This window comes from Tubulanus polymorphus, chromosome 9 (genome assembly GCF_964204645.1).
Source record: "Tubulanus polymorphus chromosome 9, tnTubPoly1.2, whole genome shotgun sequence".
In the NCBI taxonomy this organism is placed as follows: Eukaryota; Metazoa; Nemertea; class Palaeonemertea; order Tubulaniformes; family Tubulanidae; genus Tubulanus; species Tubulanus polymorphus.
The window spans coordinates 15,418,278-15,484,856 of NC_134033.1; the positions used below are offsets into that span (position 1 = coordinate 15,418,278).

Genomic DNA, 66,579 nt, shown 5'->3' on the forward strand with positions numbered 1-66,579 from the left:
CTAAGATGGAAAAATGCCTTCTGTCAACCGCAATAGATGTTGATGGGTACCCCCCTGATAGTGACCATATGGAGATGGGGACTTGTTGGGAGGTATCCTGAAACTCTATTCGATGCAACTGATAGTTTGAAAAACCAGCAACTGGTATGCTCTGGCCGAGATGGGTGATATTAATTCACCGATTCGTCAATTAACGAGGAAAAAGGAACAACTATATACAGCCTACAACAACGATCTAGGGCGTTGCCGTTTCAACGGGATGGAATTATGCTCGATGATTAGTCATGCGATTCTGGCCATTGTTAGTGGTGTTTGTCACTCTCGAAGACCTGTTATATACTCTCAAACTTAAGTGATGAAGGGTGGACAAAGACACCTGGCCAATGCGATACGAAATATGAAGAAAAGTGATAATTTCCGTAGACATTTTAGCGGAGTAAAGCCGAGTGTGTTCAAGATGGCTCCCGTGTAGTTACATTAACATTCGATGGAATGTTGTTCGCACAAGCCGTAAGATGCGAATACATTACTGTTCCGTTTCTATATTAACTGTGGAGAAAAGACTCCGATATAGTAACCGTAGTACTATAGCGTCTATGAATAGCGAGCAAGTATCAGCTGAACATGAATGCGTTTTGCCGTACTATAAACGTAGCAGTACGCGCTTCGAGGAACTGCGGTGGATGACGTCATTCGTCCGACCATGACGTACCTTGTTGTGTCTGGTAGCTATTGCGTCACTTCGCGGTAAATTCTAAACTCAAACTGTGAACTGTTTTGTGCTTAACTTTCGAGTGTTTAGTGTGCGGGGACAGCGGTCTCGAATGAACTTTTTTCCGATTGGGTATCCGGAACTTTAAATGCGGTTTTATGATATACTATATCATGAACTTTAATATGCGTTGTAGTGTCAAACTCGTTACTCGTTATAATGAATTGTTTACTAATGTTCTTTTTCAGGATTTGTTCTAGAGGTATCAGCGGGATATTCACGAGTTGGGTTAAATTCAAAATTTCGGGACGAAATTTAAACTGGATAGGGAGTGATGATCCGCAGCAAGATTCCGTAGTAACTAAAGAATGTTCGTAATGATGGTTTTTGTTTACGATGGTGGTTTCTTTATGGGTATCAGACCGCAAACGATGTGTGCAAGTTGTTGTTTGATGCTTTGATCTACCAGCGCTGACAATAAATCAGCCAGGGGTAAAAATAATTCTTCCTCGGTTCTTGTGCTGCGATATCTGGCAAACATTCAGAATTATTTTTAAAACTTAAGGATAGACGTAATTGGTTGGGTCGGAACGATGAGGTGCTTTGATAGTGTGGTTTGTGCAGGGATCTCGCTGTTACTTCTTGATACTCCCGACTACTTTCTATAAAAGGAAGAACCGGAAGTATAGGGAGACATGGTTGTTTTGCTTTATCCTGTAGTATTATAGAGTTAGTTAAATTATAAATGAAAATTGGTATAATAAGTATAGAATGATTTTAGATTTGATAATTAATTACATTGTATTTCTGAATCAAAAGTTTACTATTGTTGATTGGAAAAAGAAACGATGAGTTTGTTCCATAATCTAGGTGAAAACTAAGTTTTGAAAATATATCTAAATTAAGTATCCTGGATGTTAATTAAGGACAAGACCTTTATAATCGCTTAAGTTTTATGGAAGTTTAATTGTGGCAAATATCAATACTAGCTCTCTAAGGTTTCTGTTGGTGTACATGTCTGTTGGTAACTCGTAGAGAATAGCTGCTCTCTCAACGATGATGAGTAGGGAGTGAGTAAATCAAAGCGCGTTATGACAGGAGGGTTGGAAAGAAAAGTTACTTTGGCAAATCAGTTTCTCAAATAATTTTAGATTAGCAAATCATTAAGGCTAATTCTACATGTCCAAAACCGTCATGACAGCTAGGTTGCTGCTCCTTGCCAAAAGTCGAACGGGAGAGTCGGCATTCTAGGAATGTCGATCTTTTCTATAAAAAAGGCCCGCAGTCTTGAGAAAGCAGACTTACCAGGGACGCTCGTTAGAGATACTTGAGGTTTGGGTGGAAATACCAGAATAAAGACGGGTTACCATCAGTAGTGTACGATAGGAATTTGGAGTTAGGAATTGGACTGTGTACTATCTGGAGTTATTACTTTCATCAAGGTAAATAAAGTCTATATTATTATTATTATATTCAATCGGAATTTCGGCATTTTAGTTTAATTAGTTGGGTTTGTGCACGGACACGTTCTCTCGCCAGGGACCGATCTTTACGTTTTATATTCAACGATTAAGGAGAGGATTGTGACCGGTGTATCACTACACTTGATCTTTAAGAGTGCATTCCTTTATGTACGCTAACTATCAAACAAAAATTAGCAATTTTTTCGAATACTTTCTTTGGAATACGCGTAAGTCGGACCAAAAATGACGGTCCCGAGTGATCGGATTTATGCCTACTCTATACATACGAGAATTAAAATAACAGATGATCTTCATTCGTTAATCTAATGGATTCAAGATTATTACATGTAAGATATAATCCAATCTGGGATATCATTCATATATTATCAGTATATATGATAAACTAAGAATCAACCAATTTATCCTGCAGTTTCCATCGTCTTAACAAGGTATTGGTAACTATGAAATAAAAGTCCTTTAAAATGCCACTGTGGGACCAATGAAAAACGTGGCGTTATAAAGAATCAAGTATTTCCACTGATTTTGAGTTTAAATGAACAAATTATTTCTCTAAAAAAATTATATGGCATTAAAAAGGAATAGCGTTCTAACGCACTTTGACTATTCTATGCTACCTACGTACCCACGAAGGCCTATGATAAAACAATAGTGATTGTGCAGTACGATAGGAACACGTTATATAAACTCCCGAAATCGGTGTTTATTCACACAGCGTGCTTATACAAATATGAAAAATATCATAGTTAACAAAAAGCCCTTGTGCTCGTGTCCCTGAAATGCTTGTGTTATTTACATTGTGCGTTCTAGAGGTTTGGAATGCCGCGTTTCAAGAGGCTACCATTATCAGACGACGTGCCTAACTGCAAGTATGCGTATATGCGCGTAATGCGTCGTCAACTCAATATCAGTTCCGTCAATCTTCGACAAGAAGAGAAATTATGTTCATATTTTTGTAACTGTCTCGTGACGATTGCTTCCGCTACACCCTTTCTTGCATTTGCACGTACGTTTTTATGTCCGAAAAAAAAACATTAATAAACTCAAAGTGATTTGCACGACGCGAATCGCTGATAAATTCATCACCCCCTACCATTTCCATGGCATGTGGAGAGAAAGTTAACTTTGCACAAAAAAAAACGACAAATAAAGACAATATTCAAAAACAAACGTTACGAAGGTCATACAATGATACACGTGCGAGCCGGGTGGCAGCACTGTACGGTCTCCTAGCGGAATTTCTGTGAACAATGTAATAATACGAATCTATTTACACTCCAACCAGTTCCATTCCATGGAACATGGAGGGAAGATATTATTACGCGGATTTAAAAACAGTGCCATCTAGCCGCAACGCTCCTAACTATATGGTCAATCTATGCGTCGTATGCAGTGTGCGTATCCCTATCACGACTCGGGACCTGCTTCTATGACGTCACACTATCCCGGCTTGCAGGCGGCGCATCCGCAGTCAAGAATATACCGATAGGTGGCGTATTCTACACTTCCGTCCGTACAGTTTAGAGGAACGGCTTTCATGATGGATTTCTGGTCCCTGCACATCGTGCAGTGATATCTAAACTGGATGATCTCGACCGAATTGAACGAAATAAAGGGTTTAGCTTGCGATTTTGTACAATATCCTTCACACTTCGTCATAAGAACTCTCTGAAACAAAATAAATCAACTTTTTCGATAAATCATTACGTGCCATTGATTCGTGAATACATTGATTGAAATACAAACAATTCAAAAGAAAACTTTATCAAAGCTCCAAGAGAAAATGCAGCAAGAAACGGTGTCTCTGTAAAGATTCAGACTACATTGTTGTAGGTGGAAAGGACCCAGACAAGAAATACAAAAAGAAGCTCTGTTACTGTCCTATAATTTTTCAGGGCTGAAGAGTTCATACAAGAACTACAGAAAGAAACTCTGTCACTGTCAGGATTAAAACCATCTTCGAGGGAGAGAGTGCTCAAAGAGGAACTACAAAAAGAAACTGTCACTTTCAGGATTCAAACTATCAATAAAGGCGGAGAGTTCAGAGAGGAACCATTGAATGAACCTTGGCAGAGTAGTTAAGATGTCTTTTGCTTTAGTTTCAAATAAACCTACTTTCGTTTCACAATCTCTGCTCGGATGGGTGACCTCTTCGACGTAATAGTGTCTCAAACAGGGATGCCTCCTATTGGCGGTCACCTGAACTATCTGCGTTGAAACCCACGTGATCCAAATTAAGCAGCAGCCAACTAGAATGGTTGTATTAACGGTATATATTGGCATAGCGTTTCGAGACATCGACATCTATCACTGAAAACAAATTACGTATCTTAGGAATGAAATTATAACATAATAATAATAATCTTTATTTTTCGAAGAAATTATAACATATAATATAAGTATATTAATACAAAGTACAAAGTAACTTTAATTATTAAATGTCATAATATCAATGAAAGGTGCCCATGAGAAGCAAAGTTGCTTGTAATTATGGGTAACCTAACACACACAGAGACACACGCAGACACTCTCTCTCTCTCTCTCTCTCTCTCTCACACACACACGCACACATATAGGATTTGTAAATGTAGTCACATTAAACAGTAGGATAAAAATTTAGTAACGGTTAATTATGTCAATTTTGAATTTGTTTTTTAACTGCAAAACTGATTTTGATGATTTAAGGTGTTTACCAAGATTCTGCCAGGTGGCGGGAATTGAACAGAGGAAGCTTCTATTAATTATACTTTTAGTAAATTCGAAGATCGCACCGACTTGAATTTGACATTCATATTCAAATTAGAGTTTTCATTGCTTTAAATCAAGCATTGTGAGTATATCATAAGGAAATCCGACAATTGGAATTAAACATTCTTTTCGTGTCGTCATCTTCGTTAACTTGATCCGAATCTTAAAATCATCATTCGGGGGCGGATCTAGCTTTTCGAAAAGGGGGTGCGCACTACTTACGTATGGGGCGGGTCTCCAGAAAATTTTGATAAATTCGATGCATTCTGAGCACTTTCCTGGTTGAAATTAGTAATGAAATAAGTCGACAATTTCACCATTTTCTAAACAAAAAGTCTTGTCAGTAGAAAATTTATTAAATTCTGCCGAAAAAAGCGCACCCCCTGGACCCGCCATTGTCATTACGGGATAAGTATTAATTATGAAATGTATGAATTGAAACTTCAGATTAACAAGCTTTATATGATATTCATTAATCTTCGATATTGTGAGTCTATCCTATACGTAATAACACTGCTGCAGTCTAAATAGATTTCGGCTAATTTGTCTGTTTTAGCGAATCACTAAATAATCAAAGGTATAAACCAGGAGACTCAAAATAATATTTTTTCGTTATCAGAGTGGCATTTTACAAAAGGTTTAGGCTACATCAAACGTTTTATCGATAGGCAACATTCCGCTCATGCATCTCAATATATCTATAAAACGCGTTTCATCATTTTAGTCGTTCTTTCTTGCTTGATAAAAATCGTGATAAAATTTCTACAGGAGTTATCTTGATATATTTTTGATTAGCTACATAACAACGAACCGTTTCATAGCGAGATTCGATTGGTCCAATGTGCATTTCTCGTGTATATAAATCCGTCGCTGTCGTGTACGTATGTACGTCGAGGCGGTGCTGTTATTCCTTTACTTCACACAAACTCATCGAGAATCAAACTAAAAAACTGACTATTTCTATATCTGTGACTTTGACGAATGGGTTTTTAGTCGATGAATGAGACGGATTGAAGTGCTGTTTTGTTGGCTGTTTGTTTTGGCAGTGTTTAAGTCTAAATGACGTTTTAGTATGATTCTAGTACCGGTTTATTCAATGCTGTTGTAATGCTAGCACATTTTTAATAGTATATACGTACACGTAGCCTGTAGTTAGAATTCCGACCATTGATTATCAATCAGTTCGAATCCTAACGGTGATGAGAGTTTGTCTCCAAACAGAAATAGATGGTCTCAGGAGCGGATTAAGGGGGCGGACTCGATGGTGCCTTCCCATTGAGGTTGCCTTTTTCGTCAAGCCAAAGATAATTAAAACCTGCACATTTGACACTCATCATTTCGGAAATCGCATCTTCTGGGATTTTTTCAAAACCGTCTCAACACCGACTTTTCCTTTCGTCTGGACCTCATGGCCTTCCGATTATCCTAGATCCTTCCGCAGTTCGCCGAGCTCTTCGTCCCCAGAAGTAGACGAATCGAATCTTGACTGTGATTCTTTCTGTATTTAGTTCTTCTTTGAACTTACCAACAAATGGTAGATTGAATCCTTTGACTGACATCATCATTTTACTCCGGGTTTTCAAGCCAGAAATAGACAGTTCAAGTGTTTCTGCGGTTCATTTCCAAAATTAGAAAAAAAAATGTTGCCCTCGAACTGGATTTGAACCAGCGACCTAAGGAGTTCAGCTCTGGAGATGCCTTTCTACAGTCCTCCGCTCTACCAACTGAGCTACCGAGGGCAGATATTAAAGTCGTAACGTCTTGAAACTAAGTATTTTACTGTCTCTGATGCCAGGTGTCGATAATGTTATATTGGACATTATCAACACCTGTACCTGTTTCAGGAAACCGTGATACGAATTTGAAGCAATTGATAGTTTGAATGACAGCGACAGAGTTTCTTTCTGTGGTTATTCTTTGAGCGCTCCACCCCCGACAATTGATGGTTCAAATCCTGATAGCGACACAAGTTTCTTTCTGTGGTTCGTCTCTGTGCTCTCCAACCCCGACCACCCCAACAATTAGTGGTTCGAATCCTGACAAAATCATGTGTGCATGTTGGCCTACTTGATTTAGAAATTCAGTGTTTATGTCTGTGTAATTCGCCACCATCGATAATTCGTATCCTGGACCGATGTAGGTAGGATGCATGTTCTAATAGGGTGATGATGAAACTAGTATCATTCCCATTTAAACTCATAGATTTTTATATATTCATGTCTCTCTACGCCTGGGTAATTTAGCGGCTTCTCAGCTGCTATAGGAACTAACGTATCCCCAGTATACGTATATACAATACGGTAACATATTTACGAGTTTATCGGAGGGTAAATAATTAACTGTCGATTTACCGAAAGTGCGACATATTGAAATCAGTTGAAACGATGCTGTGAAAGTCTGGACATAGTGCACAGCAATATATACTCTGCCTTCATCGGACCAAGTTTAGCCCCGGACCAAGTTTAGTCTCCGACCAAGAGGTAACGAGAATTTTTGGTTAATTTGATGGTTTATAGACTGTAAGTACAGTACGTTGAATATTTAATATGTATTTCTATTTCACACAGAACGCCTCCGACGTCACAAACCATGCTTTCCCTCCGCGCAAAGCCGATGAGAAGAACGTTGCTTTACGTTATAGGAATAATAACCGGTAGGTTTTCGTATCGGATCGTTTTTCGTTCGTGGCCCGAAAATGATGTCATAACCGTGTATAGGCCCGTATAATGACTGTAACATTTGTTCCCGTTTCCCGTCGAAATGGCTTTTCTCTAATTTCCGGTCAAAATGGCCGTTCTATAATTGCCGGTCAAAATGGCCGTTCTACTCATTTTCGGTCAAAGTGGCCGCTCTATCATTTCCGAGCCGGTCAGTGGCCGTTCACTAAGTTCCGGTCAAAATGGCAGTTCTTTTAGTTCCGGTCAAAATGGCCGTTCTATAATTCCCGGTCAAAATGGCCGTTCTCTAAGCTCCGATCAAAATGGCAGTTCTTTTAGTTCCGGTTAGAATTGCCGTTCTCTAAGTTCCGGTCAAAATGGTTGCTCTTTCAATGATAAGTTTTTGTTTGTAGTGATGGTCACAGTTTTATTGGTTTCTAATCCAAAAACATCACTGGACACTAGGGACACGCCGAGCGCAGATCAAAAAGTGGAATCAGGACCGATGAAGGTTCTACTGTTCACGCACTATCGCGGCGGTTCGTCATTCTTCGGGGAGACTTTCAATCAGAATCCGTCGGTGTTTTATCTATACGAACCTGATATTTTCCTCGGCAGACTCGGAATCGATATCGATAAGGATGGGTAAGTTTCCTGCTGCTGCCACTCCCGTCACCGCTGCAACTGCCACTGACGCTGTGTTTTGGAGATGGTCAATGATGAGGTGGCAATTTTGTTGAAAATTTCGGCAAAAAATTATAGATGATTCCTGAGGGCTTATTGGAAGTTATTGCAAGTTTTGACTATAGAGATGAAATCACTAATTGTTTCCGATGTTTGAACTCAAAGGGTCAGATTTTTTACCGGGAGCTTTTTTAGTTTTCTTGATTTATTATTCATAATTCGTGAAATTTATTTTCAGATTACCAGGAAAAGAGAAATTCACGAAGGTACTGAATGAATATGTTTCGTGCGACCTTCACCGAGTACAGGCCACCACACTCGCCCGTTTGCAAATTTATCTGAAAACCCGACTCGGGGGACCGGAGTTCGTGAAATGCGTTGAAACTGCACGTAAATCAAAGAACGTTAGACCGGTGGTGGCAAAATGTGTCACCGAATTTGAAAATCAATGCAAAAAATCGCGAATTCGCGTCATCAAGATTATACGCTTCGACGCGGAGCTGATCGAGCTGCTGATGAGGTCAGATCCTAGTTGGCATGTTATACATTTACTGCGCGATCCGAGAGGGATTCTAAATTCTAGATCTCACATTCATCATTTCAAAACCGAAAATATACCTCACGTTGCGAATTCCATTTGTCAATTTATGTTAAATCGTATCGAATCGTTAGAACAACTGAAAGTCCAGAACCCGCTTTATAGTTTACACGAAGTGACGTACGAGGACATAGCGCGCGATCCGATTGGTCAAACGTCACGTGTTTATGAGGCGATCGGTTTAGACCGAGTTCCGGTTCAAGTAAAAACGTGGCTGTCGAAAATGACGCAGGCAGATCCGAACGCGCGAAGAACTAATATCTACCAGCCCTCGCCGAAAGACTCAGTGGCAAACTCGTATAAATGGAATAAATCAATCAGTGATTCGAATCTGATGGAAATAAATCATGTTTGCGGTGAATTGTTCGCTAAAACCGGATATCCGTTATATAAACCATCAAAATAAATCCAAAATTCCTAACCAGCAAATGATTTCTAATTTGTTTAATTTGTTTCAATTTAGTTTGTAGTACCGGACACGAAGTGTTATCTGAAAAAGCACGAGGTGTAATGCTAATTCTAGGGTAGTCGCAGACGGTAACAGGAACTCTGAGATATATACTACTGTCCGGGTGGGGCACGTGATCAACAGAGGCAATCAACCCCGGGGTAAACACAGAGTCCGCCGGGGTACATGGAACGCGCGCAGTCAGATCTACAACATGGCATTTGAGGGGGATCCAGAAATTTGGGCAGGGGTGTCAAGCGCAGTATTTTCTCAGGTATATAAATGATAGTCTTTTTTTTCATTTTCAATGAAAAGTGCATTCATAAAAAAATGTGTGCATTTAATACGTACCTGCAGTAATTTCTGGCAGACGGCCCAAAACAGCGATTGATAAACATTTGATTAGTTTCATCATTAATTTATATGATTGATATCACAATTAGTAAACGTTCGCGCACACGGAGACACCCTAAACCCCTCGACCCTTAGATTCGCCTACAGCTGCATTTTACTAGCTGTAGTGTTGTTTTGCAAAATTTCGCAACATGGCGTCGTTTTAACTGATAGAAACTGCAGACGAGACCGGATCATGCGCCTTGGAGGCAGACCACCCAGACAGAGATAAATATTACATATTAGTAAATGATGTTCACGTGTTTTACTGATTGCTTGAACCGAATTACATCGAATTTACAGAATAAGATATAGATTTTGCGGTTTTTCTTCCAGTTTAAGCGAGTGGGCAAAGCGGTTTTTTCAGCGCGCAATGCCACAGTCCGAATGGCCGCATCGGTTGCGGGAACCTACAACCGATTGTTCCGCCTTGACGCGCATAGGCATCGCGCATATTCGCGTCTTCCCAAAAACAGATAATCTTATCGTTTTCAAACTTATCCGATTTGTTTAAGTAGGTCGCCTGCCTTTTCGAGTTGTCATTGTTGTTGCCCGATCGAAAATAGCTAAACTGCCTCTTCGCTTTTTGTTGAGCTTCTGTGTTTGGATAAAAGACAGGGAACATAATATCATAATTTTGTTTCAGTTTTTTTAAGGCATGGAAACATATCGTCATTCTTTCAAATCATGGATCGGAATCACTTTTCTCTTTTTAATCCCTTTCAGTGCAGACATTTTGGATATCCCTCAATGCAGTTTCAAATGTATTGAATGTTTTATTCAATGTTTTAGGTCAACTGCCAGTCATTTCTGGTCCTAATAAGACTTCTATCAGGTATGTACCACCAAAATTGAATGAGCTAAAGGCCACAGTTCAGTTTTTTCCCGGGTCAAATTTTGCCCCCGTGTTTAATCAGGGAGCGCGTTGGTGCGTGAATCACTCGCTTGACACTAGAATGCTATCAAAACCATGTTGTGGCAAGTGAGGCAAGTCACTGTCCAAAATCAGTCGGCATTCTTCAAAAACAATTTGACCAGTGGTTAAATTTGGTCTGGTCCGACGTTTATGGCCGTGTCGAACAAGCGCACGGGACAATCCTTTTGCGCATCAGTGCGAAAGATTGGACGGGCCTAGTCTGGCACCGGGCTCCCGAAAGACGCGAGATATCATTTTTTTTGTAGCTGATTATCTTACCGTGCGCGACAGCCACTGTCACTAACCCGAGAATCAAACAGACCAATATGAACTTCATTGTGATACTGAAAATAATCACTAAAACTGAAAAATTGTAGCCAGTTACATAGTTAAGTCATCCTCGCTTGCCAGTGTTTGTATGGCTCCCCGCCGAAGATCATACCAACACTATAACCCTGGCCGTACAGTAACCTGGTCTTTATACCGGCCAAGATTTGCGCTGAGTGGATCTGTGTCCACCCAAGAAATATTGGGCAATTTATAGACCAATGCGGAGGGAGGCAATCGAACCCTGGCAAGTGAGGGTGCTGCAATTAGTTTACAACATCGTTAGTGGGACGGATTTAACTCATCAGGCAGACCTACATTTTCAACTTTTGAGATGATTGTAACAATCATCTCAAAAGTTGTAGGACAGACCTAACTGATCATGATCCACTCACACCTAGTTTTGAGTTTGAACCCAATCGTTGGTGGTAAGCTTTTTATAATCGGATGGGCTTATGTGGTTTGTGATTGAAAATATATCAGATCGTGAAACTAAACCAAAGACAGGTTACTGACTAACCGGTACGTAGCCTATCAGCAATTTTTCAGCTAAGCTTCGATCCAACATCGATTAAGCGTCAAGTTTGCTCATTAAAAAAAACGAATTTTTACCAACCTTTTCAAATCGGAACTTCGTGTTGTTTCTCTCTACAACAGTGACGTCTCCTGTCTCCTGGTCGAATTTAGAACCTCATTTTATATCAGCAGAAAATGATAAGATACCTAAACTTTGAGCTATTAAATGACTATAAACTCCCATCCACCTGTTCATCGCGATCATAAAATTCATGAATTGCGGCTTCGCGTCGGTTTTTATAGTTTATACATAGTTCAGGGATCTTTGGCCAGCTTTTGATAAGTCAACATTGCGTATCATCATATCGAGTATTCAGGTCTTACCGGTGCTACGAATTTTTCAAGGAGGTAAAAACATAACGCACGCTGAAGGACATCTTCACCCGTCAAGGGATTCGAACCCACTACGCTAAAGCTGTTCCCCGAACCCCTTGACCTCACGAGTCGTTGGAGTCGTTACTAGCCGACCAGAATCCGGTCGTACCAATCACAGCGCTTGTAACAAACCGACAGTAGACTTCTGTTGGTTTTCCCGTTAAATGGACTAATCAGCGAACGTTTTACCGAACAAGGAAGTATTTCGCAAATCGATATATGACGTCATGCGCAACAGCGCCAGTAATGAAATCACGCTTCGTGAGGCCAGGGGGCTGGTGGAAGCGAGTTCGGGAGTGATACTGGACCCCTGGCAAGCGAGGAGAACAACGATCATCAAAACTCATTTCATCCCAAACAATACCACCCTCGCTTGCCAGGGCTCCGTGTATCGCTCCACCAGTCCCCTGGCCCCACGACGCATGATTTCATGATTTCATGATTTCATTTCACTGGTGCTTTTGTACCTTTGTAAATAGGGGCACTAGATCCCAGTGCAGTTGTAGGGCACTTGATCGGAGTGAAGCAATAAGGGCACTAGATCCCAGTGCAGTTGTAGGGCACTTGATCGGAGTGAAGCAATAAGGGCACTAGATCCCAGTGCAGTTGTAGGGCACTTGATCGGAGTGAAGCAATAAGGGCACTAGATCCCAGTGCAGTAATAGGGCACTTGATCGGAGTGAAGCAATAAGGGCACTAGATCCCAGTGCAGTAATAGGGCACTTGATCGGAGTGAAGCAATAAGGGCACTAGATCCCAGTGCAGTAATAGGGCACTTGATCAGAGTGAAGCAATAAGGGCACTAGATCCCAGTGTAGCTGTAGGGCATTTGGTCGAAGGGCAGCAATCGGGGCACTTGGTTTACGTGTGGCAATAGCTGAAATCAGGGAATTCGCCGACAAAACATTGAACTAACTCCAACCAAAAACAAAAAAAAACATATAAAAACAAAAACATTCTTTCGAAAAAAATTCATTTATTTTTTCGTTTTTATCAATAGATACCGGTAACTTTGATTCTATCAAAACATAAATGTGCTCGAGTATTAATTATGAAATAATGAAGATAAAAAATAATACATAATTGTCTTTAAGTTGAAATTCATGGAAAATTACACAATACACATATAAGAGGTAGAGTAGACTGCGTTTAATGCCAGGGAGTCTATTGCTATTGGACAATACGCATATATATAACAAATTTTCTTAATACTCAATTCGTTGTGCACAAACTAAATCATCCTCCCCCGGCAGGGATTCGAACCTGATGGCATCGAGATTGCCACGGCACGAAACCATGCCATAATCGACCGTGTGCGCAGATACATGCGCAGTTAAGGTGATGTGATTTTAAGCCAATCAGAAATCCCGTTTTATTTTATCCCGGGTTTTCCCATTTATAGTTCTTCCTTGAAATTTGCCTCAACGATTATACAACGAGCAATCTGATTGGTGCCGCCAGTTTTCGTTCGGAAAGCTGCGCATGTACCTGCGCACCCGGTCTACTGATGCAGGTGTTCGTGCCGTGGCTGAGTATAGCGATGCCATCAGGTTCGAGTCCCTGCACAGGGAGGATGAAACTAAATGCACCCCGAATACGGAATTCATGGTCCCACAAGATCGGAAGCAAGCGTACAGTCTAATGTGGACGTTTCATATTGGACAATTTCGACCATTTTGTGGCCGCGGCGATGACAGAGAAACCGCCGCGATGAATTACGGAATAACGATTACGTAGACGATAAAACCAATTTGACATAACGTTCTAAGCTCAAAAACGGTAACTGTCATATTAAGTTTGATTCGTTGTCAAGCTGATTTCAGGGAATGAAAAATTATGAAATGCAGCGAAAACTTTTTAAATACATATCAGGCAATGGGTTATACAGTGTAAGTAGATATGTCAGGGGTGGATTTAGGCCGTGTCTCCCGACATGGTCGGAGTTTGAAAGTGCCTTTTTATTTTTTATAGTAATCACCTGGGATACATAATAGATATTTTTCCTAAATATATAACCTATTAGATATATAACTTATTAGATAACATATAACACATTATATAATAGATATATCAGATATATAACCTATGTTTCTTGACTAAATGCCTCTCAGAGATGCTCAGAAAGCTCTAAAATGATAGTAAATTTTCAAAAATTTTGCTGATATGCCTTTCCGCCCTAGATTAAGAATATATGCCCTTCTTATTGGTCGACATGGTCACAACATGCCTCTGGATCCGCCCCTGTATGTCTTGAGTAAGTTGCAACTGTTGTTACTTGAATAGTTTTAATAATTCTGCGGCCCGATCGTAGCTGAAAAATAGAAATGAAAATAAACGTCAAAATTCCAGAAAAGCTTGTGTGCGTTCAACCAAACATCAATTGGTATGATATCTAAAGTATAAGAACTACAGTCAAACCCCGATATACCGCCCTCCCATTTACCACCACCCCGCCTACCGCCAGGTTTTCTCAATGTACATCTCAATACAAATACATAATAAAACACCCCCGATATACCACCATACTCTCTATACCGCCTAAATCGTTCTGCACCGATGTGGGCGCAGTATATTTCGGGGGCTTGACTGTATAACAGTGAAAGTCACGAAGTCATCATTATGTCGATGACCGATCCAAATCATGATTGACCCGTAGTAAAATGGAATTGGAAATACAAAACTTGGAAATAAAAAAATATAGATGACTTAGCAAAATTACAAAAGTTATACTTAGTAAATTGGATTGGAAATAGTATACAAATTGCGGCTAAAAGAAGAGACAACTTCAATACTGTGATGAATTATCGAAATGAAGACTAACACACTTTAGTAAATTGGATTAAAAATATGAAATAGAGATGACTTAAGTGATCTGGACCCGGTTCCACAGTTGTGAGTTAGAGTTAACTCTGAGTTAAAGTTAGTTCATTTTCAATTAGTTAACTCAGAGTTAAACCTTAACTCAGAACTGTGGAACTGGACCCTGATGATTTATTTGACTTGATTTGATTTATGTGATTGATTTACCGAGTGCGACTGTATTACCTACCAGTTTGAACCGGTTTCGTCGTCGGTTTTACGATCTGTGGTTGTTTTTTCATGATCAACGAAGCGGCCCAGTTGACTTTCATTGCAGACGGAATATCGTAAACTAGACCTCTACTCCTCGCATCGTGCACCAGATTACACCAATATTCATTAAACACCTACAAACGAAATAACTTTTTTATTTCCACAGCAAAATCTTAGATCATATATGATGTATAAGTATTGATCATGAAAATTTAAACCCGCTCAACTGTGGAACTGGATTCAGAGTCAAATTAAACCCACACAACTGTGGAACTGGATCCAGAGTCAAACTAAACCCACATAAATGTGGAACTGGATCCAGAGTCAAATCAAACCCACTCAACTGTGGAACTGGACCCAGAGTCAAACTAAACCCACATAAATGTGGAACTGGATCCAGAGTCAAATCAAACCCACTCAACTGTGGAACTGGGCACAGAGTGGAATTTATTCCACATAACTGTGGAACTGGGTTCAGAGTGGAATTAATTCCACACAACTGTAGAACTGGGTTTAGGGTGGAATTAAACCTACACAACTGTGGAAGAGGGTCCAGAATCAAATTTAACCCGCACAACAGTGGAATTGAAACTACACCATTGTGGGGAACTGTCAAATTAGATCGACACAACTGTGGAACTGGGTACAGGATTTAAGTTCCACAGTTCCTTGTTTCCCAATCCGAACTGAATGTACCCCTAATCAATACAATGGACTTACAGGATCAGTTTTTGAGAAATGACCGACGATATACAACCCATATTTACATCTAGTTAAAGCAACATTCAAACACTTTTTCATTGACAAAAACCTGAAAACAACCAAAACAAAACTGAACAAAGTCAAGAGAAATCTACCACGTCAGGTCACAAGGACAGTCCAATGCCGCATATTTAAACATGGTCCCTACAAATCAGTCATTCCTGGATATAAGGAGTTTTAAAGGAGAACATTTTTAAATTTCGAGGAAGCGTCTGCATCACTTTCATTACTTCTTTATTTAGAATAAATTACTATATTAAAAATCCAGGTCCCAACTGTATCAATTCCTATTTCTCAAAAAAATAAGAAGTTTTTGGGACATTTTGGTAAAATAAAAGGAGTTTCAGGCACTTTTAAAAGCATTTTCTGTTTTGAAGGAGTTTTGGAGGAATTGAGGAGTCGTAGGGAACCCGTTTATAATGTGTCACACGTACCCTCTACTCGGCGTTTTCGCTATCGTTTTAACGCAGCTCAAAATGGCGTACGATTTTTCATGAACGGGAAGATTATCATCGGTGCAAACATCGACGACGACATCGCTGAAAATAAACCAAAAATCGAGTTAGAAACTGATGATCCGGAACTGATGCGGACTTGGCGCGGACCTGATCCAGTTCCAGTTCCACCGACGGACAGATGGACGACGTAATAGCCCGCTGGGACTTCAGTCCCAAGTGGGCTAAAAATGGCTAAAGTTTGATTTGTTGTCCTCATTGAAGTGACCACAATAGTACAGTCAAGCCCCGATATACCGCCCACATCGGCGCAGAACGATTTTGGTGGTATAGAGAGTATGGCGATATATCGGGGCTGTTTAACTATGTATTTGTATAGAGATGTACATTGAGAAAACCTGGCGGTAGGCGGGGGTGGCTGTAGATGGGAGGGCGGTATATCGGAGGTCGACTGTAACTAACCAAAAATCTGAGTTAAGCTTTTTTCCGTGAACTTGGACCGAGAGCGTAGTTTCTGCTGTACCTGTTTTGCAGTTTCGCGTCGATGAAGCGTCTCTGAGCGGAATAAGGCGTTACGACGACGATGGACGACGGCTGAGTTTGAGCGAGAAGATTCTTAACGAGTTCGACGACGAACACGGCCTCATCTTCGTTTATAACGTCCCTGAATAAAACGACGATTAGAAATTAGAGTCGAAATTTCGAACGGATTTCGATGAGGGCCACTTTCTGCCAATTTACAAATCCCCTCAGTTTTCCCTGATTTTTCCATGTGATCACGCACAAAACTCCCTCTGAGTAAATCAGAGAAATTTATAGGTTTCAAATGTTACAATTCATTCATTTTTTAGTGAATCACGAACTAATAGAGAAACACGTGGTCAATAGCTTTATCCAAACTCCCTGAGTTTTTCAAGTTTTTTTTGGTAAAATTCCAAATTCCCTGGGATTTTGGTAATATTCATAAAATTCTATGATTTAATTCTAGATTTTTCTGATTTCCCCGAGTTTTTCCATGATTTTCAGGTGAGGTCAGATGGCAATCGATCCAGTTTCCACTTACCCGAGATGATGTTTCTGAGACGAGTAAGGCAGGTTGTATATTAGATAGGGTTGCATCATTTGCCTGTCGTGCCACGGAATCAATCGCCTGTGAATAAGAATTCATTCGTTTTAACCCTTTCAGTGCGTCTACACCGCAGTGCGGTGTACAAATCAGTGATGGATTTTGCTAGTACACCGCACTGTGGTGTATTGATGTCATTAGTAATTACTAATTATCTCTCTTGAAAAATGGCAGCACGTGTCAAACATAGTGAATTACTAGTAACTAACGATACACTGCACCGCGGTGTAGACGCATTATAGCGGTATTCCCGTTATTCAACACACTAGGGTGGAATTCTTTTAAATTATCTAATCATCTCCAGCACTATAGGGTATTGATAAGTCAGCACTGAAAGGGTTAAAGATTAGGGTTAACATTTTTCAAAAATTATTCAAACTTAGCGAGTAGACACACCTTGATGTCAACATCTGCGATTGGTAGAAATATCGATTCAGATATCTGGTTAACTCGACGTTCATTCGGTACTGCTCCGTTAGTTTCATTATCGGTCCCGATGATCGACGCGTTGGCGTGAAAATACTGACCAATCGTTCAAATAACGACTGGTCAAATATTTTATTTCTGGCATCCTGTTTAAAATGAGAAGAGACACGTTAGCATCACAGTAGTCCGATAACCACCACTCACACGTGGTGAACGGGTTATAGGATAAAAGCCCACTATGTACGATTAAAAGAATTTAAAATCGAGAATCTATTTCTAAAATGTAAAAAACACGACGTTTCGATCTCACACTAGAGATCATCGTCAGGTGTGAGATATTGACTAAAAACTGGGGTATATATATATATAGAGGAGAACAGGTTAATCGAGTAAAATAGTGAGTGAGTAAATAATTAGTGTTAGCATCATACAGTATCAATCTGCAGCCTAGAACCTACAGCCATTCGGCAGCCTAGAACCTACAGCCACTCTGTAGCCTAGAACATGCACAAACTCAAGACAATCTGCTGCCGGGATCAATCTACAAGGTTTAATGTAAATTCACCTCAAATATTATTTTAGGAGACCCTGAGAACACATCACCAAACATGACTAGTTTCGACACTCCGAACTGAACTGGAAGAAGAGTCTGTAACTCCGTCAAATTGCACGCCTTTAAAATACAAAACGAAACAAGCATCAAAACCCATGCGAGGTCAATGTCAGGTGTATGTGAAGTGTATGTGAGAGGTATGTCAGGTGTATGTTCGGTGTATGTTTGTTGTATGTCTGTTGTTATTGAAGTGTATGTTTTATTTGAGGTGTATGTCTGGTGGATTTGTGGTGTATGTCCGGTCTATGTGAGGTGTCTGGTGTGCGTGAGGTGCATGTCTGTTGTCTCAAAGGAATAGGTCTGGTGTACGAGACGTGTATGTTTGGTATATACGAGGTGTATGTCTGTTGCATGTGAGGTGTATGGTAATGTATATGTGAGATGTATGTCAAGTGTATGTTGAGTGTATGTCTGGTGTACGTGAGGTGTACGTGAGATGCACTCACCTGATCAATAATCGCGCAGTCGAAATTCAAATCTGGTTCGTTTTCTAACAATCGTCGCAGTTTGAACACAGAATCGCCCGTTAACGATACGCAAATAACGTGACTCATTTCTATGATTTTAATTCTATGCGAATTCAACGTTTCTTCACTCTACAAAACAATACACGTTCAAATACTCCGATCAGTTAGCGATCGATGATGTCATAGGGGGAACTCAAGGTCAAAGGCGTCCCCAGGAATTTTCATGGGAGGTTCGAATAAGCATCTATTCAGTATCCATGCACAATGTCTGATGGGCCTCCCCCCAAAAAATTTTTTGAAAATTGGAAGCTTTAGACGTTTTCCAGGCTCTAAATGAATCATTTAGAGATAAAAGACTAGTCAAGAAAAATCTTAACCATTGATAACATAGAAATTTGAGAAGTCAGCTATCTCGAAAAGGGGATGCGTCTGCTACCCTCGCACCCCCCCCCCTTGGGGACGCCTACAATGGAGGTAGTCATCTTTGTGAAAGGGCGAATAAAATAAATCACTCAGCGATTTAATGCGATCATAAGGGGAATATAACAGGTATGAAGGTCTTTACATAGACTAAGTATGGTAGGCAATGTGATGATGTCATAAGAGGATCTTAAGGGAGCAGCCATATTTTCTAGAAGAGTCAATAAGTCTAAATTACGGAAAACTGTTGAAAGTTCTGCAGAACGAACTACTACACAATTGGATGATGTCAAAGGGAGATTTAAGGAGGTGACCATCATGATGTGACTGACAAACACATGATGTCATAGGGGGATTTACGGAGACAGCCATCTCTTTTGTAGAATGTTCAACAAACACATTTCGATCAGTCTGGTCTCTCTACGTACTGGAGGGTCTGTTTTGAAAGTTTTTTCGATGAGCGCCTTTTCTTTCTTTTTCGCATTGATTTCTCTTTCAATGTCGGACGCCTAAATTTACAAATTTCAATACGAAAAATTAGTTTCGAGTCTCCAAATAAATTCCGTCAAAAAAATGTAATACTTTAACCCTTTCAGCCGTAATATACCCGTAATTCAACACCCTGGAGTGGAATTTTCCAGAATGTACAAATTATCTCCAGCACTTCAGGGTATCAATTGTTAGCACGGAAAGGATTAATCATAAATCTAAGAGAATATTTTCCGAAAATGAATGTCAGATATTTTTTTTACCAAGCGATGGTGATTTTTGCTCATCAAGTCGTGGTACACAGTCGACAGTGCAGTGATCTTAATGTCAAGTGCATTTACACTTACTATGCTGCTGCTGCTGCTGCTGCTACTGCTGCACTTTACACTGCTGCTGCTGCTGCTGCTGTTGGCGTTGTTCTCCGATACAACTAGATTGTAATCTGTAAATAAATCAAAAAGTTGAAATAATCTGCTGATTTTGTTTAATGTCTGGTGTTTGTAGTTCATTTTCAATAAGAAATGTCTCAGGTGAAGTACTGAACACATGTGAAGTGTGGACGATCAGTTTTTGAAAGTGTGCTGATTAAATGGCTGATATCTGGGGTTTGTAGTTCATTTTCAATTAAAAATGTCTCAGGTGAAGTACTGAACACATGTGAAGTGTGAAAGATCAATGTGTGCTAATAAAATGTCTAATGTTTGGTGTTTGTAGTTCATTTTCAAGAGATATACATGTACAAACCTTTCATGGCTAACTCATCCAGATAAACAACATTCACCCGGCTATTGGCGCTACATCTGCCTACCCTGACTACCTTTAACAGCGCCGACTCGGACATCCCTAAGAAACCAAGACGCACAAGTTGAACATAACAATAGTCTCTTTACTGGTCCTAAAACGGCGGGTCGCGTATCTTCCCAAAGTTAGCAACATTTTCAAATAGTTTTCTACTTACGTTTTTTTACTTGTTTGTTGCGTTCGGCTAGAAGTAACGAAGTCATGTAATCGGCGCTCTCCTCACACGCGCTGCACAGTAAAATCCTAGCGTTGTTTTTTTTCTATATTATAAGAAAGGGTCAAGTCATTTGATAATGTGATAAAAGATCTTTTGTAAATAGGTCATCACCTTTCCGGACCCAGTAGATTCCTAACTCTAGATCGATTCGAATTTTTGTTCAAAGTTAAGGCGATATAATATGAGTTATAGACAATGGAATCTAATTCACATTCTGGAGTTGCAACGGTTATAAATTTCAGGATTCTCGCGTTCAAGTTTAACCCTTTCAGTGTCGACTAATCAATACCCGTATAGTGCTGGAGATAATTTTAAAATTTTGAAAAAATCCACCCCTTGTGTGTTGAATAACGGGAATACCACTAAAGTGCGTCTACACTGCGGTGTATCGTTAGTAACTAATATTTCACTATGTTTGACAGGTGCTACCATCTTTCAATAGAGATAAACTAATTACTAATTACATCAATACAGCGCAGTGCAGTGTAATAGCAAAATCCATCACCGATTCATACACCGCACTGCGGTGTAGACGCATTGAAAGGGTTAAGAGAAGTATATCCCATTTTACCTGTACGATCTGTTTGGCTAAACCGACAGCGCAGCGAGTTTTACCGGTTCCCGGAAAGCCCTGCACTAGAACGCACTTGGGTCGACTCTCGTCGTTTAATACGCCGTGCAACGACACCTGAATCGCAACCATTTGTGATTTATTAAACCACGACTGAAACGTAAAAGAGACATCTTTCAATTTGAAATTGAAAGCCAATTGTTTCAATTTACCTAATTTCGAGGGACAGTTCTGCGAAGGTCGGATAATTGAAACAGTGAAACAGTGAAAATCAAAACTGCATAAATCTCAGAACGAAATTCAATTTAAATAGACTGTTTAATGATATAAGCAGTGAATCAGCATTGATAAATTTGCGGAAGTATGTTAAATCAGGGTTTGAATATTGTACGTGATTTGATGTTTGAAAGATTAGAAAATTACACCAAAATTAAGCTTCAATTTTCTGTATTTTTTGGGGGGATCGAAAGCTTTGCAACTTCGGCAGCTATTACAATGCCATACACTTAACAATGAATGCAGTCCCTCTAAAATTCCAGCACATGAAGATCACTGATATTGGCAATGATGGCAGAACTGGAACTATGAGAATTGGAATTTGTAATCGGCAGTGAGCGCATTAGCCGCTGGGATATGATTAAGTCAAAACTAATCGATGAAACTGAATAATAAATTTGGGCAAAGTGATTTGCCTCGAAAACTGGAGCTTGTTGGAAAGGGCATTGCTAACAAAGGTAAACCCAAAACTCACCAGTAAACTGTAATTATTAAACGCTGCAGTTTCTAGGAACGTATCAACAAACAGACGACTTTTCAGCAACGCGGGAGCGAGGCTCGAACGCTCCATCGATCGTAGAGCCTCGATCTGAGATAGACCGTTGCAGATGTCGACGACCGGATTCAGTTTCAGACGTACGTTTAACGGGTACGGATAGTCGCGCCACGAGCGGATCTTCACGTCGAAACTGATGAATAGCAATTCGCAGTCGGCAACCAGCGCTGTAAATAATCACAATACGCGAGATTTGGTTTTACTGACTGGTATTACCTTTAACCCGGGGGGGGCTAACTTAATTCATTTTCAATTTAGTTAGCCCCATGGGCCAGTTGCACAGTCGTGGCTTAAGTCCAAAAATGATCTTAAATCTAAAGACTGGTCTTAAGTTGTTAGATTGGCTATAGAACGAAGTTGGTCTTAGACTGGTCTTAAGTCTAAGCCTTGACTATGCAACCTGCCCCAGGGTTAAAGGTAATTCCGGCCTATAAAACCGGTGCCTGGATTCAGGACAGATTGGAGGGTTCAACAAAATTTCTTATCTTAATTTATCCCTTTGCCCCTGAACAAAAACCTTTCTGAAATTTTTTAGAAAACTGGACCGTAGTTTAACAGAAAGTGCCCTCGAAGGATATTTTTGTAGACATGAAGCGTCATTGCTTTTCGAGGATCCCATGAGGATCGCCAACCAGTGAGGTAGAGAGGAATCTTACCATCAGCCTCATCCCGACACAGCCAGGGCAGTCTGCCGACATTCGCGTGTGTTAATGCCTCCGTTTTCATAGATTCCACGAATACAAAAGTCAACCGTTTCTGCTGCTGTTTCTGCTGCTGTTTCTGCTGCTGTTTCTGGTTTGATGTTGATTCTAAACGTGTCGTCCCGATGTCACCGACAGATAACGCATCACGACCACTCTTACTGTAACCTAAATTACACAGTTACCCCCTCTGAACCTCAGCCCCAGTCCAGGGGCCGGTTGCATAGTCATGACTTACACTTAAGACCAACTTAGCCAATCTAACAAGTTAAGACCAGTCTTAAGATTTAAGACGATTTTTTGACTTAAGTCATAACTGTGCAACTGGCTCCAGGAGCTGGTTGCATATTCATGGCTTCGACTTAGAGCAGTAGCAAACACTAAACACTCCAGACCAGTCTTAAAACCACATAACTTTTGTACTTAAATCTTGACTATAGAACCGGCCACAGAACCGGTACGTACCGTAACATCTGTAAGTCATCAATCTTCCTCTGGTAGTTTTATGGATCTCGCGCGACAGACAAAAATGAATCGTTTCACGGCATTGATTACGTTGTTTTTTCCATGATGAATAAATCTACAAAACAATGACAAAAATCTACAATAAATGTGCTATACAACTATATACTCACCCTCTCCCTCTCCTGGCTCTCCCTCTACCTCTCCTGGCTATCCCTCTCCCATTCCTTTTCCCTCTCTCCCTCTCCTGGCTCTCTCTCTCCCTCTCCTAGCTCTCCCTCTCCCTCTCCCTCTCCTGGCTCTCCCTCTACCTCTCCTAGCTCTCCCTCTCCCTCTCCCTCTCCTGGCTCTCCCTCTACCTCTCCTAGCTCTCCCTCTCCTGGCTCTCCCTCTCCCTCTCCTGGCTCTCCCTCTCCTAGCTCTCCCTCTCCCTCTCCCTCTCCCTCTCCTGGCTCTCCCTCTCCTAGCTCTCCCTCACCCTCTTCCACTCCCTCTCTCCCACTCCCTATCTCCCTCTCCTGGCTCTCCCGCCCCCTCTCCTGGCTCTCCCACTCCCTCTCCCTCTCCTGTAACTCCCTCTCCCTCTCCTAGCTCTCCCTCTCTCTCTCCCACTCCCTATCTCCCTCTCCTGGCTCTCCCGCCCCCTCTCCTGGCTCTCCCACTCCCTCTCCCTCTCCTGGCTCTCCCTCTCCTAGCTCTCCCTCTCCTTCTCCCTTTCCCTCTCTCTATCCCAGCTCTCCCTCTCCCTCTCCTCTCTAATGAATGACTGTATCAGTGATACTCACTGTTTCCCACACGTTTAATTCAACTACTTTGAACATAATGCCGACGTATTCGTCCAGATTATCGTATTCCTTCAGTATCGGTAGACAATTCGCGTTGTAAACATCGGGCGGAGGCACGTCGCAGCCCTTCTTCATATATCCATCTAAATACATTACACAAAACATAGGCAACAATACTAGAAGATAACATACGGACGTTATTGGTTGTATAATAGGCCTAATATATCGTTTTTCAGCAAAAAGCTATAAGAGATTTCAAAAACGAAGCACACAATCTCTCTGTTCTAAACCGTTGCACAATAGTGACTTCGTTCTAGACCAAATAATGACTTTGCACAATCATCATTTGGTTCTAAAAACTGATGAAAAATTAGAGATTCGCTTTTAAACTGGTGCAAGTGATGATTATAACTAGGTTACTAAGTTTCTGAAGAGAGGCAAAATCATGATTTGGTTCTAAAGAGACAGTGAACACCAAGTAAACACCTTCAGTGAACACTTCATACAACGAACACCATGTGAACACCTTCATTTAGTGAACACCATGTGAACACATTCATTTAGTGAACACCAAGGGGCCCAAAGCATTCCAAACTTTACCGAATTTTAACATTCTAATTTTAAGAATTGCGTACATACGGGTTGGAGTTCCCTCCCCACATCATGATGGGTGCGTTGAATGGTGCCTGAAATTAACTAGTAAAGATTAAGAAAGTGACCGAGGACAGCCCTGTATGGACACCACTACCACACACAAACCCAGAAACAGGGAAATAGACACACGAACACACACATGGATGAAATACAGCGGAAATCCAACACCTATCAACACACTGAAATCTACATACCACAACGATCCTTAAATTCAAAACAAACATCTTCAAATTAATCTTAGCAAAGCAAAGTCTTTATATCTTTACAGAGAAAATGGTTAATTCATCTAATCAGGTCAGTCGCTGGTTGGGGGAGGCATTTAAACTGATTGTATTACTTGAACGTGGCAGGATCTTGCGAAACCATTAGGTTTGAATCCGTACAGAGGGAGGATTGTTTGAATCCCTGCAGATGGAGGATTGTTTGATTCCCTACAGAGGGATGATTGTTTGAATCCCTACAGAGGGAAGATTGTTTGAATTCATAGATAGGGAGGATTGTTTGAATCCCTACGAAGGGAAGATTATTTGAATCCCTATAGAGGATTGTTTGAATCCGTAGAGATGGAGGATGATTTGAATCCCTACAGAGAGAGGATTGTAGCCCAACATCTGATTTTAGAGATAACAGTTATAGGCTACCGTGGACTGAGAAAGAACTGTGGAATAAGATACAGATTGATTTAGAAAGTCTTACGTTGTTCGGCGAGCCATTCCGGTCTCCAGAGTAGAACTTTCTCCAATAAACTCGTCTGATTGATCGGAGTCGAGAGAACGACCGACGGACGACTCCCATTCTGTTCGTTCCGTTGACTGTCGGAGTCGATGTGAGTCTCGATATACCGCGGCCGAGGCAATTCTGAATCCAAAAATCTAACGCGCTTTTTAACGGGCGCACGCGCGCGATCGTCGTCGTCGCCGACAGACACCGCTTGATTCCGATCAATGTCGACTGAATCCATTTGATTCCGATCAATGTCGACTGAATCCATTTGATTCCGATCAATGTCGACTGAATCCATTTGATTCCGATCAATGTCGACTGAATCTATTTGATTCCGATCAATGTCGACTGAATCCATTTGATTCCGATCAATGTCGACTGAATCCATTTGATTCCGATCGATGTCGACTGAATCTGTTTGATTCCGATCAGGTTCAGATTTCGACTTCACGTCTGTTCGGTTGTTCATATCAATCACTGATAATTCGTTATCGTTAATGATATTTGGAGCAGACGGATTTTCGGTCGCTTTCGACTGACCCTCATCCGCGCGTGACGGTAACCGATGATCGTCTAACGATTGTTGCCTCGGAGACGGCAGTCTATCCAAATCCACGCAACGTAACAGCGATGATTTCAACTTCAATTTCATAGCTGATGAAACGATTTTGTTCGAATGATCGCGATCAGCGTTTCTCGGTTTCTCGATCGGTTTCTCCCGCCGCCCGTCATCGTCGTCGCGACATTTACCCGCATTCTCACAACGCGTCGACCGTTTCAACATTTTCTCGTTATTTTTGTCGTCGCGTCCTTTCATCGACAGTTTCGCAGAGTCTTTCGCGGCGCCGGCGACGACGCTGCGTCCGGTGCCGAGAATCTTTCGTAGCTGATCCGATTGCGTTGAACATTTGGCTAAATTCGAATCGATATCCGCACAGATTTTCGAGGCGTCTCTCGTTAAATGAGTCCGGTGTCGATCGAACGTACGTCGCGAAGTCGTAGCCAACCCCGTCCACGACCTCCTCGTTTTAGCGGACATTTTATGGCGCCTTTTTTTAACTTTTCTCGAATCTCGAGATTCATCGGGTGCCCGGGTTTTACCCGGTGGTTCATGTACGTCAGCTTCATTCAACGGATCAGGTGCATCATCATGATAATCAGGTGAACTTAACACAGCAGGTGCATCAGCTTTGTCTAACAAAATTGATTCAAACGAATCTGTCTTCAAATCCGGTTCATCGGCTACGTCTAAAAGGGCAGATTCATCTGCCGTATCAAGTTCCTCTAGATCCTCGACCAAATCAGGTGCATCAGCTACATCTAACAGTTCCTCTGCCATGTCAGGTGCATCAGCTACATCTAACAGTTCTTCAGCATCTTCTACGAACTCAGGAGCATCAGCTATATCTAACTGTTCCTCTGCATGATCCCCCAAATCGGGTAGATCATCTACGTCGAGATCAACAGATGCGAAAGACGCCGGTTGAGTTTGACTCCGAGCAGCAACAGCAGCAGCAGCAGGTGCGCAGCCACTGCGCGAGTGAAGTCTACGCATTAGTCGATCGTTTTGTTCGAAAACTACAGCGAGCGTCGAATCGAAACATTTGCCGATTTTCTCAGCGCGAGATAAAACCGAACCGTCGCTGTAGCTGTCTGACTGCTGGAACCACGTCGGATCACCGTTTAGCAGGTACCGCCGATCGGTACGACCCGCGTCATTCGAATTCCGTTTCGCATTTTGAACGTCGGAGTTTTTCGACGAACTACGACATTCATCGGCAAAAACGTTTTGCTCCGGTTCGAGCAGAAAAGGATCCATTTTCGATTTCTTATTCCGAACAACGCTACACGCATTCGGCAAATTACGTTTATTATTATTATTATAATTTTTATTATTATTATTATTACTATTATTAAGGCCAGAATCGTCGTTTTGTTGCGGTTCCGTTTTGACGTCCGGGAATGATTCGATGATGGCGTCCAATCGCGACGTGTTCGACCTCGTCGGTACGGTCGTCGCGACGATGTGGATAATAGGGGGCGCTGCCGGCGGCGTATTTTCTACATTTACGCCGTTATCACTGTTCTCCGCGCTCGAATTACTGAGATCCAGTAAATCGTTCTCATCCGGAAACCATTTTCCTGAATTGTCCGTCCCGTTTTCCCCTTGTCCCGCATTTGATGAATCCGAATTCTTTATGAGAACATTCCTAAAAATTGCCGCCATATCATCCGTGACCCGTATTTTCAGGTTACCCGTCGCCGCGTTAACCCTTTCCGCGTTGTTCGCGTTATTTGGCGGAGGTTTTTTCGCGTTCAACTCCTCGCGTTCGTTCTTAGCGCTGTTGCCACGCAACGCGATCCGATCGATCGTCGCGCCGAGGTCGTCGACGTGGAAACGGAAATCTCGCGCGAGATCGTGAAGCGATATCGATTTTCTCGCCGGCGGACGCGAGTTCGTCCGGCACGAATCGTCGATATCCTGCCAGAGTTCGTAAGCGCTACGTTCGTTACCGGACTGTCTACGTTCAGGAGCGGCAGACACATTCGATACCATCCGTCTGCTAACGGTCTCCTCATTTTCCTCCTCCTCCTCGTCGGATGAAGAAATTAAAACCACGTCATCATCGTCATCGTCTTGAGAATATTTCGGTTCAATTTTGATATCGTCATCGTCAGAACTCGGTTCCGGATGCGGGCCAGGACTCGGCGGGTCCGGATGCGGGCCAGGACTCGGCGGTTCCGGAATCTCGTCGTCATCGCTGGGAACTTGGATAACTTCGGCCTAGAGTTAAATAAATCAATAAATTAATATCGAAATAAATTGCGATCCCAGTTTACTGTAATTGGTCAGGATTTTTTGTCATCACTCACTTCGATGGTTAAATCGATAATTCCAGTATAACGCGTCGGCTTATTACATCTCCTTTTCAATCTATTTCCAGCAACATCCGTCTCCTTCTTCCCAGTGATGACCTTCACCTCATCATCGTCATCATCATCGTCAATGCATAAAGGATCCATATCAGCGGTGTGCGCCGTCAACAAGTGTGTGCCATTATATCGGCGTGCGCCGTCTGAAAAAGTTTGAAGAAATATCATGATTATAGGCTTTTAAACCCCATCAGCAGCCAAAATTAGATACCACTAAAATAGCAGTCCAGTTACTGACTAAACTACCCCTACAGTCCAGTGGCGTCGGAACCGCAGCGACTGCAGCCGCGGCAACAATTTACTGAATGACGTTTATTTTTCTCGTTGAAACCACGTTTTCGAAGAAATTAAGTTAATTCGCTGCAGCAATATTAAGAACCTTCAGAATCGGAATTTGGCCGCAGCAATCAAAAATTGCTTCGAATACGCCTGCAGTCCAGTTATAGTCAGAACTGTCCATTTAAATATTTTTTTTTTTGGGGGGGGGGGAGAAATACAAAAAAAGACAGGTACGAAAAAGGGCAGGTCTAGTTAGGGGGGCATAGAACAACACTTATATTTGCAAGGGCCATTTGTAGTGCACTTCTCCAAAATATCTGGGGGGCACCTAATTTAGTAGAAAGTTCTACGTGCCGAAAAAAGGACTCGATCGCTCTAGTTAGTTACCTAATCGTTGGTGGTAAGCTTTTTATAATCGGATGGGCTTATACCAACGTTAGCCTGGTTAGGGATGACAAGGACCAAAACACGGTTGAAAAAAGTAACACTTCAAAAATATACTTTCTATCCACTTCAGTCCACAATTAATGGCTTAATTCACAAACTAACACAGGTACCTTTCGAAATAATCCAATTCTATGTATGTTTCGAGTGATTAATCAACATTATTTTGAGAAATTAATTAATTTCCTTACAAATTTCGCCATTGGCCGCCATTTCTCTGTATTGCACATGTGGCATGATAAGACAAGGGGACCTACAAGGATTTAGATAAAACTTTCAAGACGAAACGACAATTTTTATTTTTGATGGTTTTCCAACCTATATTTCAAATCTTCGTGTTTTCCATTATAAATAATGAATTAATAAATTCTGGTAAAAGAAAAATGTGAATAAGGGTTGATTTCTTAATATTTTTCAATTTCGTCGTTTCGCTTCGTTAGTTTGTGCTGTTGTCCTGGCCTCAGTCCACAGGTGCCAGCACCTCCAGTAATTTTTAAAATGGCAGCTGTTGACTCTACGGAAATTTACTCTCACTTTACGGCCGATTTGCACATGGATTTAGATCGTCAGGTGAGCTGTTATAGGTATCAGACAAACTACGAATCTGTTGTGTGTCGATTACAACAAAAATTTAACGGATATCTTAAGAGACAATGAAATGCCAGGCAAATTACTCGTCAGTCAAATTGGCTGACGAAGATTTCATACAAAAATGACCTTCCCATTCCTGACTGTGGTTTGTGAAAATATCCGATCGTGAAACTAAACCACAGACAGGTTACTGACTACGATCGCTCCTGGTCCAAGCCAAGCGCTCAATACTCACTTAAGTTAAGACCGGTCGCGGTCGAATGAACTTTTAACAACCCGATCCGATTAAAGTGAAAGTAAATTCACCAGTGCTGCCAACACGGTGGTGGATTATAGAACTAACATCGATCGAATTAACCCTAGGAAAAACTCGACGTGTTCATTCCTGCCCTAGGAATCATAATGTTCCGGAGCGGATAGCAACTCATCGCGTCCGACTAACGAATACTTTAGGATATACGCCCGGAGCGGAGACGAACTCGTCGCGTCTCAGGCAGCGAATACTTCAGAATTGATCTGACCTAGATTTTAGTCATAGAGAGAAAATGATGAAAACTGCATCAGCCGCAGCAGCAGCAGCAGCATCAGTAGTAGAACTGTCAAAAGTGCTGGGTGATGTTGGATAATAATGAACATGCGGCAGCAGCAGCAGCAGCAGCGGTCCCCTCCCGGTCCTCCTCTTACCTCTCCCTCTCATCTTCCTCGTTCAGCTGTGCTCCGATATTTATTGTTGATTATCGTATTTTTACCCGGTGTCGCGATCGGAATCGGTAGCGGGGCTAATTTAGACTTTTTCATGAACGAAGCGGAAACTTGGCGACTTCTCGGTGAGTACTGAATATTTCTTCACTCCCTATTTATGCGTGTAGTTTATTTGATGATAGTAGATTTGACAAACAATTCACGCTTTTTTATTTAGGGCCTCGTGCCCCACCCCCCTTAAGACGACACTGTTGTGTTAGTGTTGTTGGGTGGCATTCACCAGTTCTAACACCAGTCCAGTGAGTAGATGCCACCCCCAATGTGGATCTGTAACTTTGGTCCTTGGCTCCGGTCTGTCTGATATCATCATGACCTATCTTTGATTCCCCACTAACTTCTTGAAGGTAGGCAGTGCCAAATACTGAGCGAGCGCGTCTTGGCTTTCTGGCCCAGGAATATTACCTAGAAATATAGGCTCATCACATGATTTATATGATGAGCCTATTTGCGTCTTTTAGGCTACGTCAGTTGAATATTTAATGAAAGTACATTAAACCTGACAGGTGCGTTGAAAGCAAGTTTTGATTGCCGCGGCCGATTTCTTGACAAGGTCTGATATTACTTTATTTTGTCAAAAACATAGAAAAGTATTTGAGAATCGTCTGATTTTGCGATTATGAAGTAGACAATTGGCAGTTTTCGGTTGATCTGGTGATAGTAGTTCCTTTCGTTTTCAATTAGGGATATCTCAGGTGAAGTTCTGAACACATGTGAAGTGTGGGCGATCAGTTTTAGGTTTTAGGTCTAAGCTAAGGGATTTGCAGGGTCCAGGCTGAGGGATTTGTAGGGTCTATAGGCTTAGGGAGGTGCAGGACCCAGGCTGAGAGAGGTATTGGGTCTAGGCTTAGGGAGGTGCAGGACCCCGGCTGAGAGAGGTATTGGGTCTAGGCTTAGGGAGGTGCAGGGCCCGGGCTGAGAGAGGTATTGGGTCTAGGCTTAGGGAGGTGCAGGGCCCAGGCTGAGAGAGGTATTGGGTCTAGGCTGAGGGAGGTATTGGGTCTAGGCTGAGGGAGGTATAAGCTCCAAGCTGATGATGCTGGTAGTGCCTTATTAGGTCTTGCATACAGATCTGTGATATACACTTAACAGAGTCTACGGTGAAGATGTTTTTTATTTCTGTCTGGGAATTTCCAATCAAACTGGATTTCTGTCGGCCGCGACGACCACCTCTTCGTAGTCAATCACGCGTAAAACTGACGAAATACCGCAGCAAACTTAACTGTTTTATGGTTGTTGTTGTTGGTGATCAATTACCTCCCTGTCCGTCGCCGCAATGAAGGGGTTAAACTTCACTGGAATTCGCAGTTCAACTTTAAATCAACCGTTTCACGAATTTCAAACAAAAACTATTTAAGATGATTTGTGAAATTATCGGCTTGTTGTTTTTTAGGCAGTGCGTATTATTTATAACTTAATGTGGAAAAAAACCGATAAGAATCATGTGAAAAAATCCTTGTATGAGGCGCCATTTTGTTGTGCGAAAAAGGATGAGATTGTACAAGGATAATAATAGATAACAATGATAGTAATTTATTTATTAATATAGCGTAGAACTATAAAGACAATCTCCGCGATTTATATCACATGAGAAAAATAAAAAAGACAATTTTTTGAACGATATGATGTGTCAAGCGACAATACCGGAATCAATCTCAATCTGCACCATTTTTTTTTTTTTTTCATGAAACGATTTCTTCGATGTTTCATGTTTGTTGTTTTATGTTAATCGATACATTCTGAGCGTAGAAACCGTTCTAACGAGAAATGGCCTCGTTAGCCACTCTGTGCTAATTAGGGTTAATTGCCTCTAAATTGATTCGTCGTTGTCGTAGCTGTATATGGTTTATGTACTAAATAAGGCAGTCAGCAGATCTGCTCTGTTACTAGTCATCGTTACTGTATCGTTGCTGTCGATTATTCTACGGTCGGAATATGGGAAAATAGGTTTTTCGGAAAATGCTCAATGTGAGGTGTAATTTTGAAAAAACAAACAACTAGGGTCCCTATAACATAGGCGTCCCCAAGGATCCATGCACAATGTCAGGTGTTTGGTGGGCCTCCCCTGAAAAACTTTTTGAAAATTGGAGGCTTAAGAGATGTTTGCCAGGCTCTAAATGAATCATTTAGAGTGAAAAGATTAGTCAAATCGGCAAGAAAATCTTGAACATTGATTACATAGTAACTTGAGAAGTTAGCTAGATCTCGAAAAGGGGGTGCATCCGCTACCCCCCGCATCCCCCTCGGGGACGCCTATGTGTAGAATTAAAATGGTCTTAGATCGTTCCTAGATAATGGGCTTAGTTCGGTCTTTATAAGCCTGGGCTGGACAAATGCAGTTAATAGTGTTCGTGTACTCTAGGGCTACTAGTGGGAATTGATGAAATCTGCTGTTATGTGCTTCTGTAATAGTTGAATAATACGCAGAAAACTATAAACACCCTCACCCCCTCATCCCCTCACCCCTCCTCCCTGCTGCTGTTATTAGAGTAATACAACAAGTGTAGTTTATATACCTGTACCTATAATACACATTCATCGGTTTATGTTTGATTTAATTGTTGTTGTATATTCAACACTCTCTAGAACTGTTGATCAGGTGGAGACCGAGCGAGCGCTAGCTAGAGTTCACTACAGCATGTAAATAATTAAATACATTCTGATTTCAGTATTCTGAGATGTATAAACTTTGCCACTGTAGCTGCGCGCTTCTCTCTCTCCCTCCTCTCTCTCCTCTCTCTCTCTCTTCTCCCTCCTCTCTCTCTCTCTCTCTCCTCTCTCTCTCTCTCTCTCTCTCTCTCTCCCCTCCCCTCCTCTCTCCCTCTCCTCCCTCCCTCCCTCTCTCTCTCTCCCTCCCTCTCTCTCTCCCTCCCTCCCTCCCTCCCTCCCTCCCTCTCTCTCTTCCTCCCTCCCTCCCTCCCTCTCCCTCTCTCTCTCTCCTCTCTCTCTCTCCCTCCTCTCTCTCTCTCTCTCTCTCTCTCTCTCTCTCTCTCTCTCCTCTCTCTCTCTCTCTTCTCTCTCTCTCTCTCTCTCTCTCTCTCTCTCTCTCTCTCTCTCTCTCTCTCTCTCTCTCTCTCTCTCTCTCTCTCTCTCTCTCCTCCCTCTCTCTCTCCTCTTCTCTCTCTCTCTCTCCCCTCCTCTCCTCTCTCTCTCTCCTCTCATCTCTCTTCTGGCTAGATGATGTTTGTTTTGATTTGTAGCTAATGGAATTCATTGTGGCGTACATTATCACCCTCCTTTCAATCCCAAACAGTTTGTTTCTATTAATTTTGATTTTTATGAAAAATTATCTTATAACGCGAAAATGAAAAATTACCGGTTTGATGTGTATAGCGATTAACAGTGCCTCGATATCCGCGTATCCCAGATCTGATGTGAAACTCTGCACCCAATGCCACAGTTGCGAGTTAAGATTTGAATCTTGAGTTGACTTAAATTGAAAATGAATTATTTCTAATTCGGAAGCTAACTCTAGTTCACAACTGTGGAACTGGATCCCTGAAAACCCGAGAAAACCCGGCTGAGCTACTTCAGATTTTCGTTCAAAAGTCATTTTCAAACTTTTTAAATGCGATTGTTTTTTCTCTCAATTTTTTCCGTGCGGCGCGCATTTCGTTTGTTCGAGATTGTGATTCATTGTTTACTCAATTTACAAACGGCCGCCGCTGTAATCATGTCGGTGAAGATGAATTCGCGCAGGCCCCCTCCCGGCAATCAACCCCTCCCCCGGGGGCAGAGATTTACCGAAATCATTAGCCTACAGCTGATGTTAATCGCTCGCTAATTGGCGAGATGGTTTAAGACGAGGTTCCGCGTGGGTTTTAAATTGTGGTTGATTTATTAGATCTGACTCCTCGTAGAGAGTAGACGTAGCCCGGATCCTTCGGCAGACGCAACATCGAACTGACACGGCAACATCGAGAACTGACTCTGCAATTGTTTCAAATTGAACACACATTCGTTCGTGTTAATTGGTCGTATCTTTAGTGGTTTTCAATCGGAATTAAAATCAAACCTCAGCCGGTAACGGTGACCTTTCCTTAATTTCTCGTACGTCGGAAGAGACCGGCGGTAAAGGTCACTACCGGACCGCGCCGCTGCCATCTTCGGATTTATTACCCCAGACAATTTTGTTTAACCACATTGAGATGAAAGGGAGCATCGTGTTGTTAAGATGAAATCCCTCACTAATGAGTCGGAAATGTTTCCCTGAGCTGAATAGTTTATTTGCCATTTCGACTATATCCTAATAGTCATCATAAACGTTTTTTAAAAGTTTTCTCGAAGATGACTATTCGGATTAATCCTATAGTCAAAACGCTGAATCGACAACTTAAGGAAACACCAACATATTTTTCATTCCTATATTTGATTTTCATATCGTCTTAACAACATGGACTCAGAACGTCTGATTAACCACAGGGTTTCCAGCGGTCCTTTCGAGTACTTCTTTATCCTTCTTTTGGAAAAAGTTTGGACAAACATCGTCTTTGTCTTTTTTTTACTCTGAGTAAAAAAGTCCTTTTTATGCATTTTTTGTGGGCAATTTTGTCGCGAATTCAAGTTTGTTTGAATGGGAAAAATTGAGCTGCAATATGTCGTCTTTTTATTGGTGAAAGGGGTTATGGATCCTCACTTTACTGGAACTTAGGCCTACTTCTTTCTCAGTCAAACGTCCAAAGTCTCCCTGATTTCTTAAAAACTTCTTCTAGATGGAAAATGCTTTCGAACTCCTTTAGTTTGAGATAAATGTCGGACACTCCCAATTTAAACTCCTTCAATTTTGAGAAATGGTAATAAGTTAGATACTTTTTAGACCACGTCTAAATCAGTTGGGACCAGGATTTTTTTTTGATAATCAAACTTCTCCTAATAGATATCTAGGAATAACTGATCCATCTATATAGGGGCCCTGTATATCGACTTATAGATTGTGTCTGCTAAAGTTCTTTCCCAGTTGAGTAGAAATTTTTACGCGCTCAATTTACGTAGCCTCGTGACCCCCTTCGAATCGGTAATACGTTTCACGAGTATCTCCGTGTGATTCTATCTTTCTAACCGTGCTGCGGCGCCGCGGAGGAAAACAGAGAAATCGAAACTTTTCACTAGACCCGACCGGTGGGGGGGGGTCTGGTCGGGGTACGGTAACTATTTCAAATCTGTTATTAAGAATAACTCTCACCGTTTCTCCCCGACGAGTCAGACTGAAACTGATCGAGATTTCGATCGAAAGCATGACGTAATTGCAGGCGTGTTGGAAGCAATTTTCGATTGCCAATTTCCAATTTTATGCCGGGTTCTAATTGTCGCGGCGAATTTGCTTCAATTTCGTCAAATTTGAGATAGTCAAAAGCCAAACGCATATCACTTCTAGGCGGTTAACATATCAGTCCTATAGTACATGAATGACTAGTGATTAAAAAGAGAAAGGTGAAATCCAAAAAGTTTAATTCCTGAAGATGACCATTAGGAAAGTGGATTAGGATTAGAATTGTGGAAACGTTGAATCAATAAATATTAGCTAAAAGGAATCTTATTGGACGCCATCTTTCTCGTTTTATCAGGGCAGGATTCTATATATATTGTCATAACAGGCACATTGTGTTTCAGCAAAGGTTATTGTGATAGTTTTACAAATCAAGATGAACAGTTACAATGTCCATATAGAACTTTCAGTTATAGTAACTTCTACGCAATATCTCTATCATGGGTGCAATTCGCTAAAACAAAAATTGCTGGGGCCAGTTGCTCAAAGGTTGGTTAGAGTTAACCAGTGGATTGTTGACATAGTGACAATTGAAAGTTAATTGTTACTATGGTATTTATCCACTGGTTATCTTTAACCAACTTTTGAGCAACTGGCCCCTGAACTTTTACTTTAGCCCTACTAAACCGTGCGTTACTACTTGCTTAAAATGAAATGATTATTTTTATTTATAGGAATAACTGCTGAATTGTATTACGTAAGGAATGGTGTAGTGAATGATTACGCTCTCCGATTCATTCTGCCGATTCCTGCTGATAAACAAGATATATACTTCACGTGGCGTAATCTGGGCGGTAAACAGGTACGTTGCGACGACGAAACGCGGATTTTCTGAAAACTTTTCTAAAAGATTTTCTGGGTTCAATCCATTTTATGGAAAATTTTAAAGCTGAAAAGAATGATACCTCGTTTCTCCTAATCGGCCGGGTCACTTTTTTAAACTGCAATGAAATTTGTAATCAGTTCATTTCTATAACTGCCAGGTCTGTTATTGTTAGCTTGATCATGATTTTTTTAAAAAGTTACAGGGTAGATAGGCGGCCGGCTGGGTCTACTTTTAAGCTCAGCAGAAATAAGAAACAAGATATCAAAACGACTGATAGCAGCAATTAGTCCAAAATTTGACGTCAATTTTTCCATGAAACTGGATGCTGGTAAAATTCCAGAACAGATTTACGAATATTAAGAAATCCCGATTTAATTAGTTTTTATTTTTTCTAAAGATGTTTTATCGTATGGAGTTTGATGTATCAGACACGAGGGCCATGGATTTTCCAACGGCTAATATAACTGCTGAGGGGGTCGTTCCAAAACGACAATCTGGTGAGTACTAACTATAGGCGATATGGGGCAAGGGTACGCTCAGGGGTATAGGTGAGATTGGTAGTTTGTGATAGTAGACTCTATCTCTGCGGTAAAGTTAAGATTGGTAAAATTCTACCCAGAGTTGGTGTCAAATACTGAGTAAGAGTTTAGGAAATACAGTAGACTCTGTCTCTTACTGCGGTAAAATTGAGACTGGCAAAATTCTACCCCGAGTTGGTGTCAAATACTGAGTAAGAGTTTACAAAGTAGACTCTGTCTCTTACCGCCAAATTGCTAGTCAAATTCTAGCCCGAGTTGGTGTCAAATACTGAGTAAGAGTGAGTTTTTTCAGCCTCCCAGGGTGAAACTCTGTAGATTAGTTGTTGGTTATGATCTGGTCGGATTATGGTTCGTATCTGATTTGCTATGATACCTGTGAAAACTGCAGATCGAGATAATCCGCGCCTCAGCGCGCGTCCGACTACCGAGAGTATATCTCTTAATCTTATTCCCAGCAGTGATGCAGCTACTCGCTTAAAACTAGCGAAGAATTTTTCTTATTACTATATTCTGAATACAAACAGCATCTCTGTATACAGATATACAGTTGTCTGGGTTTAATTGACTCTGGATCCAGTTCCACAGTTGTCTGGGTTTAATTTGACTCAAAACCCAGTTCCACAGTTGTGTGGGTTTAATTTGTTTCTGAACCCAGTTCCTCAGTTCTATGGGTTTAATTTGACTGAATCCAGTTCCACAGTTGTGTGGGTTTAATTTGCCTCTGGATCCAGTTCCAAAGTTTTGGGGTTTAATCTGACTCTGGACCAAGTTCCACACTTGTGTGGGGTTTGATTTGACTCAAGACCCAGTTCCACAGTTGTGTGGGTTTAATCTAACTCCAGATCCAGTTCCACAGGTACGTGTTGACTGTGAATCCAGATACCACAATTGTATTTCCTAACCGGTAATTACGTCGTATATTTTCAGTATTTAAGATCTCATTTCCTTGCACCGGTAAAATGAGTGCTGAAGTCGATATAAACATCATGCTCAGTATTACCGTCCTGTCGGCGACAAATATAATCAAACTGCATATTCAACGCAAGAAAATGTGCCTAAAAAGTAAGTTAAATCATCTTGTAACATCAGTCGTAAGGTTTTCCCAACAAATTTTTAAAATCTGGACCCAGTTCCACAGTTGTGAGTTAGAGATAACTCTGAATCAATGTCAGTTAATATTCGACGAGTTAACTCGAGAGTTAGAATCTGAACTCACAACCGTGGAACTCTCGATCCTCCGTGCGAAAACATATCGACTATTTCTCCAGATTTTAACGAAATTTTCTCGAAATTTCTTCTCGCAGCCGACGAAGAAACTTTCTACGGCAGGAATAAAGGATATCAAGGAAAGATTTATAAATTCATCAACGATTCGTTGGTTGAAACAGGTAAACTTTTTTTTACGAAAAATTATTCTCGAAAATATTTTTCGACCTGTATTATAAACTTAGGGTTGATTTTCGAAAAAAAATCCTTACAAATATTTTTTTCATTTTAACTGCTTTGAACTCATGGTAAAGCAAGACCTGGGGTTAGTCTTTCAAAAGTTGGTTAGAGTTAACCAGGAGATAGTTACATACGGGGGTAGTGACAATTTAAAGTTCATCGTTACTTCATGGTATTTATCCGGCGGTTATCCTAAACTAACTGTGAGCTACTGGCCCTGGTATATTTCAGTTTTTCAAAAAAAAATTCTTACAAAAATTTGTTTTCTTAATGGCATTAAACTTAATGTAACTTGATTTAAAAATTTTTTTTTTTTTTCAATTTCAGATGTGAGCGCGGTGGAGAATTTAGAACCGAATCTAATGAATTATTATTACTACATCGGTATCGGTTCGATGTGCGGGTTCATATTCCTGTTAGCTCTGTGTATTATAGTATTCTATTATCGCTCTCAGAAAGGTCAACGCCCGGAGAACATCAGGTAAGAGACAAATCCAAATCCAAATTTATCACGATACAAAATCAGCTCATTCCCAGTTTAATTCATGTATTACAAGTTTGTGTTATTTTGTTGTAAATAGTCCGGGCTTTCGTATGATATAAGATTTGATGAGGTGGGCCACCAAAATTGTGTCCTTTTGGCCCCCCGACATCCGTCCAAACTTACTTGGATTTGAAGTGAGCGTCGTGTCCATACTCCAAATACTTGAAAATTTCAAATAGTAAGGTGTTGATATCTGTACGATATCCTGAGAACTTGGGTGTGTAGTTTATCATAAACTATTGGGTTCGAATCCCACTATAACCGTTTTTGTGGGAAGTAAAAGGTGCCGACTCTGTCCGGGCTGCTGACTGATAGCTGTTTAACCCTTTCAGTGCTGACTAATCAATAGCCTATAGTGCTGAAGATAATTTGAAAATTCTGAAAAATTCCACCCTAGTGTGTTGAATAACGGGAAAAGCACTATAATGCGTCTACACTGCAGTGCGGTGTATCATTAGTTACTAATATTTCACAATGTTTGACAGGTGCTGCCAATTTTCAGTAGAGATAAAAACTAATTACTAATTACATCAATGCACCGCAGTGCGGTGTACTAGCAAAATCTATCACTGATTTATCCACCGCACTGCGGTGTAGACGCACTGAAAGGGTTAAACTCTGAGATCTGATTCTGATTATCTATTTTTGCAGTGATTGTAGTTCTCAAGCGACGTCGCATCAACCGTTCCTGCGCTCGGACACGCCGAACACGACCGCGTCCACGTGCCTCGTATCTCACATGCCACAGCTGCCTCTTCCGCCCGGCGGCACGGGCGGCGTCCACGGCAACTCGATGATGCGACACGGCGGCTCGTCGACGACCGTTACCGTCGCCGACGTGAAACCGGCGCCGCCTATCGACCCGTTCGTGATACTAGCTCCGTATCAAATAGAACGCAGTCAAGTGACGTTGAAGGAGATTTTACAAGAAGGTAAAAACTGGGTCTCAATTCTTCCTGAAACACCAGAACCTCCACAACTCCTTGATTCCTTAGATACTCCTTCAAAACAAGGCTCGATTCTTCCAGAAACACCAGAACCTCCACAACTCCTTGATTCCTTAAATACTCCTTCAAAACAAGGCTCGATTCTTCCAGAAACACCAGAACCTCTACAACTCCTTGATTCCTTAAATACTCCTTCAAAACAAGGCTCGATTCTTCCTGAAACACAAGGATCCCTACAACTCCTTGATTCCTTAAATATTCCTTCAATACACGGCTCAATTCTTCCAGAAACACCAGAACCTCCACAACTCCTTGATTCCTTAGATACTCCTTCAAAACAAGGTTCGATTCTTCCTGAAACACAAGGATCCCTACAACTCCTTGATTCCTTAAATACTCCTTCAATACACGGCTCAATTCTTCCAGAAACACCAGAACCTCCACAACTCCTTGATTCCTCAGATACTCCTCCAAAATGAAAAATGCTTTAAAGGTGCTTGAAACTTTTAATTCGAACAAAATGCCCAAAACTCCTTCAATTTTTAGAATTAGGCTATTAGAAATTTACTTTAATTTGTAGCTGCGCCTAAGTCAGTACGGTCGGGACCAGGATTTTTTGTTAGCCTATTAGGCGGCGGTTACTGAATGAGAAACTGAGTTTGGTAATTTCAAGGATGAAAATTCGCTTACAAAAACCACTGAATTAAGACTGAGATAAACAGTACTGATTTCGTAGGAGTCTACTGTAATTGGGATATGAAAGTTATGCAGACACTTCTTAGAAATTTGAAAATTCTCCTATAAAAACTCTGAAAACTCCATATATCCAGGAATGACTAATCTGTAGGGATCCTGTATATCCAGGAATGACTGATCTGTAGGGACCCTGTATATCCAGGAATGACTGATCTGTAGGGACCCTGTATATCCATGAATGACTGATCTGTAGGGACCCTGTATATCCAGGAATGACTGATCTGTAGGGACCCTGTATATCCATGAATGACTGATCTGTAGGGACCCTGTATATCCAGGAATGACTGATCTGTAGGGACCCTGTATATCCAGGAATGACTGATCTGTAGGGATCCTGTATATCCAGGAATGACTGATCTGTAGGGACCCTGTATATCCAGGAATGACTGATCTGTAGGGACCCTGTATATCCAGGAATGACTGATCTGTAGGGATCCTGTATATCCAGGAATGACTGATCTGTAGGGACCCTGTATATCCATGAATGACTGATCTGTAGGGACCCTGTATATCCAGGAATGACTGATCTGTAGGGACCCTGTATATCCATGAATGACTGATCTGTAGGGACCCTGTATATCCAGGAATGACTGATCTGTAGGGACCCTGTATATCCAGGAATGACTGATCTGTAGGGATCCTGTATATCCAGGAATGACTGATCTGTAGGGACCCTGTATATCCAGGAATGACTGATCTGTAGGGACCCTGTATATCCAGGAATGACTGATCTGTAGGGATCCTGTATATCCAGGAATGACTGATCTGTAGGGACCCTGTATATCCATGAATGACTGATCTGTAGGGACCCTGTATATCCAGGAATGACTGATCTGTAGGGACCCTGTGATTATCCAGGAATGACTGATCTGTAGGGACCCTGTATATCCAGGAATGACTGATCTGTAGGGACCCTGTATATCCAGGAATGACTGATCTGTAGGGATCCTGTATATCCAGGAATGACTGATCTGTAGGGACCCTGTATATCCATGAATGACTGATCTGTAGGGACCCTGTATATCCAGGAATGACTGATCTGTAGGGACCCTGTGATTATCCAGGAATGACTGATCTGTAGGGACCCTGTATATCCAGGAATGACTGATCTGTAGGGACCCTGTATATCCATGAATGACTGATCTGTAGGGACCCTGTATATCCAGGAATGACTGATCTGTAGGGACCCTGTGATTATCCAGGAATGACTGATCTGTAGGGACCCTGTATATCCAGGAATGACTGATCTGTAGGGACCCTGTATATCCAGGAATGACTGATCTGTAGGGATCCTGTATATCCAGGAATGACTGATCTGTAGGGACCCTGTATATCCATGAATGACTGATCTGTAGGGACCCTGTATATCCAGGAATGACTGATCTGTAGGGACCCTGTGATTATCCAGGAATGACTGATCTGTAGGGACCCTGTATATCCAGGAATGACTGATCTGTAGGGACCCTGTATATCCAGGAATGACTGATCTGTAGGGATCCTGTATATCCAGGAATGACTGATCTGTAGGGATCCTGTATATCCAGGAATGACTGATCTGTAGGGATCCTGTATATCCAGGAATGACTGATCTGTAGGGACCCTGTATATCCAGGAATGACTGATCTGTAGGGACCCTGTATATCCAGGAATGACTGATCTGTAGGGACCCTGTCTATCCAGGAATGACTGATCTGTAGGGACCCTGTATATCCAGGAATGACTGATCTGTAGGGACCCTGACTCTACTAGAATTTAAGTCATAACTGAGTAACTGTGTGGGCCCAGGGCTATGATACAGCAAGACAGATCATCAGTATACAGTTCCTCTGGCAAGTGAGAAACACAGAGCGATATCTGAGTTGATTGAAATGACAATATCATATAGAAATTGTTATTAATTATAATTATCACTATGTATATATTTAATTTGAAGGTACGTTCGGTCGCATTTATCACGGAATTGTGCATTTGGCGAGTGAGGATGACGAGGATCCCGAAACGAGGGATCAAGAAGTATTCGTTAAAACTGTTACAGGTACGTCGAGGAGAGGGAGCTTCGAAGGAGGCAGGGATCACTGTACATAATGCTTAAATAGGGTGGCCACTTCCCCTGCAAATCAGGGAAAAGTCTGGAAATTTTTTTTGTCACGGAATATTGTACAAAACCACTGAATTACCGGTTTACTGAGATAAAATGAACTGATTTAGAAGGAATCTGCTGTAATTGGGATATAAAAGTGATGCAGACGCTTCCTAGAAATTTGAAAATCCTCCGTTTAAACGCCTTACATGTATATCCAGGAATGACCGATTCGTAGGGACCCTGTATATCCAGGAATGACTGATCTGTAGGGACCCTGTCTATCCAGGAATGACTGATCTGTAGGGACCCTGTATATACAGGAATGACTGATCTGTAGGGACCCTGTATATCCAGGAATGACTGATCTGTAGGGACCCTGTATATCCAGGAATGACTGATCTGTAGGGACCCTGTATATACAGGAATGACTGATCTGTAGGGACCCTGTATATCCAGGAATGACTGATCTGTAGGGACCCTGTATATCCAGGAATGACTGATCTGTAGGGACCCTGTATATCCAGGAATGACTGATCTGTAGGGACCCTGTGATTATCCAGGAATGACTGATCTGTAGGGACCCTGTATATCCAGGAATGACTGATCTGTAGGGACCCTTTATATCCAGGAATGACTGATCTGTAGGGACCCTGTGATTATCCAGGAATGACTGATCTGTAGGGACCCTGTATATCCAGGAATGACTGATCTGTAGGGACCCTGTATATCCAGGAATGACTGATCTGTAGGGATCCTGTATATCCAGGAATGACTGATCTGTAGGGACCCTTTATATCCAGGAATGACTGATCTGTAGGGACCCTGTGATTATCCAAGAATGACTGATCTGTAGGAGACCCTGTATATCCAGGAATGACTGATCTGTAGGGACCCTGTGATTATCCAGGAATGACTGATCTGTAGGGACCCTGTATATCCAGGAATGAACTGTAGGCACCTGTCCCCATTGAACTGTACCTTAAATGATATGGTATTCAATTAATTTCAGATGAAGCTCGTTTGGATCAGATACAGATGATGCAGCGTGAATGTTGTATGTTACACGACCTGTCGCACAGTAACATAAACCCGATTGTTTACGTTTGTTTCGAGTTGGAGAAACGCCCGTTGATGTTATATCCGTACGCGACCGAGGGCAATCTGAAAAAATTCCTTCAACGGTGCAAAGGTGCTGACGTGTCTGCTCACGTGAGTTCAATTCATTTCTATTCTTTACCGTCCCCCTTCTTCGATCACGGGGATCAGGGGCCGGTTCCATAGTCATGGCTTAGACTTAAGACCGGTCTAAGACTATCTTAGTTCTATAGCGAATCTAACAACTTAAGACCAGTCTTAAGATTTAAGACCACTTTTGGATTTAAGTCTCGACTATGGAACCAGCCCCAGGACCCTTGCCTTCTTGTTAAGATTGGCCTTTTCGCTAAGACAGAAATTGTTAAAACCTGCAAATTTGACGCTCTTTTTGGATGTACATCACCAAAAATATCTAACACCATAAGTGGAATCCTGCTAATAGCTTATGATGCCTTGATTTATCTGAAAATGCCTTTTCTTTTGGACCCCGGTCTTCCAATTTTCCTAGATCCGCCCATGCTTTCGTCCCCTCTCCTCTACTCAGGACACCACTCTTAGCACCTTATACCTCTCAGCCCACCTTACCTCTAACAGGGTGGACACTGACCTGGAAAACCTGGAAAACTCGGGGAAATCAGAAAAATCTAGGCTAAAAGATCGGGGAAAACTCAGGGAATTTGACGAATCTGACAGGAATCAGAAAAATCTAGAAAAATACAGGGAAACTCTAACTCTATTTGTAAATGAGCGTAAATTGGCCGTAGTAGTGTCTAATCAGTATTTCAGTAATGTTCATGTATGTTGTTTATTATTTATAGGCGTTATCTACTCAACAGTTAGTATTCATGGGAGTTCAAATAATCAAAGGTTTACAGTATTTACATAGAAAACGTATCATACATAAAGACGTCGCTTGTAGGAATTGCGTGTAAGTGTCTCGACCGTTCCCATTGGCTCAAATACGACGCGTTTTAACTAACCGACCAATCAGAACGTAGATAACATAACCATTGAGTTCTTTTTACTGAGTCTGTCAAATTCTGAAAAGTGCTGAAAAAAACGCTTGGACTTTTCAAACAAGAAATCATTGCCGACAAATTCTATTGTGGTCCATAGCGTCTTTTCAGTTACAACTTAGAAATAGTCAAAATTTCAGATGTTTGTGTCTTTGAAAATAGATTATAAATTTGATAGCAAACGCATTTTCAAATAGATTATAAATCAATTGCAAACGCATTTTAAAATTTCATGGCTTAATCATTGATTTAAAAAAAAATCCCAGCAACTCGTCTTCAGATTCAGGAAAGAAAAATGCTAACTTTTGACTTAAAAAACTGCTGAAAAGTCCTGCCTTTTGCCTCAGCCCGACTGCTACGAACCCTAACAACTCCTTTGAATGTAAATTGATTTTTCGGCTGTTGTTTTTTTTCGCAGTATTGATCAGGATTTGATGGTGAAACTGACGGACACCGCGTTGAGTCGAGATCTCTTCCCCAACGACTATCATTGCCTCGGTGATAACGAGAATCGCCCGGTGAAATGGCTCGCCATCGAGTCGTTGTTGGAACGGAAATTCTTTTACGCCAGCGACGTAGTAAGTATCGTCTCTACCTGTCGCCACCAGGTGGCGTTTGTAATGGCTTTTACAGGTCGGAGAATCCATAATTCCCTAATATATTCTTTTGAACAAAAATTCCCTGATTAAATTAGGAGATATCCGCTGTATGTTTCTTATCAAGAGGTTCCTTTGCCACTTGTCAGCAGCAAGAAAGACAAGGCACCAACAATTCAAATTCCCCGATCAAATTATAGGATATCCTCAGCGAGGGCTGTTTTTTATTAAGAGGGTTCCTAGTGCCACTTGTCACCAGCAGGAACAACACCAACTATTCAAAAAATTCTAATTCCCTGATTAGATTATACGATATCCTCAGTGAGGACTGTTTCTAATCAAGAGGTTCCTTGTGTATTTGTCCTTCAAATACTCTGATTTTCAAGAAAACAGTCAAAATTCCCTGAATTTTTATGCAGGGAAAAATGAATCCTCAATATCCTGAACTCCCTTGAACCACAATCTGATGAAAATCATTTCCATTTCCCGTACTCATTTCAGTGGTCGTTCGGTGTTGTATTATGGGAATTAATGACGCTCGGATTACAGCCTTATATGGACATAGATCCGTTTGAGATCGCGTCGTACCTGAGAGAGGGTTACAGACAACCTCAGCCAAGCAACTGCCCAGATGAGTTGTAAGTATCCGATAGTTTTCATACATTTTTGTTGGACTGAAAACAAAATATTGGGCCATTGCTTCGATTTAATACTAGTCTAAGACCATTTTAGTTCTATGACTGATCCAACAACTCAAAGATCAGGCTAAGACTATCTTAGTTCTATAGCTAATCTAACAGCTTAATACCAGTCTAAGATCATCTTAGTTCTAAAATCAATCTAACTACTTAAAGACCAGTCTAGGAACATCTTAGTTCTAAAATCATCATAACTTTAAGACCAGTTTGAGCTCATTTAGGTTCTATAATCGATCTAACGATTTAAGACCAGTCCCAGGTGATCTTATTTCTGAAGTCAATCTAACAACTCAAGATCAGTCTTAGCTCATTTTCTGTTCCATAATTTTGTAACCAATCTAACAACTTAAGAACAGTCTAGAAATTTAAGATTACTTTCTGGCCTAACCATGACTGTGCAACTGGCCCGTGTTGTTTAAAACATGGAATGTAGCTTCGAATTTACTACCAAAAGTATAGAGTGCAAATGAGAAAGGGTTAATGATATGAAAGTGAATGTATATTGTGTGTATTTGTAGGTTTACGGTAATGGCGTGGTGTTGGGCGTTGTCACCTGACGATCGGCCGAAACTCTCGCAACTTCTCGCGTGTTTACAGGATTTCTACACCGCTCTCGGTAGATACATATAGTTCTACTACTCCTCGAATCTTCGGTCGGTGGACAAAACCGAAAAGACGGTTTCTTTTAGGAGTAAATACGACTTGATTACCGTAATATATTGTAATAATTCTCGTATAACCAGTGGCAATATCTTCCTTACGTAAATATTACGAATATTACCTCATTTATTACGATCGTTTGTAGATTCCGTCGCTACAGTTGCGCAATAGAATTTCTAAATACAGCTCCGCATTGTCGTAGCAATATACCGGCAGCAGTGTTCTCCACAACAGGTTTTAGAGGGGTACCCACCTCATCGTTTTTACATCCACCCCTCTGAAAATCAGCTGCGCCTGAGAAAATATCCGCCACTCCTACCAGAGTTGATGTTAATATTCTATCAATGCTGATAATTGCTTTGAAAAGTAGATATTGAGCAAATGTGAAAAATAGAAAATTATACTGAAATTTAGCTTGGTTTTCGTGTATTTTTTTGGGGGGGGATCGAAAGCCTTCAGCAGCCACGATGCCCTTTAAAATTCGAACATATGGAGGAGACACTGCCGGTATGTCTACACGGTCGGAATAACCTAAACTAGGAAACCGATAATAATGTATCCATAAACAGTTCAAACGAAATAATTGTTTTATTTTTAATTTTTGTTGTAAATCTCAATTTTGTATCTCGCGATTTTTGTGTATATAGTTTGTTTATAATGTTTTTGTATATACGTGAATCTCGTTGTGTCGGCGGTCAGTTCTGTTAAATGTAGCGGTTAGATTTATCTGTAATGCAGTAATTCAGGTGTCAGTTGGATGTGAAAAATCTACGAAAAATCATGAAATTGTGTGCGAAAAATTCAAGAAAATTGTCCGTTGAAATATTTCGATCTCCTTTTCTAAGGCAAATACCGTGGAGATGAGAATTTATGCACAAGCTGTGTTGAAGATTGAGAAATTTCGTGACCTAGATGGCGCTCAGCAGTTCTGTAATGTTGAAACGGCAGCGCAGAGGGACGCCCTTGAGAATTCTACTCACTAACCATCGCGTTAGTTAAACTATCATATTTTCTAGTTCCCTGCCAGTGTATGCAATAAATGAAAGTTACCAATATGAATTTTGTGGGTCCAAAATGGTCCGAATTGAGGGGATTCTACTGCAATGAAATTAATGGATTCCTCCTATATTAGATGTGGTAGATATTTGTAAAAACTCGTATTTTGGGCAACAGCTCATATTATTGAATGTATATTGTAGATATTTATGGATGGTCATTAATGGTTGCCTGATTTCGTTGTGCAATTTGTTGCTAATGAATTGTTGCTCAATCGGTTGTGATTGAATAAAAGTTGCTTGAAGTTTTTCGATGAATAATGTTCACCTGTGCGTAACGCGTCGTGTGACAGGGGTGCGTTAAGGGGGTCGTCGGAAGTCCGGAGCCCTGCCTTACCTCTGAAGTTGCCCTTTCTCGTCGAAAGTTGAAACCTGTATATTTGATACTCATCCTTTCGGAAATTGCAACCTTTTGGATGTATTCCTTCAAAAATATCTAAAACCGAGGATGGAACCCCAATAGAGGCCTTTGACTTGGCTGCTTTATCTGAGAAATGCCTTGGTGTTTACTTCTGGACCCCGGCCTTCCAATTTTCCTAGATCCACCCCTGTGTTTGTGTGCGCCCTCTGTGTAAATCGTGTTCACCGTTTCAAATAATTGTGAAATAACTGTTATGTATAAATGTGTAAGATATGTCGAATCGCCCACGAAAAATTGATACGGGAACAAAGAAAGGAAAATTGGACCAAAACTTGCATCGTATTTTTTGACTGCATTTCTCTGATCCAAAGCCTAACTTTAGATAACGTTGAACCCCTTTTAAAAGTCGAAATGAATAAAGGTTCATTTGTGTCTTCGGTGCAAATGAAGTTAATTAGAAAAATTAATCGTACAAAATATGCTTTGTAAAACTTATTAATGTAAATGCTGTACATATTCTGTTATTATTATTATTATTATTATTATTATTATTATTATTATTATTATTATTATTATTATATTGATATTATTATTATCACAATTGATATTGATATTAGTTATTGAAGAGTAAAAACATGACAGGTTTTTAAAATGATGATAATTTATGTCTTCGGTGAAGAAAAAAACCGATAAATTGCCAAAATTGAGAACTTTTTTCCGACCTTTATTCTGGCATTACACAGAAAACGATCAAACGATCGTCTAAGCCCCTCATCATGTCGTACATGTGCATGTGACAGGTGCATGTTATACTTGACCTTCAAGTCATAAAATGATGAAAATTGTAGTTGAATCGAAACGTTCGTATACCAATATTATGTTTAACTTATGTTTGAACTTTTCCGAAAAAAGATGGCCACCTCCGTTCAATCCCCCTGTGGTATCCCGAAGGCTAGAAAATATTAACACCTTGTTTCTCATTTTTGCTCAGCTTAAAAGTTGACCCGGCCGGTCGCCTATCTATCATATACATTATAACTATTCTAAAATCATGATCAAGCTTACAATAACCAGATCCAGCAGTTGTAGAAATGAACTGATGACAAATTTTATATCAGTTTACAAAATTTACACGGCCAATTAGGAGAAACAAGGTATCATTTTACTTAAGCCTACGATTACTGTTATTTCATTTAGTTTGACGATTTGCAGTAGAAATTACCAGGTAATCTGATGATGTCATAGGGGGATTTGTGGAAGTAGCCATGTTTACTAGGCAGGTCTTGCGTTTAATCTCTTTACCCGGTATATTGTTGTCTTCCTGAGTGAAATACTTGGACAATCACAGCTCTGTAATCATGTCTGAAATCTATATACGTTTGGAAAATGCCGGTGGTAAAAAAAAATGATTTTGGAATCATTTCCAACCCGTGTAATCAGTTTCTACCAATCAGAAATCGTATTACATATTACGTACATTTTTATAACGCGAGTTCTGATTGGTCAGCGTGTATGCCGCCTATCATACGGACCAATCGCGGCTGTCGTTTTAATAAATTTTTTTTCAATGAATAATAGAATTTTCCACATTTTTCAATACTTGTACTTGAATACGATGTACTTAGGTCTATTTTAACTTGACTTGGGAGGATATCAGGTGGCCTAGCTCCAGTCGGTTTTGATGGAACATACCGGGGTACATGAGCTAGGCCACCTGATGTGCGCTCAAGTCAAGTTGAAATAGACATTACATGTAGTTGATTTAATACGCGTAACAAAATTGCATTTTAACCATTGCATTTGTACTTTAACACAACCCAAATTTCAAGGTCACCCATATTTACGCTTGCGTATATCAATACAGGCCGGGACTGGTCGTATGGCTTAAAGACCTGGGGTGGATCCAGGGACTAATTTTGAGGAAATTTTCACATCCGGATAGGGCACTTTGATGCCCATAGAGCATTTTTTTAGGCGCACTCCTGTACTGAAATGCACCAATGTTAGAGACAGAACAAAATGGGCACTAACAGTTCGATGGACCTTGAACCAGTCTCACAGATCCCTCTACATCGGCCTTGGTATAAGCGTAGCGGCCTATAGAATAGATGCAGAAAATCTGTAGAAGATGAAAAATAAATCCAAATTGGCCCTGTTTAGGACCATGAAAGCCCTATTTTGTTATTGATTTTCTGTTGGAGGGTCACCAGAAACCCCCATAACAATGTTTCGCGCTTGCAGGCCTTGCATTGCTGAAGCTGCCCTTCTAAAATTAATTGTGATCCATTCCAATTTTCAGGTCAACCAACCCCTCATCCTCCCCCGGCAGGGATTCGAACCTGATGGCATCGAGATTGCCACGGCACGAAACCCTGCCATAATCGACCGTGTGCGCAGATACATGCGCAGTTCAGATGATGTGATTTTTAGCCAATCAGAAATCCCGTTTTATTTTAGCCCGGGTTTTCCCATTTATAGTTCTTCCTTGAAATTTGCCTCAACGATTATACAACGAGCAATCTGATTGGTGCCGCCAGTTTTCGTTCGGAAAGCTGCGCATGTACCTGCGCACCCGGTCTACTGATCAGGGGTTCGTGCCGTGGCTGAGTGTAGCGATGCCATCAGGTTCGAGTCCCTGCAGAGGAAGGATGCCAACCCCTTCGAAGAATCCTAGATACACCCTTCAGATGAAGAACTTATTGTTCTTCCACAAATGGACTTGCTATCCAGGACCTAGCGGGCGGGGTGGGGGGCAAAAGGGCTTCAGAAATTTTGGAAAAGTGCCCTATTTGCAAATATTAAGAACTGCCCTTTTTTGGGTTTTTCTGTCCCCTAAAATTCAAATTGTCCTGCCATCCAAACGATATAAGTCGCGTGGACTATATAGCTTCAGTTCACCGCAGCGTGCACAGTGTATGATGTATCCTTTATAATGTAGCTCATATTGTTTTAATGTATACGTTTTTTTTAACTGCGCGCTATAATGCGCCACGGCATTTTGTAACAAAAAATCACGAGCGAGAAAACGATGGAATAAATTATAAGGAAAACGAATTTTACAGTCGTTTGAATCGTTGTTTATTTGTTTCTATGTTTCTTGTTTTTTGGACTGGAAACGATCGACGAAACACAAAGAGACCGAGATTGAAAAGAAAGATTCGCGTTTCGACGGACGAGTTTAGATACACGACTCACGATATTCGATACGGCGCTATTATTGCAGCTGTCAATCTGATGCCTGTACCAACCCACCCCCCTCCCCTCCCCTCCCCTGATGATCTCCGAAGACTGGACGAAAACATTTTTCACAATTGCTGAATGTCTGTCTAAAGGTTTCAGACATGATACCCGAATTCATTTTCGATGAAAAATTGATACAGAGGAAAATCATCATTTATATAATCCGTATTAGGGAGCAGAACTGTCTCCCTGTCCCTCCCCCTCTCTCCCTGTCCCTGCTCTCCCTCTCCCTGTACCTCTCCCTCTCCCTGCTCTCCCTCTACCCCGTCCACCCTCCCTCTCCCTGTACCTCTCCCTCTCCCTGTACCTCTCCCTGTCGCTGCTCACCCTCTCCCTGCTCTCCCTCTCCCTCTCCTGGCTCTCCCTGTACCTCTCCCTCTCCCTGTACCTCCCCCTCTCCCTCTCCTGGCTCTCCCTGTAGCCCTCTCCCTCTCCCTGTACCTCTCCCTCTCCCTGTTCCTCTCCCTGTACCTCTCCCTCTCTCTCTCCCTGTACCTCTCCCTCTCCCTCTCCCTCTCCCTGTACCTCTCCCTCTCCCTCTCCCTCTCCCTCTCCCTGCTCTCCCTCTCCCTGTACCTCTCCCTCTCCCTCTCCCTGCTCTCACTCGCCCTGTACCTCTCCCTCTCCCTGTCCCTTCCCCTCTCCCTGCTCTCCCTCTCCCTCTCCCTGCTCTCCCTCTCCCTGTACCTCTCCCTCTCCCTGCTCTCCCTCTCCTTCTCCCTGCTCTCCCTCTCCCTGTACCTCTCCCTCTCCCTCTCCCTGCTCTCCCCTCTCTCCCTCTCCCTCTCCCTGCTCTCTCTGTACCTCTCCCTGCTCTCCCTCTCCCTCTTCCTGCTCTCCCTCTCCCTGTACCTCTCCCTCTCCCTGCTCTCCCTCTCCCCTGTACCTCTCCCTCTCCCTGCTCTCCCGCTCCCCTGTACCTCTCCCTCTCCCTGCTCTCCCTCTCCCCTGTACCTCTCCCTCTCTCTCTCTCTCTCCCTCTCCCTGTACCTCTCCCTCTCCCTGCCCTCCCTCTCCCCTGTAAGTAAGCGCCTGGGTTTAAGTTGATACCAGTCCATAAAACTGGCATAGGTCTTTATTGAATAAAATTTACCAAGGGTTGTTTAATTATATTATGTGAATACGTTTTAATGCAGAGGGTTCGCTTGGTAATGATCGAGTTGATTCTGGCAGAGTTACCATAAATGTGTAGACCATATTTTTCACCGACGATTTGCTAGCTCTTGACAATAAAAGTAAACATCCTGCACACACACACCGAGAACAGGGACTCGTGTTTGCTCAAGGATGAAATGTTGAAATGCAATAACAACTTTGTTTTTTCAATCACTGAAATCACCAGATTCACAGAGCTTACTGAACTGCGTTTTTATTGAAACTATAGTGGCATCAGACCACGGTAGCTTCACTGCGTATACGGGCCGAACCCTTCACTAGGGTATAAATTCTAGCTTAAATTTCATATATATAGATTAGATGTAGCCTATAAGTAGTCCACGCGTCATTGCTCTGCTGGTGACTCGATTGAACTAATATAAGAACGGCACGTGAACATCCACACCTGTGCCTTAATTAAATAATAAATTCACTCGACTTTATATGGATTGTTTAAAAAACGGTTTCTGTGTCAATGTTTTTTGCCCCGATCGTCAACACAGTCGCATAGATTGAAAGAACGGCAAATATAAAAATGCTAATATTTGACTGCTGAATATCGATATTGTAAGATTTTAAATAAATAAGGCATGGCGCGATCTCTGCAGTTATTCTACAAACTGTGGTTTGAAGATGGCGAACTGTCGCATCGCGCTTCTGTCCCTCATCATCCTAGGTAAGTACCGGTATATTTTATATAACTTCCTGAGCTATGAGGAGAGAATCCCACAATGATAATAAAAAGTCCGAAAATGAAACTTCGAGATAGTAGTTTATTTCAACGTTTCGACTATATCCTAATAGTCATCTTCAGGAATAATGAAACTAAAGGAAAATTAACGTAGAAACAGTTACACGCTAAAATAGATTAAAGGGAAGCAAACTAAGGGCCCTTTTAATCTATTTTAGCGTGTAACTGTTTCTACGTTAATTTTCCTTTAGTTTGTATCATCTCTGATTACTTGAATTAGTCTCTTTGTCTCTGGATTGTATATATCTCTCATAATTTCTGTAGTATCTCATTATTCCTGAAGATGACTATTAGGATATAGTCGAAACGTTGAAATAAACTACTATCTCGAAGTTTCATTTTCGGACTTTTTATTATCATTGTGGGATTCTCTCCTCATCGCGTCAACACGGATATAGTGTTCTACCAATCGTGTTGCTGAGCTATTTCTCAATGATTTAAGCTTTATGGCATATATTGATATAACAGTCGGGAACCTCGTTACAGGGAACCGATATCCGATGAATCGTTGTATCCGAGTTCGTTTTGAGGTTCCACTGTATATCATTTTCATTCATCGTAACCTTCATAAAGACATGTTTAAAAGTATACTTCATTAGGACACTATTCCTTTTGATAAGTCCGATCTTCCGACTTACGCACATCCTCCCTGTGCAGGGACTCGAACCTGATGGCATCGCTACACACTCAGCCACGGCACGAACCCCTGCATCAGTAGACCGGGTGCGCAGGTACATGCGCAGCTTTCCGAACGAAAACTGGCGGCACCAATCAGATTGCTCGTTGTATAATCGTTGAGGCAAATTTCAAGGAAGAACTATAAATGGGAAAACCCGGGCTAAAATAAAACGGGATTTCTGATTGGCTTAAAATCACATCATCTGAACTGCGCATGTATCTGCGCACACGGTCGATTATGGCAGGGTTTCGTGCCGTGGCAATCTCGATGCCATCAGGTTCGAATCCCTGCTGGGGGAGGATGACTTACGCAAGTTTCACTATGTTTTAACACATATGAGATTCAGGTTTCAGTAAGACGGGTGACGCGTGTGACCCGTTGAATATCATTGATGTACCCGCAAACGGGTTTCGTGAACTCAGAATCGTCGCCGCTGACTTCGTTAAAAACACGACATGTCGATGGGTAATCCGACCCCAAAATCCAAACCAAGTACGTGTAGTAAATTTCTTTTCTTTGAAGTTTTTTTTCAAAGTTACATCGATCCCCGATAGCCAACCCTGCTTAACGCCAAGGGTTTCTCGTTGATGTACCGTATACGACCTTGACGCCGGTGACGTCGTTTAAACCAGGCCCGTGCCGGGTTCGGGGGTAGCAAGCGAACCCCCCTGAAATTTTCAAACTGCCCTTCAAAAAGTCAGTGTCAAAAAATTTGGGTCAAGATTTTTCAACCAGGTATTTCAACCAACGATTTCCGAAGTGTCTATATTTGTGATGTTTCATGGTTGATGTTTCATGGTTGGTGTTTCATGTTTTTTCATTTATCTAAACTGAGGTTGAATTTCATCGAAATTCTATTTCATATTTCGATTCGTCCGATATATGAAAGTTCTTGCCGCGACGAATTTCATTTTGTCGTCTTCCATTCCATGCACAGATGCTTACTTACAATGTCAAACGTATGAAACTAGATTCTGAGGGAAACTGCGATAACGATTACGTTAAGATCGACAGGGACTTCAAAACCAGTGATTACCCGCCCAGACACAGAATGTGCAGCATTTTTCAGGGATTTCAACACGCCTTTGATAGGACAAGTCGCGAATTCACCGTCGAATTCAGAACTCCTCCCGATCATGCGTACACAGATTGGGGTAGAGGAGCGCTAATTATGTTCACATCAAAAGGTATATATACGAATGAACTACGTATGACCCTTGGCAGTCTTCGTGCCGAAAAGTCCACGACTATAACTTTGATTCAATTGAAAATGAAAAAAAAACCACAATCATGAAGAAAAACTATGAGATAGTTTTGAAAATTGCTCATAGAATTGAGTCTACGTACCTGCTTTCTTCTTGCTCATAAAAAAATCTAAACGTCACCTCTTAGTTTTGAAAATGGCCCATAAAACTTAGTCTTAACGTTACTACTCCGTTAGTATTTTAAGTCTAAACGCCACTCTACTCTCTTAGATTTACAAAAGGGCTCACTGGATTGAGTCGAAACCAGTACTCTTAGTTTCTCAAAAAGGCTCGAATTGAGTCTAAACGTCACTATTCTCTTAGTTTTGAAAATAGCTCATAGAATTGAGTCTAAACGTCACAACTCTCTTAGTTTACCTCATAATTGCAGGTTTCTTCTTCAATTGAATATGATAGTTACTTGTCTATTGAAGCCCGTCTGAAACCAAGTCTCTGCCGTTAACTTTTCAAAACTTCCCTAAATTCATCGCTTTTCCCTTTGACAATTTTCAGTGGAAAGATGGTCGGCAGAACCAATATTGGTTGAGCGAGAATATTCGCTCGATATCGCAGCTGATCAATTCACCTCTTCAAGGGTCTGGCATTTCAAAGCAGATAACCCAGATAATGTAACTTCATCAAAAAGTCTTTTAACTTTTATAAAATCGCCTTGGATTACGTACCTTTACTGAAACTCACTCCGCATATTGTAACAGTCAACCTCCTGTCAGAAAAGTTATTTCATTTTTGTCCGGTGGTAGAAACAAACTTGAAACAAATAAACTTCATCTAACTCCGAAAGGGCGAAGTCGGATTTCTTTACCGGACAACAATGAAATAATTTTTCCGACTGGAGGTTGACTGTTACAATAAACGGAGTGTGTTTGAGTTGTAAATAGTTCGAATATGACACTTTCTCCATTCAGAAACTGAAGTTCAAGGTCGATGAACTGGGCAGTATTTCCTGTAATCCCGTGGGTTATCTTTACACACACCCGTACATTAGAATGACGAACATTTCTGATGATCGCCCATCCTACCGACGACCGGTGTATTGCGGCAAACTGGACGAACCTGGCGCCTTACGCGACCTGCTGACCGACCGGGCACCGTCGTATGAGTGGTTTCTTCAGAAATTTGGTACTTATCGGCTGAAGATGCAGTTTGCGGTTACGGGTAAGTTATTGATAGTAGTTCAAGGGGCGGATCCAGGGCCCTATCTCGAGGGGTTTCCGAATTGTATAAAGGCACTCACTCGGGGCGCCAAGAATAAATTTTGCATTTCAATCTTCCTTCGAAAACATTTCAAGCACGCTTGATATTCACACTTATTATGGTTTCCACTGGGAGGGCACTTTCTAATCAAGGCAAAAAAATGCACTTAACATCAACCTAGTGGTTTTCAGGGGCACTTACTACGCCAAATCACGCCAAACGAGGGCACATTTTATTCTTCTGATATTGTGATTGCCGCGCAGCTGTATTTCAAAAAGGTCTAGGGGTCTTTCCCCAAATTCTTTTTGATTTTCCCAAGCTCTGAGATTGATTCTGTATGAATCTGGCTATGAAAATCATGATATTCATTACAAGAGGAAAGAACATGAAAAAAAAAAATTTTAAGTTCAGCAAAAAAGTGGGACGGCTGTGGCCACCCCTACCGCCCCCGTTCCGACGGCCCTGCGCTCTTCAATGGCCACTATTGCGGACGGCCTGGGGCCTTTGACCACAGTAAAGATGTCAGATGAGTTGTGCTGGTGCTAGCTGAATGGTGATGGTGCTCGCTGAATGGGAAATACTGCGTGGTTTCGGTTGACCGAGCGTCCGCTCTCGCCCGCAATTAGTGGACATATTGAAGACTATATCATTTCTTTTTTTCTATCGTTAAAAGGTTCAGCACCAGCGTTACATTCGAACTGTAAAAAAGACCCGGTTACCATATTTGTTGAAGATGTTTACACGTTGATAATGCCTCGAGAGATAATAAAAGCAAAAGCAAAAGGCCTGGCTATCTTCGTGTGTCGATGGATCATTAGACCTAAGAACCCAACAAAGGTATCGTGTACAATAGATTTTGTATTTCCGAACATCACGGAATTTTTGTTGAGTTTTTGACGCGGAAAAAACCATTGAAATTATGTTTATTTACATTGAAAACTGCTGTGCGCTGTTTAATGGCTTCTGTTCGAGTAGATGCGCACTACGTAATCGATATTGACGTTTCAAAATAACAATTATTACATCGCGAATTGGGGCATCTATTTTCTAACGAAACAAAATATTCCATGACTATTCTTTTCTATATGATAAATTTTCACGTCTTTTTGATACTCAGTTTTTGAGAGGATGTGCACTACGTCATCAATATCGGGCCAAAACTGCATGGTTCGCCGGGGATATGTCTGAAATCTGAAATTAGTTTGCTTGATCTAACTTCACTTTATGCGGGTATGCTTGATTTACCGAAATACTTGAATGTAGCCTACACGCTCGTCTACTTTACAGAAATTGAATTATGTGATCGAAACGCTCGATGTTGCGTATATAGAAAGGAATATTTCTCCGACTAATTCGAAGAACTATGAATACGTGAGCATCTTCCCGGATTACTTCAGCGCCAGGAAACCGAAGATTACCGGCTCCATGAACGGTAAGATGCAAGTCATCGACGGTTCAGACGCTGATCTTCGGTCCGCGACTCCCGCTGAACAATGGACTGTCGTTTATTATTACCGGGGTCACGTTGGTGAACTCGAGGGATTGAAAGTCAAATTCACTACAAGCGATTGATCGAATTTCGGAAAACATCGCGACTGAAAGTTTCACGAATATTATCTAGCTATTTCAGTAGTTCGCGCGTGACGTCACAGCGCGTCATATTGGCCTGAAGGCCAAACTTAAAAAGTAAACTGTCCTCGTTACATTCAATCACGGCCAATTTGACGCGTTGAGAGGTATTGGGACTGTCACTTTTTAACTTGTAGCAAGTCATATGCAGGGATTGCACTTCCCTAAGTTAAGTGACTCTAGTTCTTGTAGAGAGAATAAACTTTATCTTGTCATCTTAATTCGTTGTTCATTGTAATTTGATTCTATTATCTTCGTCGCGGCTTCTGATTCATTCTGTAGAACCACGACACGATACCTACCACGTGACTTCCGGGTACTCAGTTTGAGGAACATTCACCCAGTCCTGGCAGTGGCTGTATCCACAGTGAGCTATACGATCCTAGTGTTATACCCACCTGTGGTACATCAGACACTAAGGATCTTGGTGAAAAGGAACATCGACACAGAACCTGTAACCTAGGGGCCGGTTGCATAGTCATGGCTTAGATTTAAGACCAGTCTAAGACCAACTTAGTTCTATGGCCAATCTAACAAATAAATTAAGGCCAGTCTAAGACCAGCTTAGATCTATATGGCCATTCTAACAACTTAAGATCAGTCTTAAGATTTAAGACCACTTTTTGACTTAAGTCACGACTGTGCAACTGGCCCCAGGGGTCAGTTCCAGGACAGCCAGGGCTTCTATTGGATTTTAAGACCCAGAACCATCTTTTTTTCTATAGCTAATCTAACGAGTCGAGACAGTCTAAGTTCATCATCGTTCTTTAGCCAATTTACGTAACAACCGAGGTTACCCACGATGATAAGAAAATGAGCATTTTGTGAGGTTTCGACACAATTTTGTGGGCCATTTTCAAAAACTGATCAACTTCAAACAAAAACCAATTTTGGAACAATCTAACAGTACCGCGTCGTAAGACCAGTACAAGACCGTTTTAGTTCTAACTTAACAGCATTTAAGACTCCAGTCTAAGCTCATTTAAGTTCCACACGACTAACAACGTAAGACCGACTATGCCAGTGGTGCCTCGATCTTACCACATGACATCAAAATACAAATCTTGCCTCCGACAATTTCATAATTTGACCTCTACGGCCGTATGACTGTGTGGTTGACTTTTAAGAAAATTGAACCGGAAACGAAAGATGCGGCGCGTTACTTGGTTCTAAGATATGATATGAACCATGCAACAACTCTTTCCGTGGAATTGTATGATGACTCCCATCTTACTTTCTGTCTCTCTTCTGTCTGTCTGTCTGTCTGTCTGTCTCTGTCTGTCTGTCTGTCTGTCTGTCTCTCTTTTGTCTCTGTCTGTCTCTCTTCTGTCTCTGTCTGTCTGTCTCTCTTCTGTCTCTGTCTGTCGGTCTGTCAGCTACTTTAGCCTCGTTAATGGAAGGTCAATCCTGATGAAACATTGGCAGTATGTTAGTTTGGGGGTCTAGTTAGGCAGTGCAGAATGGACCGAGTGCACCACCTGGCGGCAGAAATAGACACTAAAAACTTGACATGACCTCACTTTGAGGAACGGGATCGAAAGTTCCCACGTTTTTCCAGACATTACTTAGCCATTGACTAGATACAACATATCCAATGCAACGGGAATTAACGCGTGAGTTGCCCCGTGCATAGCAGTGACGACAAATTCGAGCCTTCGACCCCGAGAGCTGTTGTCGCCAATGTCTCGTATTTGCTTTGAGTTGGTGTCAAAACCAAAAGAAAAAAAAAACTAATAAGAAAAGAGAAATTCTTATTCAATCTCATTACAATTACATTTATTTTTTCGTCATATTTTCCCCCAATATATAATATCAGTTTATCGTCTATAGCGTCGTGTTTAATGAGAAGAGAAAGGTTTTTTCAAGTGACGTCATAACATTTTTAAATGTGCATCATACACAATAACAATTCAACAAACACAAACAAACATATTATATACATATACACACGGCGTGTGCGCGCACACCGCACCAATTACAGTGCACACCGCGTCCAAACTACAGCGCACACCGCACTAAACTACAGCATATAGAGGAATTGCATCCATGTGGTTTTTTCAAGCAGTCAAAAACTATAAGTGAATTACAATACATTTCTGAATCCCGAACCCGAAAAGCTTTTTATGTTTTGACAAGTCAAACGAATGATGATACATCACATGCAATCCCTCTATACACGCTGTAACATACAGTGTACATAGGTATATGGTGTCCCACACACCTTTCATATATGCACGATGATATACAGTGTGCCATACACTGTGATATACAGTGTGCCACACACCTTGATGTACACTATGATATACAGTGTGCCATACACTGTGATATACAGTGTGCTGTACACTATGATATACAGTGTGCTGTACGCTGTGATATACAGTGTGCTGTACACTGTGATATACAGTGTGCCATACACTGTGATATACAGTGTGCCACAAACCTTGATGTACACTATGATATACAGTGTGCCATACACTGTGATATACAGTGTGCTGTACACTATGATATACAGTGTGATGTACGCTGTGATATACAGTGTGCTGTACACTGTGATATACAGTGTGCTGTACACTATGATATACAGTGTGCTGTACACTGTGATATACAGTGTGCCGTACACTATGATATACAGTGTGCTGTACACTATGATATACAGTGTGTCGTACACTATGATATACAGTGTGCTGTACACTGTGATATACAGTGTGCTGTACACTATTACATACAGTGCACCGTAGACTATGATATACAGTGTGCTGTACACTGTGATATACAGTGTGCTGTACACTATGATATACAGTGTGCTGTACACTATGATATACAGTGTGCCGTACACTATGATATACAGTGTACTGTACACTGTGATATACAGTGTGCCGTACACTATGATATACAGTGTGCTGTACACTATGATATACAGTGTGCTGTACACTGTGATATACAGTGTGCTGTACACTATGATATACAGTGTGCTGTACACTATGATATACAGTGTGCCGTACACTGTGATATACAGTGTGCCACACACCTTGATGTACACTATGATATACAGTGTGCCATACACTGTGATATACAGTGCGCTGTACACTGTGATATACAGTGTGCTGTACACTATTACATACAGTGCGCCGTACACTGTGATATACAGTGCGCCGTACACTGTGGTATATACACTTATATACAGTGCACGATACATTGTGGTATATACACTGTGATAAAAACACTGCAATAATACAGTGCACCATCGCCTACAGTGTGATATACAGTGTACCACACATTGTGGTATATACACTATGATATACAGTGTGCTGTACACTGCGATATGCCGTGTGCCGTATAGTGGAACAATCAATGGTATCACTTGTAACATGTCGCAGAAAGGATACACGATTTCTATTGCAAATGAAACTAGCTACAATGTATTACGTTACATTATAATATACAATGCGTTCCTAACAATTCTAATAACCCGACTATCGTATAAAAAAGAAACTACAATGTATAGTTTTTAGGCCACCGCCAAAATAGACACTACCTTGTTGCAAATACAATACAAATTGTGCATCTCTTTCACATACAATGTATGTCACCTTTACATATATAGTGTATGTCTCAATTCAATATAATGTATGTCTGATTAGCATTCATTGCGTAATTTCTATTAGCTATTACAATGTATCAATGATATCAATATTTTTTACATATTGCCTATAGTTATAATTTCAATTCAAACTAGAAACGGATTTTTGATGACACAAAACTTTTCCTCGATAAATTATCGTATGTACATTTACCTAAGAAGGAACTTTATTCCGTCAAATCCATCCCCCACCCCCTGATCCCTCATCAACACAAGACCCACTTCTGGCAGTGATCGCGAGTTTCATCTCAACAAGGAAAAATGATTGAAAAACGAACTGATATTTGACTGGTGTATATTATCTAACTCACGACTTATGAAGTTGGAACTGATTAAAAGAATTACTGAAAATAAGATAAACTGAAATGACTTGGAACAAAAAACGTATTATGTACAGTAAATACAGTAGTGTTTGAATGACAAGAGCCAATGACTCACATTTCGTACATCACAGAGTCGTACATCTATATGAAACATATACATATACATATATAAGCCCTAGAGGTCACTGATAGAAATAGGGTCCAGTTTTTTATAATGACCTTCGGTGACTTAAAATGATTTGGTAAAATTGTGGTCAGTTGCTTATGATGACCTTTTCATTCTCAATGACTCCAATGATTCAGTTAATTTTTTGATTATCAGACTTTCTCATTCTAAATGACTTCACTGATTCAGTAAAATTATGATTAAACTAGACCTTTTCATTATAAACGACTTCAATGATCCACTAACATCATTATGATGATAGCTACTGCAAAGTTGACATTTTCATTCTGGATGACTTCAACGATTCAGCAAAATTATAATTACTAGACCTTCTCATTCTCAATGACTCTAACAATTCAGTAAAGTTATGATTAGTGAGCACATAATGAATTACGCTGACAATTGATTGATCTATGTATTATTAAAAAAAATCCATTCACCCTGAAATATTTACATGATGGACACCAGCACTGAAAAACATCTTTTTTTTTGACGCCACTCGCAAAATTCGATAAAACAAATTCACAAATAAATAAAAACTAAATCAATATTGCACTGATAAATAATTAAGTAATAATAATAGCAATTATTAATATCTGTTCTATTAGTTATATCTTATACAAAAGACGATTTGTTCTTGATGTTTATTTATCGCAAGCGAGTTCGCAAGCGAGTTCGAATAATTTTGATTGAGCGCGTAGCGTCGCGCGTAGCGTCTCACAACGCGTCCTCCCTCGCAAAGGTTTCTATGATTTAATCACGACTTTGTACACATACAAAAAAACATTTATTCTTACAGATCAAAAACGCTAAAGAAAGCCACAATATTTTTTAATATCCAAACGTTGATATTTCACATGTATTTAAGTTTATGGCACTGAATCAAATAAGAAATAACTATTAATAGCATTAACCCTTTCCTTTTCGATCCCTACATATATGACCAGATTTAGGGTAGGGTTGATGTTTAAGCCCATTATGGGAAGCGCGTAAGCCAAAAGACTCATCAAAATTCGGCTAAGTGACTTCCGCGACCAGTTCCACAGTCATAGCTTAGACTTAAGACTAGTCTAAGATCATCTTACTTCTATAGTCGATCTAAAAACTTATGGAAACAACCCCTGGACCCAGATCCATAGTTCATCGACAAATTCCACTAGATTTGAATCTGCGTTGATTTTCCATCAGTCAAATTTGAGTCGAGAAGCGTGGCACCTGACCCAGAAAAATCGTGATACCCGGCACGGCATAAGGTACCCGGTATGTCGAAATCGCTTCACATTGCCACAAATTTTAAAAAGCGAAACATACAAAAGCAATAGTGAAATAAACACAGAAATTACAACGGACACTGAAGGAACGAAATACAATAATTCAAACACAAAATCACTATTCAGACGAACACTTATATTAATGACTAGTAGTGAATAATACATTGAGTACAAGTTACAAATCTGACAAAATAATCCGCGTCATCGGACGACGCTTTATTCGGATCGAGGGACCGCTGAAATTAATCCAGACTAAGGCAGGTTTGGATTGAACGTATTCTGGATTACGAACTCTTTACTTTCTTGTATTCTGGTCGAAACGAACGCGCCAGAAGAGAATTCTAGGAATCAGTAATAAATCAAGCCACCACAACCTGCCAAACTCTCTATCGGCCGCTTCTATTAGGTTTACCGATTACACTATTCCGGAATAGGATGGGCGTATTCTGGTCGAAACGAACGCGCCAGGAGAGAATTCCAGCATAGGTAAAGACAAATCAAAGCCTACCAAACTCTCTACCGGCCGCTTCTATCAGGATTACAGATTACAAACTCTCTATCGGCCGCTTCTATCAAGATTACAGATTACAAACTCTCTACCGGCCGCTTCTATCAGGTTTACAGATTATACTATTCCAGAATAGGTTGAGCTTATTCTGGTTGTAACGAATGCGCTGCAAAGAGAATCCTGGCACCGGTAGAGACCAATCAAAACCCGCCTTAAACACCTACACATATTTACCACGGGTGGATCGTAAACTGGATTACGCGTCCGTCTACTTGTACATAAAATTAATAACAGACTCGTCTTCGACAAGAATTTCTCATAATATTCAACACACTGATTAACCACTAGCAATGCTTACATACGGTACAAGCAGCTGATAAACACTTTTCAGCGCAACGCATTAAATCGAATTCGAATCTAAAAAAATGTCCCTTATCGGCTCAACATTCATATATATTATGTACATAAATTCAGTCAAGCGCATTTCCGATTGCAAATTCGCAATACATTTACTGGACAAAGAGAGAAAGAGAGAGAGAAAGAGGTGGAGGGTATTTTTTGTGGAGAGGACACAAACTGTTTCATTTAAATACACGCCATCTATGTACATCAGCACAGACACTTTCTTTCAAACGACCCTGAGTTATAATATATTCACACATACATCCAACTCCATAAAGCTCCTTACATCATTTAAATGCACACGATAACTTGTATTTCCTAATTCAGCTCCACGCGGGCGACGGCAAGCCGGGCATTTAGTGGTTGGTTGAGTAACTATATAGCTGCATAGTCGATCACACCGAGATCATTTGGCCCGGGTCAAATTCCGCGCCGACCGAATCATCTCCGCGCGATCGCGGCTTTGCTTTTCGCATACGACGACGCACGCAATTCGAAATAACCGTTACGACGAAACACGTTTTCGCACGTTTCAAAATACGTAATCGCCGAAATCGAGATGGCTCTTTTTCGCACAAAAAAAAAAACCAAACATCTCGAACTTCTAGAGATCCACGGCGCAATGATGATGATGAAATATAAACCATTGTTACGCGAGTTTCAAGGATGTATATATATATATATATATATATATATATATATATATATATATACACCGGTATATATATATATATATATATATATATATATATATATATATATACCGGTATATGTAGATGTTGAAGTCAGTTGTATTCGAATTTCAAATCACTAACCGCTCGCGCAGTAACTGATAATTATCTCTTCTCTACGCACGCATACAGGGGAGATGATGATACGCCACAACACGGAAAACTCTTCTTAAAAAACACGCAATATGGAAATAACATTTCTAAAAGCTCAGTCATCATTTAAGCGTTGATTTCAAAAGTTCAGTTCGACACTTTGCGGGTTAGATTTGACTCTGGATCCAGTTCCACAGTTGTGTGGGTTTAATTTGACTATGGATCCAGTTCCACAGTTGTGTGGGTTTAATTTGACTCTGGATCCAGTTCCACAGTTGTGTGGGTTTAATTTGACTATGGATCCAGTTCCACAGTTGTGTGGGTTTAATTTGACTCTGGATCCAGTTCCACAGTTGTGTGGGTTTAATTTGACTCTAGCTCCAGTTTCACAGTTGTGTGGGTTTAATAATTGACTCGCAACCCAGTTCCACAGTTGCTTGGCATAAATTTGGGGTCTGTACAAGAGTTAAAATGTCATTTAAAAATTTTGGCACATTGAACAAACTACAGAAGTTGAGATACACGTAGAGAATAACAATACATCGGAAACCTAACAGAGAGCTTTCGACCCAAAAAGAGTAAAAATTAAATTTATCTCGAAATCTCCTTGAAAATGGTTTTTAGTGTAAAACCGAAAATTTGGGTTTTTAATAAATTCTAAACCGTTTCGATTTTTTTAAAAACTTTTTCGATTTCGTGATTTTGGGGTTTACATTCCAGATAATCACTTATACTGATAATCAAATACTGCGACCCAGTCCATAGTGGTGAGTTAACCAGTCCATTATAGCGGTCAGTTAACCAGTCCATCATGGTGAGTTCAGATTTGACTCAAGAGTAATCTCACTGAAAATGGACTAATTCAAGCACCGGGTTGACTCTTGAACTCAAAACTGTGGAACTGGACCCTGAAGTTCGTTCTAACAAGATTCCACTGGAAATATATTCAGATTTTGACATTTTCATGGATGAACTAAAACTTATGCGGATTTAACCACACTAACAAAAGCGCCTGCAACCTGTTCAATACCCAAAACTAAGTCCGCAGCCAATACAGAGTCCCGAGCCACTGTTTCCGCATACTCCTTACAAATAGTAAGATTATACGCAGTCAGAGCCTGTTAGTATTTAAAGGATTGTTTAACA

The 66,579-nt window shown here is 41.0% G+C and overlaps 4 protein-coding genes and 1 long non-coding RNA gene across 7 annotated transcripts; 3 read left to right on the forward strand and 2 right to left on the reverse strand.

Annotated features, from left to right (window-relative positions):
- The first annotated feature begins 8,013 nt into the window (after positions 1 to 8,013).
- On the forward strand, positions 8,014 to 9,286 carry LOC141910608 (carbohydrate sulfotransferase 4-like). The gene is made up of 2 exons (XM_074801300.1): positions 8,014 to 8,243; positions 8,521 to 9,286. The coding sequence occupies exons 1-2, from the start codon at positions 8,014 to 8,016 to the stop codon at positions 9,284 to 9,286; spliced, it is 996 nt and encodes a 331-aa protein (XP_074657401.1).
- A 675-nt stretch (positions 9,287 to 9,961) lies between these two features.
- LOC141910978 (uncharacterized) lies at positions 9,962 to 11,666 on the reverse strand. The gene is made up of 3 exons (XR_012619953.1): positions 11,581 to 11,666; positions 10,917 to 10,981; positions 9,962 to 10,318 (listed from the first exon to the last, which is right to left on the reverse strand). It is a non-coding gene; the product is annotated as an uncharacterized LOC141910978 (long non-coding RNA).
- Positions 11,667 to 12,921: 1,255 nt separating this feature from the next.
- LOC141910965 (putative helicase senataxin) lies at positions 12,922 to 27,331 on the reverse strand. 3 transcript variants are annotated; one of them, XM_074801864.1, is made up of 19 exons: positions 25,465 to 27,331; positions 24,115 to 24,257; positions 23,333 to 23,447; positions 22,823 to 23,035; positions 22,086 to 22,333; positions 21,335 to 21,487; positions 20,704 to 20,806; positions 20,490 to 20,588; positions 20,093 to 20,187; positions 19,685 to 19,765; positions 18,816 to 18,965; positions 18,322 to 18,429; positions 17,727 to 17,902; positions 17,268 to 17,354; positions 16,728 to 16,868; positions 16,184 to 16,288; positions 15,708 to 15,798; positions 14,965 to 15,121; positions 12,922 to 14,226 (listed from the first exon to the last, which is right to left on the reverse strand). In XM_074801864.1, exons 1-19 carry the CDS (start codon positions 27,308 to 27,310, stop codon positions 14,201 to 14,203), a joined length of 4,137 nt encoding a protein of 1,378 aa, XP_074657965.1. In that variant the 5' UTR covers positions 27,311 to 27,331; the 3' UTR covers positions 12,922 to 14,200. The 3 variants fall into 3 exon arrangements, 2 of the variants coding, with proteins under 2 accessions (XP_074657965.1, XP_074657966.1); XR_012619952.1 differs by lacking the exon at positions 15,708 to 15,798; XM_074801865.1 differs by lacking the exon at positions 19,685 to 19,765.
- Positions 27,332 to 30,314: 2,983 nt separating this feature from the next.
- Positions 30,315 to 48,892, forward strand: LOC141910609 (tyrosine-protein kinase RYK-like). The gene is made up of 13 exons (XM_074801303.1): positions 30,315 to 30,566; positions 36,439 to 36,566; positions 36,988 to 37,087; positions 38,057 to 38,191; positions 38,434 to 38,517; positions 38,903 to 39,056; positions 39,771 to 40,051; positions 42,756 to 42,857; positions 43,915 to 44,114; positions 44,819 to 44,928; positions 45,435 to 45,594; positions 46,114 to 46,250; positions 46,829 to 48,892. Exons 1-13 carry the CDS (start codon positions 30,368 to 30,370, stop codon positions 46,938 to 46,940), a joined length of 1,902 nt encoding a protein of 633 aa, XP_074657404.1. The 5' UTR covers positions 30,315 to 30,367; the 3' UTR covers positions 46,941 to 48,892.
- Positions 48,893 to 54,482: 5,590 nt separating this feature from the next.
- Positions 54,483 to 58,489, forward strand: LOC141911083 (uncharacterized). The gene is made up of 6 exons (XM_074802044.1): positions 54,483 to 54,703; positions 55,149 to 55,398; positions 55,969 to 56,084; positions 56,382 to 56,631; positions 57,344 to 57,507; positions 57,958 to 58,489. The coding sequence occupies exons 2-6, from the start codon at positions 55,149 to 55,151 to the stop codon at positions 58,240 to 58,242; spliced, it is 1,065 nt and encodes a 354-aa protein (XP_074658145.1). The 5' UTR covers positions 54,483 to 54,703; the 3' UTR covers positions 58,243 to 58,489.
- Positions 58,490 to 66,579: the final 8,090 nt, after the last annotated feature.

Bases quoted from the DNA above. Each gene is read 5' to 3' on its own strand.
- LOC141910965 (XM_074801864.1), bottom strand. From the start codon at position 27,310: ATGGATCCTTTTCTGCTCGAACCGGAGCAAAACGTTTTTGCCGATGAA. The intron at 23,036-23,332 runs GTACGTACCGGT...TGTGTAATTTAG, and splicing joins GATGACTTACAGATGTTACG to GTTACAGTAAGAGTGGTCGT. The intron at 18,430-18,815 runs GTGAGTGCATCT...TGTATTTTAAAG, and splicing joins ACTGCGCGATTATTGATCAG to GCGTGCAATTTGACGGAGTT.
- LOC141911083 (XM_074802044.1), top strand. From the start codon at position 55,149: ATGCTTACTTACAATGTCAAACGTATGAAACTAGATTCTGAGGGAAAC. The intron at 56,632-57,343 runs GTAAGTTATTGA...TATCGTTAAAAG, and splicing joins GATGCAGTTTGCGGTTACGG to GTTCAGCACCAGCGTTACAT. The intron at 57,508-57,957 runs GTATCGTGTACA...TCTACTTTACAG, and splicing joins GACCTAAGAACCCAACAAAG to AAATTGAATTATGTGATCGA.
- LOC141910608 (XM_074801300.1), top strand. From the start codon at position 8,014: ATGGTCACAGTTTTATTGGTTTCTAATCCAAAAACATCACTGGACACT. The intron at 8,244-8,520 runs GTAAGTTTCCTG...ATTTATTTTCAG, and splicing joins ATCGATATCGATAAGGATGG to ATTACCAGGAAAAGAGAAAT.
- LOC141910609 (XM_074801303.1), top strand. From the start codon at position 30,368: ATGAACATGCGGCAGCAGCAGCAGCAGCAGCGGTCCCCTCCCGGTCCT. The intron at 36,567-36,987 runs GTACGTTGCGAC...TTTTTTCTAAAG, and splicing joins GTAATCTGGGCGGTAAACAG to ATGTTTTATCGTATGGAGTT. The intron at 44,929-45,434 runs GTAAGTGTCTCG...TTTTTTTCGCAG, and splicing joins GTCGCTTGTAGGAATTGCGT to TATTGATCAGGATTTGATGG.